The sequence below is a fragment of the Chenopodium quinoa genome, unplaced genomic scaffold (genome assembly GCF_001683475.1).
Source record: "Chenopodium quinoa cultivar QQ74 unplaced genomic scaffold, ASM168347v1, whole genome shotgun sequence".
NCBI lineage: Eukaryota > Viridiplantae > Streptophyta > Magnoliopsida > Caryophyllales > Amaranthaceae > Chenopodium > Chenopodium quinoa.
The window spans coordinates 6,662,547-6,723,494 of record NW_018743850.1 but is presented as its reverse complement, the minus strand read 5'-3'; the positions used below and the strand labels follow the sequence as shown (position 1 = coordinate 6,723,494).

The window sequence follows — 60,948 nt, the reverse complement described above, 5'->3', positions numbered from 1 at the left end:
ATTTTCCACAAATATTATTGCAAATTAAAAGATATTAAAATGCAAATGAGATGAATATTTTAAGACTAAAATTAGGCCATACGAGTCAAAGTTTCGGGGACGGAGGGAGTAAAACCCTTAAATCTACTCCATTTGAAACCTCCAAATACAGTATTCTTATTAATTCATATACTTGTATTACACAAATCTAATAAATAAAGTAATTTATAATTTTTCTCAAAACTAGTGAAAGTTAAATCTTGTTTATTAAGTCTTCACCCTCGGCGTTGACAACTCAACTCAGTCTTTGTGACAGCGATTAGACAACCTCCCGCTCTTCCACCGCGTAATAGCCCACTATTAATACAACAAACCAACATTTCTTCCTCATTCACAAATATATCTCTCTTTACCATTATCCCTTTCCAAAATCCCAATCTCAAATCCACATATCCAAAACCTTCCTAATCCCAATGGAAGACGAATACTACACCAGAGGCAAACCCACCAAAACCCACTCGGGTCCGGGTCAGGGTCACACCCCCAGCACATCAGAACTCATGGCAAGCGCCAAACTCATGGCAGACGCAGCTAAATCGGCTTTAGCCCACGACACCGAAAAGATCGACAAAGCAAAAGTCGCCGGAGCCGCCGGTAACCTCCTCGGCGCCGCTAAACATTACGGTAAACTTGACGAGAAGAGTTACGGTAAATACGTTGGTAAGGCGGAAACTTACCTTCACAAATATAACTCATCTTCTTCTTCTCAATCTCAATCTCATTCCTCGTCGTATACCTCTACAACCACCCCGCATTCCTCCGGTTACGGTGGCCCCCACGACGGCGGTGACGGGAAGTATAGTCATGGTCAGGGTCATTCCGGTGGTGGTGGTGGTGGAAGTGGTGGTGGGTATGGGGAGTATGTGAAGTTGGCGCAGGGGTTGTTGAATAAGAAGCAAGATCATGGCGGCGAAGGCGGTGGATCGGGACATTCTAGTGGTGGTGGTGCTGGGGATTATATTAAGTTGGCTCAAGGGTTGTTGAATAAGAAACAAGATCATAGCGGCGAAGGCGGTGGAACGGGTCATTCTAGTGGTGGAAGTGGTGGTGCTGGTGATTATATCAAATTGGCTCAAGGGTTTATGAAGAAACATTGATTTTATTTTATTGTTTAAAACTATGTTACATACTGACTTGTTATTGGAATATGAGTATGAATGTATGAATCTACGAATTATGAATGTTAATTGTTATTTGATTGTTTTTGTAATTTGTTATTTCTAAGTTTAGCAAAGGATTATGCTTATAATCTTGAGCACTAGAATTGAAGTTGTATTCCGATTGACCAATTCCTCTTTCATTTTCTCTATACAATCTTGTGAATTGGGTTGTACAGACGAGAAAATGAGAAATTTTGAAATTTTGATCGATTCTTGGAAACTTGGTCAAACATGAAATAATTTTACTTTTATATATGAAAATCGTTTTTCCTCTCTTCAAAAAACTTAAAAACAAAAATAAAAATCTGTGGATCCTAAAAGGTTTGACAAAATGAGGGTTTATTATCTTATCAAGCATGATCAATCTATTTGTAAACTACGAAGTATATATGTGTAGTATTTGTATGATCAAATGAGATGAATGATATTCAAAGCTTAATAGAAAATGTAATGTTAAAAGAATGCTCATTCGCTTCTTATAAGATTTTAGCCTCTATACTCTCCTTTCCATATGATACCTTGCATTTTATCTAAAAGGGTTTAGTTTAATTTGTAGGTTAGAAAGAACATTTTCCCCCCCTTGAAAATTAGATTATTTTTTTGCCCTTCTTATTATTTGATCAAATTGCAGTTTCCACAATACTCAATTTAGAGCTGTTTGGTTAGAGCATTTTTTGGGGTGGGAATGGATTCAATTAAACCATTACCATTACTAAGTGTTTGATTAGGGATGTTAACGGGGCGGGGCGGATGTTGGATTTCCCATCTCCATCCCCGCCTAACATTCTCATCCCCATTCTCATTCCCGTGGCGAATCCAAAATTCATCCCCATCCCCGCCCCAACGGATACAATTCCAAAATCATCCCCGCCCCACCCCCCACTTGGATATCCACCCCCACTTAATCCTGGCCCATGACCCACCTAATCCCCGCCTCCCAAATACAACAATATTACGTAATATAGATTACAATAAAAAATCATTATTAATATTAAGTTTATTACAACATATTATATTTAGTTATTTACTACTTTATTTTACATAAATTTTTTTAATATAAAACAAGATAAAAATATACAATTTTATTTTTTTTTACACATATGGATGTGGGTATGGGGTGGGGATGGGGTGGGTACGAAGTGGGGTGGGTGGGGATGGGGCGGGTACAACCTAAAACTGGGGCAGGGATGGGGCGGGTCTCCTACTTGACCCACCCCACTAACATCCCTAGTAATGGTTTCCACTATGTGTTATCTCTCTAAGTGTTTGATTAGAAGGTTTAAGGTAACAATTACCCTTACTTTCCTCAAACAAATAGAAAAGGGCCTATGGTTAAGCGATTCCTTTCCATGGTTAAACCAAACAGATGGAAAGGCAAGTGTTAAATAATTCTTTTCCTCCCTCTTATTTGTTTTCTTTCCACTCCTTTTCCAATATCTATACTAAACGCCCCCTTAATATGAATTTATTGAGTGCATAATATAATTTGTTTGTAATGTCTATCTAACATCTATCAATGCATGTCCTTCTATAGTTCTATGAGGACAATAATATTTAAATATTAGAATTTAATACGAGTAGTACGCACTAATAAAAAGTATTTTGGATAAGTCAAATATCTAATAACGCTTGGAACTAGCTAAAATCTCGTCTTCAAAAAAAAAAAAAAAAAAAAAAAAACAGCTAAAATCTCTCTTAAATTAGCCACCCTTCATACACCGATGATGGATCATTAGTTCATTACAAAAATCAAGCAGTTATATAATTCATGTTTCTTAATTCCTTGCCTCAAACTGTTTTCATTTTAAATTCCTCTCCAAATTATAATATAAACAAGCAAGAATAATGATGGTGTACCGGATAGGAGGACCAAACAATTGCACCATCTTTTTCATGGCCTAGAAAGCCACCGAGGTTAACCAAGTTGAGGTGGTGCCTGAGTCTACGATGAAGCCTCTTGACCCGGAATCCGACATCAGGAATACTGATGGTGGCACATCTAACCTCTCATTATTCACTGTGATGGCAATGAGGTCAATGAAATAATTATCATTGAGCATGTTTCTAAACATTTTTACGGGTTGGCCTTGGATCTTTGCTTCAGGACCAAATAAGTTGACGTTGATTTGACTTAGGTCACTTGATATGCAGTATGAAAAATTGGGGTCGTCTGCGTATAGTTGTCTTGGGAGAGAGTCCTCACTGTTGTCTGAACCTGAATGTAGCACATTACGATGATTAAGAAAAATTAGTTGAAATATATATATTTGTAAACTTAAAATATGTTTGTCAACGTATAAATGCAACCGTAAAGTTTGTGTATAGTGTTGAAAGTCAAAATATGTCAACTAATATGGAACGGAAGCGAAGAAAAATAAATTTGCACATGTTAGTCGTTCAAAACACAATACAAAATATTAATGTACTCAAATAAGGCCATGCTTAGTTCACCTTTCAGATAAGATAAGACCCGAAAAATTAAGTTCAGATCATATGTTATATGATCCTTACCTTCCTTGAGTCCTTCATCACTACACTCTCCTCTTGGTTCTCTCTAAGAGATTTAGGCAACATGTCTTATTTCTTAAACGTGGAGGTCTTGCCCCACCAAAATGGCATTTTTTTAAACACTACTAGAAATAGGCCAAATTCCGACGGACACGTTTTTCTGTCGGAAATCTCATAAATTCCGACGGTTTTTTTATTCCGTCGGGAAATTTACGACGGATTTCCTATGGAATAAAAATCCGTCGGAATTTATGGGCTTTCCGACAGAATATTCCGTAGGAAATTTAATGTTTCGACGGAAATAAAATCCGTCGGAAATTTCCGACAGATTATTCGTCGAAACAATAAATTTCCCACGGAAATAAAATCTGTCGGAAATTCCCTAAAAAAACCCGGTTCCCCCCTCCCCCCCATCATTTCTCTTTCTCTCTCCTCTCCTCTCCGCCTCTCTTCTCTTTCTCTCTCCTCTCTCTCTCTCCTCTCTTCTTCCTCTTCTCTTCTCTTCTGATCTCTGTACTCCTCCATTCCGCCCTCTCTTTCTACTTCTCCTTCCTTCTCTTTCTCCTTCCTTATCCTTCTTCGTCCTCTCTGTTCTTCTTCGTCCCCTTCGTCCTTCTTCATCCCCTTCGTCTTCTTCGACCACCACAAAAACCGGTGACGCAACAACACCACCACCACAGCAACGACACCAACAGCAACGACAACCAACAACGACACCAACCTAACAGCGACACATTGTAGATCTAGGGATTTTTTTTTTAATTTTTTTCAGATCTCTATTAATTTCAGAAGATAAATGTATATATATTTCTTTTGTTTGATTTCATTTTTTTTTTGTATTTTTTTCGGATCTCTATTGTACGATTTGGGTGTTATGATTTTTTTTTGTTTTTTCGATTTGTTATTTTACGAATTGGTTTTTGTTATTTTTTTATTTGGGTTGGGCTATTGGTGGTGGCTAGACAGGGTGGGGTAGGGTGGGGGTCCGGTCAAGCGGATGTGGGAGGTTTGGATGGGGGGTCTGGGTGGGGTGGGGTTCGTGGGGTGTGGGTTATTAGGTGGGTCTGGGTTTGGTTTGGTTTGGTGGGTCTGGGTCTGGGTTAGGTGGAGGTGGTTGGGTGGTGCAGGGTGGTGTGGGGTTAGGCGTGGTGTGGATGTGGGTGGGTTGGAGGTGGTTAGGCGTGGTGGTGGGTGTGGGTGGGTTAGGGGGTTGGTTAGGTGGGGAAGTGGTGGCTGGACAGGGTGGGGTAGGGTGGTGCTGTTTTTTTTTTATTATTTTTTTCTGATTTTTCCGACGGAAATTTCCGTTCGGAATATACCTCTCCTGACGGAAATTTCCATCGGAATATGCCACTCCCAACGGAAATATCCTTCGGAAACCTCTCCTACGCCAACGGAAATTTCCGTCGAAAAGTTGCGATGGAATTTCGTTTAAAGTCAAAACCAACTCCGACAGAATGAATTCTGTTAGAAATTCCGTCAGAAAAGTGGCTTCCGACGGAATTTCCCTTGGAAAACGTCGACTTTCCTACAAAGGGTATTGTGACAGACTGATTCCAACGGAAGGCTGTTTTCCGACGGATTTTCCGATGGATTTTCCGATGTTTCTGATGGAAAAATTCCGTCGAAATCTAGTTGTTTTCTTGTAGTGAAACCAAACACGCTACATAAACGATATACTATGTAAGGCAAACATGGAGAATGCCAAACCCACCTCAACCCCCCTAGCCGTACATCCTCCTCTAACCACAGATGGAAAACCGTTGTCTGACCCATCCCACTACCGTCATTGATCGACAGTTTGCAATACCTTAGTCTTACACGTCCTAACGTGGCTTTCACGGTTAACAAGCTTGCCCAGTACATGCAACATCCAACGGAGGTTCACATGCAATCTTTACATCGTCTCCTACGATATCTCAATGGAACGTCCACCATGGGCATCACAATTCACAAAGATTCCCCTCCTAATCTTCATGCCTTCTCTGATGCTGATTGGGCTCGTGACACGGATGACTTTATATCCACCACAACCAATATAGTTTACCTTGGTCGCAATCCCATCTCTTGGTCTTCAAAGAAACAGAAAACACGCGGTCTTCTACGGAGGCTGAATATAGAGTCGTTGCTGCAGCCACTGCCGTATTACTTTGGGTTCAAAACCTTCTCACTGAGCTTCGTCATCCTTTGCATTCCACTCCAGTAATCTATTGTGACAATGCTGGTGCTACATACGTGAGTGCTAATCCGGTTTTCCACTCACATATGAAACATCTTGCTCTTGATTACCACTTTGTCCGAGAACATGTTCAAGACGACAAGCTTCGTGTTTCTAACATTTCCACTACCGACCAGCTAGCTGATGCCTTCACGAAAAATCGGACTTTACCGAAGCTCCAGTTCAATATCTCAACTCGCAAAATCGGACTTTCATTATTACAACCCGTTTTGAGGGGGCGTGTTACAGTATGAAGTTATCTCTGCATGCTTTGCTCAACTACACTCCTTGATTATAGGAGCTACTTCTCATCTTCGCATGCAACGAGCTCCAATATTATAGGATTAGAATTAGTCTTCAGTATATAGTTATACTTATCTTTTCCTTCCTATTTTATAGCTTCTGTTTACTGACTTTTAGTTATTGTATTCCTATTTATATCTTATACTTTACTCAATGAAGCACAATAAAACATTATCACTCATATAACTTTTATTAAACGAAAGTTTTAATATAACAGTCAATATAAATAATAAAGGTCAATATATTAAAATTAGGTCATAACGTCGGCTGACACGTGCGAGTGTATTTCAGGTTCTCAATAATATTAAATGTCACATAACTTTAAATAAAGGACAATAGAATGATGTCAATTGGCCTTTTGGTTTGTCTTGGATCACAAACTAAACCTACACAAGCCTAGGACTTAAATAAGGCAGTTGGGACACATTTAGTTGTGGAGTCGTTGACAAGAAGTCACTGTAATAAATTAGACGAGTGAAAAGCAATTGACCCTTACCCTTTCTTAGCAAATGTGAATGTTCTTAGTGTGCTCTCATTTTCTAGCGGGGTTGAGAAAAAAAACATGAAGTAGACGAATTCAATTCCCTTTGTTACCACTTAGCAGTGATAGAGTCCCTACATGCTACACGGCCACACTATTATTACTACACTATTAGGAAGAATTCAATTCCCTTATTCTCAATGATGTTTAATAAACGAATTAGACTTGAACACCTTGAATTTAATTTCTCATTCATTTCCACAAATAAGTTAGTGTTTGTTTACAAACTTAAACATTTTGTAATTATTTGCAAGGAAATTTTGCAAAAAAACCTCCTTTTATAAGCAATTTTTTACGAAAAACCTTCTTATATTTTTTTTTTTTTTTTTTTTTTTTTTTTTTGCAAAGTCATACCTTAATCTACTATCTCCGTTAGTTACATCTTAGTTGCAACTTTCAGCCTAATACAGATTTTAAGATAAAATTTCATAATGGTTGATTAGTAGATTAAAGAATAGGTAATTAAGGTAGGAGAGAGAAAGAGAAGGTACTTAATCAATAGTAACCCACAACACCAACAGCACCGAGCCCACCACCGTAGCCCAATAGCAGCCACCCCGAAACCACCCACCTCACACCCTGAAACAACCCGAACCACCCTGAAATCACCCCATCTCTACCCGAACCACCCTGAAACCACCCACACCCACACACACCCGAACAACCGTAAAACCACTCCCTCTCCACCTGAATAACCACGAAACCTCCTCTCAGCCCAAACCACTCTAAAACTACCCCCTCTCAACTTAAACCACCTTGAAATACCTCACCCTCTCAGCCAAAACCAACCCAAAACAACCACCGTCACTCACCCCCAAAACCACCCAAACTCACCTAAAGGTGCTGGTGGTCTGTTTCGTGGGAGATGAAGATGGAAGCTGAATGAATTTATTTTTAATTTTTTTTTTTAAAAAAAAAGAGAAGTTAGTTGAATGATTTTTTATGATTGTTGATTTAATTGGATCATAAAATTATGTTAAATAAGTTAGATTAGGAATTAATGAAATCTGATTTGGGTAACTAATTGTATTTATAAAATCTTTAGTAAGGGTATTTTTGTACTTTTATTGAAAAAACCTTACTAAAAAGGGAAAAAATGGAAAGTTATAACTAATGTGTAGTAACCCATTTTGGCAAAAGTTGCAACTAATATATAACGGAGATAGTAAAAAAAATTTGCAACAACATACCTTATGCCGGAAAATGGGGTCAAACCCCATTTTTCGGCGTTGAACCCCACCCACGAAACCGCCCCGTCCCCAACCCCATTCACGAAATCACCCCCCTTCTTAGCTCGCTCCACCAACGAAACCGCCTCCCCTCCTCATCCCCACCAATGAAATCGAACCCCTCCTTTCCACCACCCCGCAAAATCTGGGTTTAGGGTAGTTCGAGTGTAAATTAGGGTTTAGGGTGGTCCATGCCGTGAAAAGGTGGTTTTGTGGGTGGGGCTGGGGAGGGAGGTGGTTTCGTGGGTGGATTGGGATAGTCAACGTCGGAAAAAAGGGTTAAACTCCATTTTCCGGCATAAAGGTATGATTTCGCAAAAAAAAAATTGTTTAAGGTATAATTTTGCAAAAAATAAAAAAATTATAAGGAGGTTTTTTTTAAAAAAAAATGCTTTTATATGGAGATTTTTTTGCAAATTTCCTATTTACAATGTGTAGTAAATATAAGGGGATATGGTCCTTCCTTGGAATTATCAAATTGTTTCACAAGGAATTCCTATTTATGAACCATCAAATTGGTTCATGCTCATAAGATCTATTCTCATGCAAATTGAGAAAAGTAACACAGCAAGCCAATATACCCGTGAAAAAATGAAAATAATAGTAACTCGGTTCATAAGGTCCGTGATTGGTGGATGGTGGGCACTAAGCATGGGCTTAGGTAATAATTCATCAAGATTGAACAGTGACAAAATTTACTCAAATTGCGTGATGGTATCGTGGCATGTTTCACTGTTTCAGGATGGGTCTCTCAAAAGCCAAAGATAAAGAGTAAAGCAAGCACACACGGATATGAGGCTATTAATAAGGCTTATAAGAATTAGATTCTTAAGAATAAATATCAATTAATTTAGTTGATTAAATTTTTAAAAATAGTATGTGATACATGTAATCACAACTCATAATTAATTGCCATCTGCATTATCATCTTTCTTTTATATCGATCAATTTTCGAATAATGAAAATAGAGGTAAGAGAAAGCTTAATTGTATTAATGAGCTTCCCAAAATATGGCTATGTATAATTTGGATAAGAATAAGGGATATTCAGATATAGTTTGACTAACAATAACCTAAATGTAATGAGAATACTTCGATGATGACAATCTTGACTAATATACTTGGATCCTTGTAATTTTTTTTAATTAGCTATTACATACTTTTCAATTAACTATTAACTTTTTATTCACAAAGTCACAAGTCATTTAAACCTTTTAAAATTAGTTACATGTCAATTAAATTATAACACTCAAATTATCGGAGAGAGTAGTATCTAGTATCTACGCAACATGGCCACATTCACATACGGAGTAATTTCCTTCGAATTGTCCAAGGAATAGCCTCAGTCTCTCTCACCTCAGTACGTCATTAGCAGGTTCAAGAAGAAAGAGGCACGTAGCACTTAAAATCAAAGGTTGCATACGTAATTGCATTAAACTCATGGTTTTGTCGGTAACAACTTGGCAAAACAATTCAAATATGGGCCCTATTTTAAACACCACCATAATTTCTCCTTTAAAAATATCTCAATCATACATTTATCCACTATACTCCTTAACCCCTTTAAATCCCCTACTATTTTCCAACATCCCATAAACCAAACCAACAACCTAAAAAATAAGTTCATTCATCCTCTAAAACCTAGCCAACTTTATTTCCTCATTCATATTTTGTTCATTATTATGGCTGAAGAAGCTACTGAGGGCCACAGTGCACCATCATCCACATCCGATCTGATGGCAAGCGCCAAGACCGTAGCCGAGGCGGCGCAGTTTGCCTGCTCCAACCAGACTGATAAGATTGACAAGGCTAAGGTCTCGGAAGCTGCTGAAGATGTTCTAGAAGCCGCTAAGACGTATGGGAAGCTCGACGATAATAGCGGTGTTGGACAGTATGTTGGTAAGGCGGAAGGTTATCTCCATAACCTTCATGGCGACCACGGTGCTGCTGCGGCGGAGGGTGGTGAAAAGAAGGTGGAGTCGGAGGCACCGGAGAGCGGTGAAAAGAAGGAGTCTAGTGGTGGTGGTGGTTTGATGGGTATGGCTAAAGGATTTTTCAAGTGATCATCGGATTATTTACTGAATTTTATGGGATATTGAATAAATTCTTCTAGTATATCCTGTTAGTTTGTTACTCCGTAATTGTTAGTTATTGTACGTTGTTGTTGTCGTTGTTGTGGTACGTTGTTTATTAAATAGAAAAACAAATTAAATAAAAGAAAAAAATGTTTGTGGTGTGGGTGTGTAAATTAAAGTAATGTAATTTGTTTTTGTTTGTGCGATGTAGTGAACTAGTGATACACTAAATTTGTATATTAGTGAAAAAAAGTACTACTACTCTTTGTAAGTTAAATTAGTTATAATCTTGTACCTTTTCAAGATATTACGTAAAGAAATGTTATTTTTAATGTTATAAGTCGAGTTGTTATCATCACTTGATCGAATTACAATTTTTATATAATAAAAATACAATATAATTTTATTTTATTTTTTTAAAAAGAGCCAAAATAGTCATGATGTTAAATAACCACCTTTTATACTTAGCTTGAGATTATAATAATGAACACCCGAGTTTACATCGACTGGAACTTAATCAATGATGACTTGAATTGTATGATTAACCTAAATTGAACCAACTAACTAAAAGCAAATTTAGTAAAATGAACTACTTCATGCATTTGATGCAAGATATAATATAACAATATAATTCGTAGTAAAATTAAATTCGTAGTAAAATTAAATCCTTTTACTCTTGTATGTTTGTCTTAATTGTCTTTTTACAAAATTTTCAGCCCATATATATATTTAAGGATCAATATATATCTAAAAAGATCCTCTTTAGACATGTTATAATTTCTCTCTTTAAATTAACACAAACTATTGCGTCAATCCGGACTAACCAAACATTTCGTCCGTCCAACTATTATTTGTACGGCAATACAAACTTCTCACACCCTCATTTCCACTCACCACCACCAACAGTACTCCCACTCAATCCTACTCCACTTTTTCTCTCCTCCTCACCTTTAGCCCACCCCTATTTTCTCTCTCCTCAACTTTTGCTAAATTCCTCCATTTTATTTGTCCATGATTTATGCTTGAATTGAAGAGGATGGAGAGGAGAGAGAAAATAAAGATTGTTGATTATATTTGTCCATGATTTATGCTTGAATTGGCTTGATAATTGCTTGACAATCTCAGATTTTTCGAAAAATGCCCAAAAAATCCGATTCGGGGCTTTCTTGTGTGATGTATAATTGTTGAAATTGATTGTCCTATGTGATTTTATGTTGAATAATTGTGAGCGTTTTGATAACAACTGCATGTATTTTGGTTGAGAAATGAGCATGTTATGTTATACCCATGAGCTTAGTACGGGACCTTCAGTGGTGGTTCCGCCATTGTTGACCTTTTAATTATTTTTTAAAAAATAAATTCTATTATGTAGATTATATCATATATAATAAGTTGAATGATATCATCTATAAGTTGGATGATGTCATGTATTGTGTCTATAATATTATCTATACAATGGATGATATCTCCACTATTTTTTTTTTATTTTTTTTATTTTTTTTATATATATCCTCTATTGTTTTTATGATACAAGTATCTTCTATGAGTTGGATGATATCCTCTATTATTTTGGTAATATCCTCTATTGTTTTTGATATCTTCTATAAGTTGGATGATATTCTCTATTGGTTCTATGATATAAGCTAGATGATATCATCTATATATAGATTGGATGATATCCTCTATTGGCTACATGATAAAATTTATATTTGTGTCTATGATATCCTCTCACTACTACAAAAAAAAGCCAAAGAGACCTGTTGGAAATGGCATAAGAGACCTGTTTAGAGGAGGTCTCTATGCTAAAGAAACCTTTTCAATTGAACAAGTCTCTTTGTAATCAATAAGAGACCTGTTAAGTAAGGTAACAGGTCTCTTTGCATGTATACACATCATACATTTAAGAAGGGGAAGGGACCTGTTATTTAACACAACAGGTCTCTTTGAGAGCCATAAAGAGACCTGTTTTGTCAGATAACAGGTCTCTTTATTTTATTTTTTTAAAATAATTCGACGATATACATTTATTATTTTGTAATTATTCTACTAAAATTGAAAATTGCAGAACCAAACAATTAGATAAATTTACATAAACTTATATAATTATTGAATTTACTAGTAGTTACATTTACAAGTATATACGAACAATAATTTACATATATAAGAGAATTTTTGGAAATAAATTACAAGTAACAATAATTTACAAGTTACCAAAACTAACAACATTCCCATCATTTTTATACAACAAGTGAATTCAACACATCCTTGGTAATTTCTTTAGCCCTCCATACATCAACTAAGCGAGTTTCTTGAATTGGTCATCCTCCTGTACACCATTAAGAGAATCATTTTTTTTTTAAAAGCTAATAATTTTTAAAAACTAGACATCAACAACATAAACACAACCTTAACAACTGATTTAGCAACAAATCATCTCTTCCTCTTCCTGCGTAGCTAAATGCATTTCAATTTATAAATCTTGTCACAATCTAACATCAAATTTTTCACCCAGGAACATCATCAATAGCAAAATTAAGGGAATAAATCAATTTAAACATATATTATCCCATTTGCAGCCTTCACCAAAATCCACTCTTAGGCACCTAAATCAATCATGTTATTCAATTTTCAAGAAATCAATTGAGCCAAACTGCAAACTGCAAATTGCAAAGAAAATAATATACTCAATTTAACATATTAAAAAAAAAACACCAAGAAAATATCACAATAACAAATACCTCAATCTCGCTTAACACCACCGTAGAAAAACTCCTAACCTTGTACAAAAACCCAAAACTACCAACCCTGTATAAACTAGCCCTAACCCCGTACAAACCACCCTAACCTCCGTATAAACCACCCTCATCCCCGTATAAACCATCCCGATGATGGGCGTTAGAACGGTCGTACATTCCACACTCAATCAAACACATTTATTAACAAACACCTTACAAACCAAGCATAATGACAAGTAAGAGTTCGGTCCACAAGGAACAGGATATGATTGCCAAAGATCTTTACACTTAAGCTAACTCGAAGTCAATTGGTGAATAGGGGTTCGTCAAGAAGACAAACAAACTATGGTTCTAAATCAATGAATTAAAGATACTAGGGAATGAGATCCACTCAACCAAGGCAAATAGGCAAACGGGGAGTAAAATAGACAAGATATAGCAAGGACTATATGTAAAATCAACCTCATGCAATTAGAAAACAACTCACACTACTAAACTTAGATTCCTCATTAGTTTAGCAATAGATGATACATAATCAAATTACAATAAGTAATGACGTACTCAATTTACACTTCCATGTCAAATTAGGCATATCATACTATCAAGCTCCTTAGTCAAGGGTAGCTAAACCTATCATGAGGAACTAACAAGCAATCTCATATAATCAATTTAATTGCAATACAAACATCAATGCTTCTCCCACATTTGCATAGTTAACCTAAAAGGTCGAGCTTCACCGAACCCCTAGCAAGAAAACTACTCACAACTCATGTTTATCAACATGCAATCAAGAATTAGGGTTCTAAATACTTCAATAATTGGGGAAAAGTGGTTAACAATTGAAATAACTATCATCCAATAACAAATTACCAAGAACTAAGAAGATTTAAATAACATGCAAATACCAAATGAAATCTGAAATTAAAAGGAAGAAGGTTGGAGAAATTACTAATTGAAGCTTCAAATGTTGAATACAAATTGCCCAACTTTGAGAATAATTCTTGAATTTCACTAATACAATGATTTGATTTGATGAAAACTAAGCTAAATTAATCCTAAGGAATGTTTCAAACTAAGAGAGGTTTCTAAAAACTAGGCTATTGTCCTCCTTCTCCCCTCTTCTTTTAAACGATCTCAAAAGGACCTTAAATAGTCCGTACAAAATTGGCTGAGATCGGGAAAAGGTCCGACCGAACTCTGGGTAAGTTCGGTCGGACTCAGGGTAGGTTCGGTCGAACCCTGTGTAGGTTCGGTCGAACCTCCCTGATCCTTGTTTGGTCGAACTTTTGAGGTTCGACCTCTCCTGCAAAATTGCTGAAAACAGGTTTGACACTGCCTTCACTGCACCCTGGAGGTTCGGTCGAACTTTTGAAAAGTTTGACCACACAAAGGTTCGACCGGACCTTTCAGAGGTTCGGCCACACCTCCTCTTGCACTTCCTTTTCTTGCTTCCTCTCCTTCCCTTTTGCTCCTCTTTCCTTTGTCCATGGCTTCCATGCTTGGCCAAGGGGCCTCCCACCGCGCATAGGACCGTCACGGAACCTGCAGAAGATACCAAAGTTCACGAGAGCATGGGGATGATAAAATAATGCATAAAGATTATCAAAATAAGCATTACTTTTCATCAACACAAAAAGAAGCCATAAGAGGATAATGAGGTGGAAAAACCTAAGAAAAATAAGAGGAAAAAGACCTAAATACTACCCCTAAGAGTGACATAAATGTCACTCATCACCCAACCCCGTAAAAACCACCCCCACCACCGTAATAAACCGACCCAACCCCAACCCCGTGAAAACCAACCCCTAGTGAAAAATAACCCCAATCCCCGTAAAATCCTAGCCACCCACGAAAAACCCAAAAAACTACCCAATCTAAACCAGAACAACCTATTTTAAAAAAAAAAAAAAAAAAAACCCAGAAGCCACCGCCATAGAAACACATTGTCACCAACCCCAAAACTTTTCAGAATTAAATTGATATGGAAACATACCTTTTCAAAACTAATTCAATTGTAGAATTATTTGGGTAAATTTGACCATATGACTCTAAATCTAGAGTTTTTATGGTCAAAATTGACATTTAAGGCAACGCCGGCGTAGGAGGAGGATGCAGTAGCGCCGTAAATGAGGAGGATTTAGAGGCGCAATCAATTGCTCCGTGAGTTAAAAAAAAAGGAGAAATTAAATGAGAGATTAAGAGGTGAGTCAATTGATGAAGGTGAAAGAAAAAGGGGCATATAAGGGGGAACGAGGAAAGAGAGAGTCATATGACTGATAATGAACTGTATAAATGAATAAGAATTAAGAAGGGAGGAGGTATTGTTTAAAAATAAAAAAAAGGCAAAAATTGTGGTGGGCCCATATGCACATAAGAGACCAGTTCAGCAAAACAATAGGTCTCTTATTTTCGTCCCTCTATCTCATGTGGGGCCTTTGACATTTTAGCACTACTAGAAATAGGTCGTTTTCCGACGGAATAGTTCCGACGGACCTAAATTCCGTCAGAAAATTCGGACTTTTCGACGGAATTAGGGCCTGTCAGAAAATTTCGTCGGAAAAGGTTCGTTACAACGGAAAATCCCTCGGAAGTCTTGCGACGGAAATTTATTCCCTCGGAACTCTAGGCTTCCGACGAAATATTCCGTCGGAAAATTCTAATATAAAAAAAAAAAACACCCACAACTCTGATTTTTTTCTTTCTCTTTCTCCTCTCCTCTCCTCTTTCTCTCTCTTCTCCTTCTCTGACCTCCCTCCTTCTCTCAGCTCAGATCCGCCTCTTTTTCTCTCTCTTCTCCTTCTCCTTCCTTCCTCTCTCCTTCGCCCTCTCTTTCACTCTCTTCTCCTTCTCCTTCCTTCGTTTCTCTCTCTTCTCTTTCCTTCTCCGTTTCTCTCTCCTCCGCGCAACCAACACCAAGCACCACCGTCGTTGCGCAACCAGCACACTACCACCACCTTCTCAAGGTTTTTCATGTCAAATTCGACCATGAAAACCCTAGATCTAGAGTTTTCATGGTCGAATTTGACCTTTAAAACCCAAATTCAAGCTAATTTAGGGGTTTTGATGGAATTCAAGGTAAGTTGTCGAATTTCTTCGTTTTTTTTTTGAAATTTCTGGGTTTTTTTGGGTCGAATTTCTGGGGTTTTTTCTTTTGAAATTTCTGGGTTTTTTGGGGACGAATTACTGGGGTTTTTTGGGTCGAATTTCTGGGTTTTTTGGGTCGAATTTCTGGGTTTTTTTGGGACGAATTTCTGGGTTTTTTTGGGTTGAATTTCTGGGGTTTTTTGGGTCGAATTGCTCGGTTTTTTTGGGTCGAATTACTTCGTTTTCTTGGGTTGAATTACTTTGTTTTATTTAAGTGATTTCTGCCTTTTTTGGGTGATTTTGGTGGTGGTTTGGGAGGGTGTGGAATGGCGAGGTGGGTGGTGGTATTTGGGTGGTTGGGAGGGGATACGGGTTAGGGTGGTGGGTGGGTTTTTCGGTTGGACTTCGTGGTGGTGGGTGGTGCGGGAAAAGGGGTTGGAAGTGGTGGTGGTGGGTGGTGTGGGAAAATGGGTTGGACGTGGTGGTAGTGGGTGGTGCGGGCTGGTGGCTGGGGTGGATCTAGGTGGGGTAAGGGTTAGGGGTGGGGCTCTTTTTTTTTTTTTAGTTGACTTTTCCAACGAAAATTTCCGTCGGAAACCTCCCCAACTCCGACGGAAATTTCCGTCGGAAAATTGCGATGGAATTTTGTTTAAAGTCAGAACCAGCTCCGACATAACGGATTCCGTCGGAAATTTCGTCGGAAAAGTGGCTTCCGACGGAATTTCCCTCGGAAAACGTCGAATTTCCTACAAAGTGTTTTGCGACAGACGTATTCCGACTGAATTCCGTTGGAAGGCCATTTTCCGACGGAATTTCCGATGTTTCCGAAAGAATTTTTCCGTCGGAATTAAGCTGTTTTTTTTGTAGTGTAGAGACCTGTTATCTCTAATATTAGGTCTCTTATATCAAAGAGGCCTGTTGTATTAACCAATAGGTCTCTTATTATAGGTCTCTTTGGCCATTTTTGTAGTAGTATCTGTGGGCTAGATGATATCTTTTATTGGCTATATGATATCATTTATAATTGTGTCTATGATATCCTTCATTAGCTGGATGATATCTTCTATTGGCTATATGATATCATTTATAATTGTGTTTATAATATCATCTATAGGCTGGATAATATCCTCTATTGGCTATATGATATCATTTATAATTGTGTGTATGATATGATCTATAGGCTGGACGATATCCTCTATTGGATATATGATGATATCCTCTAACAAACTGTAGTATCCTATACTATACATATCTTACCACAAAACTATACGTATCCTCTATTAAATAATACATATCCTCCAACAAGTTATACATATCCTCTATCAAATAATACATATCCTGATCAAATACTACATATCATGTATACTTGACGCACAAATTGTTTGATATGGCTTGCCGCATCCAATACCTTCTCTTAAATTAAAAATTCCAAATGAGATGGACAAACTAAAATAATGATCGGTGCCGGTGGGACTATGCACATAAGTTATCAGCTATAGGAATAATAGGATATGATGTACAACAAAATAACCTAAGTTAAATTAGTATTGTTACGGAATTAACAACTTTTCAATATTTATATCCTATATGAAATCTTATTGACAAGAAATTATTCTATGTATTATGTCAAAGAGGAAATACGAACACAAGGCTTATGAGTGATAATTTAATTAGTCCAATTACTATACATACACATTCAATTCATACAAATTTTAAATTATTGAAAATAGTTATACGGATTATTATTACGTAGTCATATACTTACACAACCTTTAAAAAAGATCAATATGTTAAAAGAATAGTTTCCTTAAGAAATAATTATGGAGTGAGAGTGAGGGATAGCTTAAGTGGTTAGAGTTTCCTTTCCGATTTCAAGAGATCTTGGGATTGATTATTGTCACCTGCCCTTGTGGCTCTCTAAAAACACACACACAAAAATAAAAAATAAAAAATAAAAAATAAATAAATAAAAATTACAGTATACTATTACAGATTGAAAGTCAATCTAACCAGCTAAATTAACCAATGCAAAGTATAACTTGCTCTGTGTTAATTTTTGTTGGCATCACTAATAATGAAACAGGAAGCACAACTCTTACAAGTTACAACATTGCCACTTTTTGATTTTTTGACTAAATACTTTTCGATGTCTTGATCTCTTACTACTATTCAATCATCTATTTTGTAATCATTGTGAATATCTAATTAAATCATAAATGGATCTGAGTGAGTATAATACACCATATTTCAATCAATATCAATAATAGGAGTATGACTCTAATTATATACTCGTAGAATAAATTAAGGCTAAGCTTTGTCCATAATTCAACATGTCGGCAATGACTTTAACAGAATAAAACTCTTAATTCTTAAGAGTTTAATCATCTCAATGGGCCCATGATTAAACACCACCTCACAAACTTTATTATTCGATAGAAAGTGTTTCGGGTGAAAACAATGGGACCTTGTCGAAGGTCCGATGAAGTGGAGAAGACTAGATTCGATCCAAGTAATGTTGGGCCGAAGGTTTCCTGCACAGTAAACACACGTAAACTAGCCTCGGGGGTGTTGCCGAGGAAGGTCCCTCCGATGCTAAAGTCAGTACAGTGCGTAGAAAGAGAACACTATGCAAGAGAATTAATTGCTTGAGGCTTTGCTTGAATGAATGTACAAATGTAATATTGATGGCTTTTATACCTCCGCATACATGGAGAAGTTGGGCCTTAGCCCAATTGGCTTGCCTTGAGGACTAATCTTTGACTTTAGCACAATTGGAGAGATGAACCTTGACCTTGGGCTTTTAATTGGATCATTTAATGCCTAAGCCCAATTGGACTAAATTGGACCCAAACAACTTGCCCCCCAGACCCGATTTGGAAGGATGACGGGTCAGGTTTGATTTAATCAGAAAAGGAGGGAAGTGAATGATTTAATTAATCAAAAAATTTGAATTTAAACCGTAATTAAACCGTAATTAATGAGATAACAACAGTTAAGGCGGATAATTGTGGAAGTTGGACGGATAATGGGCAGTTTAATCGCAAGGTCGTGTGTTTAACGGTTACTTAGTGGGGTATTTAAGAGAAATTGAAACGCGGACTCCCCGTATTCCCATTTCTGGAGATATAATTAGAGGCGCGTCATCTCTTCTCACTTATTCACCAACACAAACCCAGAATTCTCGAGAGAACCCAAGAACCCGCATCAAAACTTCGCAAATTCCCCGAGCATTAAGCTTAGAAACTGAGACTCGCCACTACCAATTCGTAAATCGGCAACTTTCGCTTCAGATTAAGGTAAATTCCTTTGATTTTAGTTTATTTTTCTTTGAATTTGAACTCCTTCCCTTTTTTTCGACTTTTTTCTTCGAAATTATCAATGGCGAGAGGATTTAGGGGTAGATCCCGTGCTCCAAGAAGAGCAAGGCCAATTCCCGATCCCAGGAACAGGATTGGGACCTGGAATGGACAAAGAGCAGAGTCTGACCCTGCTGAAGGGATTAGGGCGACTCCAATTTCCTCGGCTCCTCCTCAGAGAACGGAGGGGCCGAGCGCTTCTCGGCGGGACGATGAAGTTCCCGCTGTCCTTTGGGATATCCTTCTCGGGTTTTCAGAGTGGGAGGATGCCGAAGTAGCTTCGGCCATGATAAAGAACCGCCCCTACTCATGGTGGGTGGAGAATGCCGAACAGTATCGGTTTGCCGAACAAATTGAGTTGCATTACGGCATCCTTGAAGCTGATGGGTACTGGTGCCGAATGCCCGTGGCATCCGATAGAATCCATCGTCCACCCCCGGGGTATGTGGGGGTGTACACAAGACAACTTCAGTATGGGCTGAGGTTCCCTTTGGACGTATTCGTCCGAGACTTGCTGATCCATTACAATATTTCCCTATGTCAGCTAACTCCTACTAGCATCCGAAGGGTGATGACATACTTATGGGTCTGCAAGTTCTTCAGGTATGTGCCGAACCTACACTGCTTCAAAAAGCTTCATCGGCTAGTGCCAACTATTCAAAGTGGGCACGGAAGTCATGGTTCTGGGTGGTACCGGATTGAGTCTCGGCCCCAGTACCTAACCATGTGGCCGAACGACTCTTCAGACAAGGACTGGAGAGGTCAATGGATTTGGGTTAGGGCACCCACGGACCCGGGCCACCCTTGCGTCTTCAGCGCTCCCCGGTACCTTGCTGAGCCTGATCCCGACATGGGAAGTTTAGGTCCCCCCGCAGATAACGGCCCAGATCCAAACCTTAATCAACAGAATATCTTCGGCAAGCTGCCGAACCGGGGGGGCAGCGGCCGAATGCAGCATATCCCGGAGACTTGGCTCCCCGATACGCATTATGTTTTCCAAGAGAACATGCTAGCAGCTGTCGGCCTCAGCCGAAAGTTTAAGGATGGTAAGCTTCTTCGGCTCGGGCCGAGGCTTTTTAATTATCTCTTTTTCTCCTCCTTCACAAGCTTCAATAACCCGTGCAACCTCTTCGGCCGTACGGGCAGCTTCAGCTTCTTCGTCCAGCAGCTGAAACCAGGGATCTCTCTTCGACAAGGTCCCATTGTTTTCACCCGAAACAATTTGGCGCCGTCTGTGGGGAAGACTAGATTCGATCCAAGTAATGTTGGGCCGAAGGTTTCCTGCACAGTAAACACACGTAAACTAGCCTCGGGGGTGTTGCCGAGGAAGGCCCCTCCGATGCTAAAGTCAGTACAGTGCGTAGAAAGAGAACACTATGCAAGAGAATTAATTGCTTGAGGCTTTGCTTGAATGAATGTACAAATGTAATATTGATGACTTTTATACCTCCGCATACATGGAGAAGTTGGGCCTTAGCCCAATTGGCTTGCCTTGAGGACTGATCTTTGACTTTAGCACAATTGGAGAGATGAACCTTGACCTTGGGCTTTTAATTGGATCATTTAATGCCTAAACCCAATTGGACTAAATTGGACCCAAACAGAAAGTATCTAATCCTACACATCCATTTTATAATATATGATCATATCCTCAACCCCTTTAAATTCCTTGCCATTTCTAACATCCTACATACCATGCACCTTAAACTTCCTACAAAATACTAAATCTAAATTAAAAACTTTGTTAATTAAATAATAAAACTTTATTATGGCAGAAGAAACTCCTAAAAGCCAAACCCCAACAAAATCTCCATCTGAGTTGATGGCTAGTGCCAGGGTTCAGGTATCCGGAGCTGCTACAGATGTTATAAATGCTGCCAAGAGCTATGGGAAGCCCGACGGAGAGAGCGATGTTGGACATTATGTTGGCAAAGCTGAGGATTACCTCCACCAGCTGCACTCCCCCTCTGATCAGGGTGCTGAAAAGAAGGCCGAGGCTGTTGTAGCAGCAGCCGAGGGTGGTGAAAAGAAGGCCGAGGCTGTTGTAGCAGAAGCCGAGGGTGGTGAAAAGAAGGCCGAGTCTGTTGTAGCAGCAGCCGAGGGTGGTCAAAAGAACGCCGAGTCTGTTGTAGCAGCGGCCGAGGGTGGTCAAAGGAAGGCCGAGTCTGTTGTAGCAGCCGAGGAGGGTGAAAAGAAGGCTGAGTCTGCTGCTGCGGAAGGTGATGAAAACAAGGTTGAGTCTACTGGTGGTGTTGGAGGTTTGATAAATAAGGCTAAAGGATTATTCAAGTGATCATTGTTTGATCATTTTTATTTTATTTATTGCATACTGGATGGATTTTCTGGAAAATCTCGTTTTAAAAGATGTAGGTTGTATAGTTGTCAAAAACAAAAATATGTTGTTAGTTGTATGTTATTTAATTTACTCCTTGTAAATTTGTAGGCTTCTAAGTATGTAAAATTATTGTTTTATTTTGTTGATGTAATGTACCTAAGGATATGTTTTCTTCTGTCTTATTTTATTTTATTACGTCATCTTTATCATACTTTATGTGTTTTAATATACGTGTTATATAGAAGTAATATTTGACTTGTATGATTTTTAAAGCACAAACTTCACTACTAAGATTTTTAACAATTGATGTTTAAAGAATACTTGTACAATTAAAAAATGTACGGAGTAGCATTTATATCACAATTGTTAACAGATTTTTCATATATTATGTAATAGTTATAAAATATAACAATTAGTTTGAGACGGATGATGTAACTAATTACTTAATAACTTGTGAGTGTGTGGCTTTTAAAAAATGACGCGTTGATGTTATAAGTTTATAAAGTTTTTTCAATTTGACTGACACGTATGTTAAAACTAAGTTGTGACTAATACAATATCTCTAATTATAAATAAGTATAAATTATAAAAACTTGATATTTATAAACTACATTTCAAACATTTTCAACAATTATCCACATATTTTTTCAACTCCATACTTTTTTATTTGTCTTTTTGTTTAATTTGATTTTTATGCACGTATGTTAACATCTTTTAATATGCTTTATAAAAATTCTCCGTATTATACACATCTATATAAAAAAAATTGATGGCTTTCAAACTATACATTTAAATGATGATCTTATTGACACTATATTCTTGTATTTATCAATAAAATATACTTATATGGGGTAATCTATATTACTATATTAAAACCGAAAGTTTAAAGGGCACTTGTCCTCTTATGATTTTTCTATCTTTTTTTGTTTCAATTAAAGTGTAAATATTAAAAATTAAAAATAAAATAAAAATAAAAAGTCTCTTCTTTACTCCGAACGCTTCCAATCATTTCAAAAGTACAATAATCGATTTGCATTTGTGTCTCTTGGTTCCTCAAAATTTCATTTTACTCCATATGAAGTGTTATATTTTTCAATTACCCAAAAAATTAATAGTTTATCTTCCCTCTCTCTTATTTTTTTTACTCTTTCTCTATATTCCTCCCTCTACTATTCCTCTCTATCACCTAAAATCTATAATTTATCTCAAGTAATTTAAATAAATAAAAAATAATTAAAAAAATCACTGTCAAGATCTATATAAACTTCAAAAACAACAATGGTATTGAATTTAAGGGAGCAATCAAAAATAAATTTTCTTAATTCTCATTTTATTTTACACTTCATTTTTTTTCTAATTTCTTTCCAATATCCATTTTTGACTTTTTCGTTGATTTTTTAAAAAGAATGTATTTCATTACATTGTATGTAGTATTTTATTTTACTAATAAAATGAAATTATATTTAACATGTTTTGATTTTTTTTTGTTTAAAACTAAGAAAAATCCAAAGACACAATAGTACAATTCTATAATTAAAAACATATATTAGCCAAAAATTAACCCGTGCATCATGCGGGCTAAATACTAGTTTTTATTTAAATTGGGGTAACTTTTATTTATTTTCGGGCAACCTTTGATTATTTTAAGACAACTTTTTAATGGATATACAATATTTATTGTACGCCTGATTTTTACAAAAAAAATAATTGTATTTAAGGTTAGTACTTCATATTCTATATTTTTGTTTATGAATATTACAAAAATCAAAGTGTAGTGTTAATTATGATTAATTATTTGGTAGATTGGTACTCATATATCATGATAATTTATGATAATTGAAGAAATGAATGGAGTAGATGATTGAAGAAATTAAATTCAACTCAATTATCATGAATTGCAAGAATAGATTGTGATGGTGACTTGATGGGTGAGGCGGAACCATACATTGGGCTCTTCAAGCACGCGAATCCAAGTAGAATGGGCTGTGAGCCTGTGAGCAGAGCGGCCCAGTGGCCCACTTGTTTGTGAATTTATAAAATCTTATTCGTTTAACTACAACATTTGACAGTTGACACTACACTACTGCACTCCAAATAATCCCTTGTCTAGTTGTCTTTTATCTTAAAATATTCTCTTGCATCATTACTAGCTCTAAACTAGTAATCCCTAAAAATCTTAGATCTAAACTAGTAATCCCTAAATATCTTAGATGTCATTTTCCTCTTTATTATTTAATAGTGGATTGGCCAATGGAAATTTTACATCAAGGTGATGAAATGATGCAACCTCTAATGTTTTCGTTCTTTCATTGAAAACTTTTCGTGAGATAAATTAAAGAGAGATGAAAAGATAGATTGGAACTTTGGAAGGAGCAATACTTCAAAGGAATAGACTAAACAAACATATTCAAAGTAATTACTCATATTTCATCTAGTGTAGTAATTAAAAAGTTACAAACTTACAAGTTACACCCTACAAATTGTAGCTACAATAATACAATATAAATTCACCCCGCCCTATATAAAATGAGAATATAATAATCACACTATTCAAATAACGACATATTTCCACTCAAATTTCCATAAACAAGATGGATACATATTGGTAATTTAAAAATAATCTTTTTTTTTTTTCTTTCGTTGAAAGGTTTTTGTTTTATACTGCTCATCACATACTTAAAGGTCTAAATGTATGTAATAATTGAGTGATTTTTTTAGTTTAACCTTTTCGTTGAGTTGATTATTCAACCTGAAATTAAGAGTCAGCTTAATTAACAAGAAGGTTGTGAGTTTAAATCTCATTCACTTATTTGTTATCTCTTACGTTAATTTTCTCATTTGTCATTTTAATTCAAGATAATGCCAAAATTATAATTTTCCCTTTATTTGTAAACTCGTGAAGTCGTGATATTCATTGTGTATGTCGGCAATAGCTTTTAGCAATGTAAAGATATAACTCTGCATGACGATGGGCCCAAAAATCAACTCTACCACAAAACTTCAATGAATATTGCCAACAAAATATGAACTTTGTTGAAAAATATCTCAATCATACATCCCCTATACTCGTTACACAACCCCTATAAAACCCCAACCATTTCCAACGTCTAACATACTACAAAACAACCAAAACTTTCTACTACAAAAAAAACACTCGTAAAACCTTAGCCAAATATTCTCTTACATTAAGCAATGGCTGAAAAAACCACCATGACTAACGTAATAGATGGCGCCAAGAATGCAGGGGAGACGGTGAAAACAACCGTCACCCAACAGACCGACAAGATTGACACGGCTAAGATTTCCAAATCAGCCGGAGAAATGGCTGAAAACACCAAGAATACCGTTGGAGATGCTCTTAACAAGGCCGGGGACTTTGTTAAACCCGCTCCTCCACCACCAGAGGAGAGTTTGATGGACAAGGCTAAAGGCCTCTTCAAGTGATCGATCATTTTTTTTTAATATATCTCATTTCACGGGGAAGTGTTAAAATCTCGTCTTAATATGTGTTGTTAGTTGTACTTTCTTTTATTGTAAACTGTGATTGTGTACTGTGGTAAGTTAAAAAAAAGACTCGTGCATTTGTGGCCATGTGGATAGCACTCCACGACATACTCCTTGTAACTTTGCTAGCAAAATTGCAATGTATGCACTTGTAATTTCGTGTTTTTAAAGAGATGATTCCTCCGTTCTTACAATCGCACAATACTATTTTTGAAGCATTTGATGAATTATAGAAGTTTCTTTGTGCATATTACTTGGATAGCTGCGCTTTATTCTTTTTTTAGTTCTAATCGTGCACATTTATCCTTAAGCTTGCATGCAATTATTAATGTCGTACAAAAAGTACGATGGTCTTCCCTACATAATCTGTATCGCCGTACCCATAAGTCCATAACAGATGATTAATACGGAGAATATTTTTAAATATAAAATAACTTAAATTCAGGAATAGCTACTCAGATTTATTTATTTTTATAATTTTATTTCAAAACCTTATTGCTTATTTTAGATAAGACAAAAAAAAGTTCAGGTCTTAATCAGCCTTATTATTTTATTATTTAATTTTGTAATGAAAAATTTAATAAGGCCTTATTGATAAATAAAAAAAAAAAAAATCCTCATAGATTAGCGTATACATAAGATGAAACTTTATTCTAATCAAGTAATTAAATCGGATCAGAAAAAATAAATTCAAACTAGAAAAAATTAGATGAACTTAAAATTGTCTTATTAGTTAAGTATGTCAAGGCCGAGGAAGAAAACATAATTTATAATTAAGATTATATATTTGAAGTGGTAGATGATTAAAAGAAAATCTAATCGGATTCTATACATTGTTAAAAAAAAAAAAAAAAAAAAAAAAAAAAAAAAAAACTTACAGTCGAATAAAGAGGAGAAAATTTAGGGTACAAGCTTACTTGTCCAAGTTCATAGAGCTGTAATAAATTGACACGGCACGACAACATGACACAAACCGAACACGAAAAAAACAGGTTAGTGTCAAAGGTTTTCAACACGTTTAATTAAACGGGTCAACACGACACGACACGTTTAGTTAAACAGGTTGGGTTAGCGTTGAGATTCTCAACACGAAATTAATACGACCGAACGTCCGAACCCGCCTAACAAGAAAATTTATGGAATTATTGATAAATATATTGAATAAGAACAATATATTTCAATTCAACACGACACGAACCGAACACGAAAAAAGCGAGTTAATGTTAAAGGTTTTCGACACGATTAATTAATTGGGTCAACACGACACGACAAGTTTATTAAATGGGTCGGGTTAGTGTTGACCTTCCCCAACTTGTTTAATTTCCAACACGAAAACGAACACGACACGACGCGACACGATTACCGGGTCTATATCTTCATGATTGATATTAAGGTTATGTTCTCTTTTCACCTTAATTTATTGTGTTTACACTTAATTGAACTTGATTAATTTCCTCTAAATTTTAATTAGGTCCATAAACTTACTATTTCAAGTTTACTCGACCTTGCAATCAAGTTTAATAAATTGAACGTCTCATAAGCTATAATCAAGTTCAATAATTAATAAGTTCAAATTAACATATGGGCCGCTCTATTGAATTAAAAGATCTCAAACAAAAAAATGCACCCTGATTCTAGATTATATCCTACTACTTATTAATCTTTGATGAAAATTGAGCGATTTTTATGGATATGGCTAAAAGAATTCAAAATTCTTCAATTTCTCTACTTTTTATTAAAATCCCCTACATACCGTCCACGTCATCCAACCACTAAAAATATGTTTTTTTTTCCCAGTTAAGAGCAAACGGCTTATTCAATTAGCGGTTTTTACCTTACATAAAATCGATGTGGCGGTTTTACCCTGCATAAAACCGCTAATTCAATTAGCGGTTTTGTGTTATATTAAACCCATAATTTTTTGTAAGGTGATTTTTTTACTCAAATAAACCACTAATTCAATTAGCGGTTTTGTGTTATATTAAACCCATAACTTTTTGTAAGGTGATTTTTTTACTCAAATAAACCACTAATTCAATTAGCGGTTTGTTCTACACACACACACACAAAAGAGAGAGAGAGAGAGAGAAGAAGATAGATGATGTGGACAGGATGAAGGGAATTTTTATAAAATGTAGTGTAATTGTGGAATTTTGATTTCTTTTAACAATATTCATGGAAATCACTCATGAAAATTCTATAATAGTCATCATTAAAATGACTATCACTATATTTAATTTTGATTGGCTGATTTTTAATCAAAACTAGGTTATGGCCCCTGCCATGCATGGTAATTTCACTACTTTTAATTAGAAAGTAATAGAAATTTGTTAATAAATATATCATGAAAAAAATGTAGCTATAATATATTTATTAGCAGGACTCAACTCGCCAAAGAAAAAAAAACCTAATAAATTATGGAAATTTTGATAAGTTTATTGAATGAGACTAATATTTTTCAAATAACACGACAACATGACATGAACCGAACACGAAAAAAGTGGATTTGTGTCAAGAATTCATTAAATGAGGCTAATATTTTTCATGTAATTAACACGACAACATGACATGGACCGAATACGAAAAAGCGGGTTTGTGTCAAGAGTTTATTGAATGAGGCTAATTAATATTTTTCATATAACACGACAACATAACATGAACCAGACACGAAAAAAGCAGGTTTATTGTGTCAATTTTCCGATCCAATACGTTTAATTAAACGAGTCAACACGACACAAAACGTTCATTAAATGAGTGGGTTAGTGTTGAGGCTTCCCAATTTGTTTAATTTCAAACAGAAACACAACATTACATGACATGACACAATTGTCAGTTCTAATTTAACAATTAAAATATATAAAGTAAGTGATATGGAAAATACTTAAATATATATATATATATGGAAAAAAATATGAATGAATTACAATTATATGATGGGATGAATATTTTGTGCAAATTTTAAAGTAGTTGATGGTATTGACAAAAAATAAAAATAAAAAAAAATAAAAAGGATATGGGGATTTTGGGAGGGAAAAAACAGCACCAGAAATTGACACGTGTCATTTCTGGTGCCTGTTTTAGTATTATATATATATATATATGTATTGATTGATTGATGATTGATTCTAACGATTAAAATGAGATATAATTTAAAAATATATCATCAACTTCTCACGGGATATATATATATATATATATATATATATGTATGTATGTATGTATGTATGTATGTATGTATGTATGTATGTATGTATGTATTGATTGATTGATTGATGATTGATTCTGGCGATTAAAATGAGATATAATTTAAAAATATATCATCAACTTCTCACGGGGATAAAAAAAAGTTGTTAACAACGACGTGTGCGATCATGCTCAACGATAAAGAAATATGAATGAATCAAACGATAAAGAAATATGCCATGTGGCTCATGCTCAACGGACTACTAAAAAATAAGGCCGAAAGGAGTATAGCTTTTCTAAGGCTAATAAACGGTCCTTATATGCGACGTCTCTGTTTCTACTTATGAAATGGATCTTTAAGTAAAATGAGATCTTTCTTTTTCTCAATAAAGTAGAAAATTAAATATGAGCATACAAGAAAATATCATTCAATCAAAGATGAGAGCATTGATATTACAATATGAATAAAGAAAGAGACAGGAGTAAATACATGAAGTATGAACTATGAAGTAAATATTATAGTATGATACTTAAATAATAATTTAGACATGTAAGACAAAATTATGAATTTATCGAATCTATATATTGATGTATGAGTATGCTAAAAATTTTCTTTTTTTTTAGCTCATTATTGCAATCCTTGCTCCTTGGGGTTTATATATATATCGTTCGTTCTTTTTTTTTTTAATTGCAATACACTTCGTATTTCTTTTGCTAAATTGCAAAATTGCTTTATTTGTAGTTTTTGCACGATGATTCTTTCGATCTTTCTCATCATCATATGAGTCCCTTTTTTCCCCTATATGTCTCTCATCTTTAAAAAAGTATTGAGAAAGTTTCATTTTCTCTTTATTTATTTGGATAGAAAAATTAAGTAAATTTCCAACAAAGGGCCAACCTAAAACATCCACGCAGATGATAAGAGAAATTACATCATCGACCCATAAGGGAGAGAACCTATAAGAAAGAACTGAGGAAGTGTGGCCTTTTTTGTTGGCCAACAAAATCCATAGCATGATTAAGTTATTGAAAGCAATGTTAAGTCAAAGCACTAAATAGTATCTTCATTTTCATCTATGCATCACGTATGATAGAGTTAATTTTCCAAGGATTCTTTTGAAGAAAACATTCCCCCATATAATATCTATAACTTGTAACCATGCATGCATTACCAAGATTATAATAAAACCCAATTATAATACAATTACTAAATTACAACCCTTTGCTAAGTGGTAATAGACTAAATGATAATGTATATCTACATAATTTAAAATGAAAATTCATATGCATTTATTTCTATGGTTGTCTATTATCCTCAAATATCACGGTCTATTTAATTTTTACTACCGTCCAATATCTTTGGGAGGCTATTGTACGTTGAGTGATATATATACTTCCCCTCCGTTTTTTTTAGTTTACTTGACTTGTTTTATTTATCATGTTTGTTAAAGTATAATTTTAACCATCAATAACTTCAAATCTCAACTAATAAAATTATAAAAATTAGATATTATTGCTCACCTTCGTCTCATTTTTTTCAACATGTGAATAGAAGTAATTTTTTGCCGATATACTATTTACATGTATTAGTTAAAATTTAACTAATACTTCAAATTGAGTAAAATCTTTTGAAAAAAAACTCCCCTTTACATGTGACATGTAATAGTAGTAGTTTTTTGAGACGATTCTAACAAAATAGCACATGAATAGATTTTTTCTCACATATAACTCACAAATGATGATCAAAGAAAGAGGTTGTGAATAATATACAAGTAAAAGCCTAAATATGACAGTAAAAAAGAATGGAGAAAGTAAAATTTATTGAAAAAATAAACATTTTAAAGGTCGTTAAGGATTTAAGGATGGATCATTGTCTATTTGGATGCTCATATAGTCTAATAGTCATATGGGTATTCCATTATGCCTTTATTAATATAAAAAAAAAAATGGTGTTTAAAAGCCCAAATAAGCAGCTAGCTAGCCCATATTTCAATCTCAACGACTATTTCCTAAAATTAGAATAATTGCAAACCTTAATACATTTTCATCCATTCTTTTTTACTTGATCTAGTTCGATCTCGGTAAATATCAATTTTAAAGACTACAAACATGTTTTCTTTTATATTTACTCCCTAAACTATGTCTTTTTTTACTTTCACTACTCAAGTAAAATGAAGGGCTTTATATTTAATTGTAATCTTTAAATTGTTTATTTATGTTTGTTGTTTAGAGTTTACGCATTTCTGTGTATAGATGGGTCGAGCACTGCCAATCCATCCAACTTAGATGAGTCCTAGCTCGAGCTAGAGCTTCTAACTGAGCCCATAATTTTGTTTAAGCTTTTGTTTAATTTTTTTTTTTGACACACAAGCTATATGTTTATTTATTTGGGAGGTTATATATTTCGTATAATGCTCATGAACAACTAATTTGTTTATCGAATCAAGTTTATAAATGAGATTTTTTATTTTAAAGAGTTTTTATTATAAACGAATATATTCTTTTAATGACCTCTGTATTCTTAAGACTTTGAATATAAAAAAATCAAGTATCATAATCAAATTCTAATTATAAAGTCTAGTGCTGTATTTGATAAACTAACAAATTTAGATCAAAAGTCCCGAATAAGTCACTAAAGTTTATTAAACGAGCTTTGATCCATGCATATATTAATAAACGAGCATGTTTATTAACAAATAAATGAGCCGTTATTTATGAACTTATATGAATGAGAATATCTATGTTCAAGTTTATGTTCATTTATTAAGCGAGATTAAAAAATTGTTCAAGGTCATGTTAACCTTAATTTGTTTTACTTGCCCCTTCTTGATACCAGTGGCGGATCCAGGATTTTTGAACTTATGAGTCACCATCAATAATTGATCACTTGTTTCAATCCAAAAATTATATAAAAAAAATATATATTTCACCAAAATGATTTCAATCCAAAAATAGGATCTAAAAATACATACTATAAAACTATTACATTAAACTAACTTTATGATTTTTCGCTTAAAAACAAGAATTATAAAAAAAAAAAAAAGTTAGATAACTTAAACTTAAGAGACCTGTTATTAAATATAACAGGTCTCTTTAATGAAATATGAAACCAGCGCAAAAAAATTATTTTGACAAAAAGAAACCCGTTATCTAGATAACAGGTCTCTAATGACGTGGTGGCAATAGCATCAACAAAGAGACCACCTATCTGATATTTTAATAGGCGGTCTCTTTGATATTTAAAAAACTAACAGTGGGCTAATCTCAAATAGAAGCAGAAAAGAGACCGCCTATATGTAATTGGAGGTCTCTTAGTTTTTTTTTTATTATTTTTTGTGTGCTAGTGAGTCACGTGACTCACTATGCACCTTAATAGATCCGCCCCTGCTTGATACAATCAACCTTGGAATACATGCCGCCAATGCAATAATTTGACCTTAAATATATAATTAAATATTAGTAAAAAAATATTACTTGTAAAACACTAAAAAAAAACTTAATATTATGAAACTTTAAATTAATACCTACTTTTCCTAAAAAAAAAAATAAAAAAAAAATAAAAAAAACTATTTAACAACCTATTTCAAAGATAAATTTTGTTTTTAACACGTTAATTTATGGATAGTGGAAAAAGGACCAGCGTGTTAATTAGTATGGGACAGAAAGAGAATTTTTTTTAAAAAAATATGTTTAGATAAAAATTAATACGTTGCTCAGTTCAATCTATAGTTAAAATAAGTTTTAATTATGTCTAATAAATTTTAATTTGTTCTAATAAGTAAAATCAAATGAATATAGCCCATCCTAAATAAAAGAACATACATGAGCTTCAATTGAGCTCGAGCGGTTTTTTAAGCGTCTTAATTAGCTCGTTTACATAACTCATTCTTAACTTTAACTAACTATTTATGTAATACGAGTAAGGTTATAAGTGGGATAAAAATTATCAAATAGAATCACCATTTTAGTGTTGTAGAAAATTGTACTCCCTTTGTGTTTAAATAAGTGTTACACTTACCAAATGGCCATGTTTTAATAAGTGTTATACTTTCTTTTTTGGCAAAAAGCTACCTTTTAATATTAAATGCTTTTCCTTTAATGGTACCTACCCAAATCCACTACTATTTTTTTTTTATTATTTATTTCCTTTCACATTCATTACTCCCTCCATATTTTATTACTTGCTTCATTTTTCCATGTGCTGAGTTTTTGAAGAAAGAGTATAAAGTAATAAAATATGATGGAAGTGGGGTAGGTTGAAGAATAAAAAAAATCTTAAAAAACAAAAGTATGAGTGAAGAGGAGAGAGAATGTGAAAAATATTAAATATGATATGAGGGGAGCACTAGTGGGGAGGAAAATAGTAATATATTATCAGTTCAAAATAAGAAATGGAGCAAGTAATAAAATACGGCCGCAAAATAAAAGTGGAGCGATTAATAAAACACTGGGGGAGTACTTTTCAATAAATTATTAACCTCACTATTTTTTTAATAATTTTTTAACATTGCAACTATTCCAGTTACCTCTTACTTCCTCTGTTCTTTTTTACTTAACCTGTTTCTTTTATCACGCTTGCCAATGCAAAACTTCAACGATCAATAACTTTAATTCTCCATAAGTAAAATTATAAAAGTTCTTTCTAAAAAATAATTTATAAAAGTTATATATTATGATAATACTTATTGAAACGAATTCGAAAACATCCCACATGAATATGTTTTTCCTTATATATTATTCACAAAAGACGGTCAAAGAAAAAATGGTGAATAGTGTAAAAGTCAAAGCGGATCAAGCAAAAAAGAACGGAGGAAGTATTTTATTTAAGTTACTAGGTTAGTCTCGTTCAATGCACGGTTTTAACATAAAAAATGAATTATAGCTTTTTAGCATATATTGAAAGAAGACAACTACTTCCTCCGTTTTCCTAATTACTTCATAATCAAATATGAAAAATTCCCAAAATCCATCATTTTCATATTTAATTAGGAAAAATCAATCAAAATATATTATTACATAATTTTTAACAACTAGTCGCAAAAATCATAATATGCATAGGAAACCTAATATTTAAAATTCAATTTTAACCTTGTTAAAAAAGGGGAAAATCAAATAAATTTCCACAAAATTAAGCAATCAACAAACAATCAAATCATATAAAAACACTTTTCTGAAAAAAAAAATACATAAGAACACAATCAAATAAATCACCATATCATACTCGATCAACGATCGCACAGTGAAATAAAAAGTTGTGTAATATTTTTCAAATAGTATAAGAATAACATTTTTCAAATAGTATAAGATGAAAAAAATATCTAGAAGAAGAAGAAACCATCTTTCAATAAAATAAAAACAAAAGACAAAACCAATAAAAATGAAAAAAATAGAGAAATAAAATCAAAACAAATTTTAACACACTTGATTAAAGGGGAAAAAACCCAACAAATTTCACACACAAAACCTAAATAATCGAAAACCATTGTTAAATTTTATTATTCTAAAATGACAACACAATAAACAATCCAAGAATAATAATAAAGAAGATAAAGAAAGAAGAACCCGCGTAAGAGAAATATTAAACAATTAAAACTTAAATTATAAAATCAAATCAAAATATAGTACGTAAACTCAAAATGAAAAAACAAAATTGTGGCTAAGAATTGAGTAAATGGAGTAGATTTGAAGTAGAGAGTAAAATTAAGGAGATAGGAGTAGGAGGTCATTTATTATTGTGACAGTCAAAATTGTTTCAATTTCGTAGAATAAAATGATAAGTTGTATTCATAATGTAGAATATTGGAATATAATTTTCAAAGCAATGTTAAATAGGGTAGCTAAAAAAAGGAAAAAAAAAAAATACATTAGCCTTGCATTTAGGCGGGAAAAAAATATAATAAAAAAGTGGCATGTAGACAATAATGATATTAGCGATTGTTATTTTAGAATTGTTTATAAATAGATAGATAGATTTAAATAGTATTAAAAACACGGAGGGGTAGGTTACCACTAAAAATTTCCGAAATAATTCTTGTATTTTACATCAAACTAAACGGGTATCTCGATTCTCAAGTTATCGACAAACGGGTCTAGTAGGATAAAAATTTCATAATTCAAAGACTTGCCTTTTCCTCTTTTCCTTTTTCTAGCTACTTCCATCATGGTGAAAAAACGGTGACGTATGACCCTGGTTATATCACGATCTAATTTTGCCGGTTTTAATTATGGTTAACCAAACAAATCGACATCAATGGAGAAGATTAATATACCAAGTAATAGTTGATTTTCTCCGGGAACTAGGGGAGAGGCAGCCTCATTTTCAAGATTAAGATTTCACATTCCCATTCTTCTCTCTCCATTAAAATCACTGCGAAATTTCTTGGTAAGATCACATCTTTTCTCTTTAATCTTTCATTAATCGAAATATTAATATAGATTTGACCCTTTGATCTAATTATTTCTATGTAATTAACTTATAGCTTAATGGGTTTAATTAGTTCTTTAGAAATCAAATTTATTTTTCTAATTTTATTGCCAATTACCATTGGCACATTTTTATATAGCAGTGAATTCAATAGACTTGTATTCCAAATTTTCCCCTGTTCATAATTGATGGTATATCTAGTTTAGAGAAAACAAAGAGAGTAAGTCTTAGTTGAGACGGTCTCAACACGAACTTGTTGTAAGTTGTCAAATGGTATTTTGAATGATTAAAAAGTTCCCTCGATCTCACAATAAGTTATTGTAAATTCGTCTCATACAATATTTAGTCGATAAAGAAGTTACAGGAATGTTCAAATTCTATGTTACTGAATATTACAAGGGTAAGTGAAGGTTTAACTAGTGGGGTTCATTGGTCTAATTCTAGAAGACAGTTCATCCAGTAATTCACAACTTTGCTTAATCAATCAAGCTTATTGTATTAGTTGGTTATGTAGAATGAAAGTATCAGATTATTTTATGGTGCAGTTGTTTGTGCTGATTTATCAAACTCTATGATTTAGTAGTGCTTTTTATTAACCTTATTTTGTGCACAAGATATGTATGGTCTTACATATTTTCTCTTTCATGTTCTTTAATCTCTCAGATAAATTTACAGGAAAAAGGTGTAAAGCATTCGAACAAAGAGACTGAAAATATTGATACATTGAGGTCAGTAAGTGGAGCTCGTAATAGTTTGGAACATTACGCTTGTTCATCACTTATGTTTCGGTGTTTTATCAGAAATTCATTAATATTTATCATGGAGTGATAGCTCAACTAACTATATGAAGTGTAAAATCGAAATGCAAGTTGTTCTCTAGTTGAAGTAGAGTCTAGTATTCTAGTACCAATTCCTCATAATATGTGCGTCATCAACTAATTTATATATGCAGTAAGCTACCATAGTATGTAAAAGTGTTTCACACTGTTAATTCCCAAAAAATATATATCTTGCTGCCTAATTTAGTGTCCAAATATGTGACAAGAGTGTGAAATCTATGAGACATGTAGGTTCAATGTTGTGTCTTTTGTGTTAAATGAGTAAGCATTAGTTTCAACTGTACTACACTAAATTACTAACTACCAAACCTTCATTGGCTAGAATGTGGAGTTTTCCAAATACAATCCCAAATCTTCGTCTTCGGAAGGTTTCTACCGAGCCAAAACTGTGTTGTGCTGACTCGTCAGATGATGACACTGGGTCAAGTTCTAGCAGAGAGGAAGGTCTTGAGTGCCCAATTTGCTTTGAATCCTTCAATATTGTTGAGAATGTGCCTTATGTCTTATGGTGTGGTCACACTCTGTGCCAGAATTGTGTTCTTGGACTTCAATGGGCTGTTCTGAAATTGCCTGCCCAGAAGATTAAGCTTCCGTTTTTTGTTTCCTGTCCATGGTGCAGCTTGTTATCGTTTAGATGGGTCTATAGAGGAAATCTCAAGTTTCCTCGAAAAAACTACTTTATCCTTTGGATGATAGAGAGCTTGAATGGAGAACGGGCAGAGTCTTCTTGTTCAGTAAGAGATGATAGCCGGCCAGCATTTTCTCCAAGAATAAGCACACTTATTGGTTCTCCCAACAATGAAAGCCCTAGGAGGGTTCAATATGCTCAAACTCGAGGATGGTTGGGAAGCAACCTTGATAATAATCGTGTTGCTGGTAATATTAATGTGGAAAGGCCTCAATTCTCACTTCATAAGTCCCTTGATTACTTCATTCACGTTGCTTCTAAGTTCCCGCTGGTTATTCTTTTCTTGGTGATTATATTCTGCGTAATACCAGGAAGTGTGGCTATATTGGTCCTGTACTTGCTAGTCAGTGTTCTATTAGCTCTGCCGTCTCTTTTGGTTGTTTACTTTGCGTACCCTACTTTGGATTGGTTATTGAGAGAAATTGCCAGCTAAGGTTTGTTTGATTCTGCAGTTTGTGTTCTTGTTGAGTTTGTTGGCTTGCAAGATAGTTTCTTCTTTACTTCCAGCTTCTCCATTATCCATGTATTTCGGTTGCTCATTGCTTGATTGATTAGGGAAGTGTCATGGAATGGGAGACCTGTGAAGTTGCATACTTTCTCGCAGTTGACATCACAATTGTAATGCTTTGTTGTGATTATTGGAGTCCTAGAGGCTCATAATGAAATGGGCTTCCCATATGAGGGACTATTATGATCAACTGTGCTGTGATTAATACTATATATGCCTCTGCTAGATTTTTGTGTGTTTGAATTCATCTTATGGACTTTATCCATCATGATACTATTTAAAGTGAATGCTAAATCATTCACTGTGCATGCAATTGGGCTACTGATATGCATAGTCCTCAATTTCAAAAATTATTCTGGGTGTATATGGGAGTGTTCAATAAAGTGAATCAGAAAATATATGCCACAAACACAAAAGACATTTTTTGTATCAAAATTCTCAGATGTGCATCACTCTAGAATATCAAATTGTTAATATTTTGGCTGCAACTTTTAAGGCTTTTGGATTTATACCTGAACATATAACAAATACATGATCTCCTTTGTTTTAGATTATGTTGCTATTGATATATACCTGAGCATAGAACGCAATTTAGGGCTTGTTGTTTTTTGATGCTAAACTATGCATTAGAGTTATTTTCCTTTTCCCTAATTTTTTTTTCTTTTTCTTGAATAAATAAACTTTTGAGTTGATGTGATTAATGCCTCACAATATCTCGTTGAGTTGTTCATGGATGATTTCTTTTCATATCCCTCATTTTCCTTGTAAAACAAGCTTTCATATCTTTAGATTCCTGGTTTATTTACTGATTCTTCTGGTACAAAGATTAAGTGTTAAATTAGTTATATCATAAAGTAAGCTGTAGTTTTGCAAACCACCCCCCCCCCCCCCCCCCAAAAAAAAATAATAATAATAAAAGGCTGCGTTGGCTTCATTAGCTTGGAGGTCCTATCAATTGTGTTTTCATGGCTTTATTGTGTTTTGCTTAAACGAAAGGAATTGTGGTCTTTTGCATCTGATAGGGAAATAATTTGCTTGGGCCTCTTGTCCGCAAGCAAATTTACTCAATCTCACCCCTAATTGGTATGAAATGGTAGACTGTTACAAAAACACACTTGCACAAACATTTTGTTTGTAACAAAAACACAGGGTTCCATCTGTTTAAGTTGCTGATTTGTTATATCAATATATTTCCACACCTCACGCTTTGTTCAAATTGTATTATACATATGACTTGTTTGAAATGTATGTTTGTAATCTATTTACACTTAAATATGATATATACTGACTGTCCTTTTACAAACACCTTTGATGGAAAGGTAACAAGAATTAACTGCTCTATTTTTGACCAAAGGTTTTATGTGTTCCTCTGTGTACTGTTGTAACTTGATGACAGATGCCATATTGCTCTGTTGCCTTCACAAACAAAGGCACATTGGAGGCAGAGGAGGTTCTCCTGTTGCTCGGTATTTGTTAGCCTTCTCCTTCACCTTGAGCTCTTCTTTCCTCCGTTTTTCCTTTGCCTGTGCTCTTGCTCCATCAGCTATCTCTCTTATGCGTTCCATCTCAATTTGATAATTTTGCAATGCTTTAGCCCTACTTTTTTCCTTATTGCTCTGCGATTCTTGCAAGCAGATCTTCGTTAGAAAAGCTTTCCTATATTTATAGCAACTGGAGTCTTGCTTAGATTTAAAGCGAACCTCTGTTGATTCCAATTTGCGTCTGGCTTTCTTCTTCTTCTTATCTTCCCATTCCAGAATTGTTGCATTCAGTTTCTCATATCTGTGTATATGAATACATGCCAATTTTTAAAATTTAAAAATTCTACATTATTGCATTTAGAAAGTTAGGTATCAAACTTCCCATCTACCTTTCTTTAATTTTAGCCATTTCTTCTGTCTCCCAAGCGTCTGCATCTGTGTCAAAGTTCCCACACCTGGCTCTGTGTGCCCGTTTTGGTGGATCTATAGGCTCTATGTAAAGTGGTGGAACTGCGGGTGGAGGGGGGATATTGGATGGTGGATAGAGTCTTGGTGCTGAACTTTCTTGTTTAGTGGGTTTAGCATTCTGCGTCTGTTCTTCGCCAAAAGTTGGAGTCCTTTTCACAGATGGACTCCTTCTGGTGAAGGGAATGGTTGGTTTCAATTTTTTGGCATCTTCTGACTCTTCATCAAAAGTTGGAGACTTTTCGATGTAATTGTAGGGCATCCCGCTATCTTCTTGCAGCTCATCAGCAAAGGTTAGTCTTTTCTTTGGCATAGTTGGAATCCTTTTTATTGATGGTACTGGATGGATAGTTTTCTCTGGTATTCTGGCTTGATGATCATCTAACACGGTCATGTAAATGCTTTAATTAATTGTAAATAAAAACCATGCAAATCAGCTATATATATAAATTTGCCTCTTAAGCTTTTACCAGTGTTTCTGTTCAATGCTTCATCAGGCTGTGCTGCTGCCGAAATTCTGTCCACAATCCCGCTTATGATTCTTGGAAGAGAGAATTGTGGTCCTGCTTCTGGTGCTCTTTGATCCGGGCTGTCTGAATCAATCGAAGTAATGGCAAATGCAGCTGCTGCAACTGCGGCAGCATACTCTGTGTCCTCAGCTGGCTCTTTGTTACTCATTTGGCGTGAGAATTGTCTCCTGAGCCACTTTTGAGGTTTCCTCTCTGCATTTGTCAATAGATTTCATTTTTTAAAACTGCTGATTTCTTTCTTTTTCCTTTACTCAACTGTTCTGCAATTTGCGAAAGCATAAAACCTTACCTCTAAATGATGACGTTCTTTGGTCCCTTGTGTTGCCAAGTTCTTCTCTCCCACTAAATTTCGACCTAACAACAGAGATTTTTAGTCAAAATGCATTTGTATAACATTAGTCATAAAAACTCGAAAATGTAAGCATTTACCCCTGAGGAATACGAATACTGTATTATTGGGAGTAATTGTAGGGGTACCTCACTTGACTGAGCAGATCTTCCATAAATGGATTGATATCGTTCAGATATGTGATTTCGAGGAGATTATTTGTAGGAGCATTATGTGTTGTGAAATGCAGGGGACGTCAGGGCACTTTATAATCGAAGGTGGGTTACTTGGAAGATGTTCTTAGGTAATAAGACTCTTTGCTGCAAGTAAAGATAGAATATTCTTTGCTGCAGGAAGTTAACCTTTATTCTTTGTTAGAATCATCTTCTTACAAGAAAGTACGTTTCCTTTCATCTTTATGCCTGCTCTTCTGTTTTTAAAAAATACGAAGTATAAAAAAGGATGGATTTAAGTATTTCTTTTACCCTATTTTGTTCTGGGGATTATGATTTAAAAAATACTCCGGAAGTATAAAAAAAGAAGAGATATTCTGTAAGTAATTAAGGGATCTAATAAGTTCATTACAAGGCAAATACTATCATTTATAGAGGCTTTTTTAGCGGGTTATCTCATCTTTCAAACATTTATTTGCTAATTTTCTTCTGTATTTTGTTAATCTTGTATTTGTATACCAAAATTGAATTATTAACATGTAGGAATGAAAAATTAGTTAAATGTTCAATTACTATAAAACCAGATCTTTATCTTGTAAAATATACAGTATTCCGTATTATTTTTTTCATGAATATTCGTAATCATTATCATGAATATTCGTAATCTTTTTCAAAAATCATACAGAGACAAACCAAACCGATACTCTTTTTATTTTTTTTTATTTTTATTTTGATAAATGATTCTAGCTAGCAGTTTCGCAATCGGTCTGTTCCATGTACATGAGGTTATTATTAGGATCATGTCCAATATTATAATTTACGAGCTGCTCAAACCCAAGGACAGATAAAGTTGACATTGTTCTAATCATTTGCAAGCACTCTATGCCAGCTTTTGGGATTTTCTGCCATACTCTAAATTCCTCGAATTCTAAGGTAAAATCAGTGACCTCTAGCGCTATAATCGGTCTTTTATCCTCCTGCCCCTTTTCAAGATTTGAGAAAGGATAACAAATCTCGAAAATGGCGTACTTTGTTGCAGGACCAAGGAATTGCTCTATCTTCATCTTCAATGCATCAAAAGCTTCTGTTGTTAGGATTGTTAGGGCGGTAGTAGAGTCAGCGATGAAACCTCTTGTCCCGTTGTTCATCTCAAACACTACTGGTCTTACGTCGATGTCTTCTCTGTTCACTTGGACAGAGACCACGTCGAGGTAGTAGAAACTGGTGTGAAGGTTCTTTACCATGTCAAGGGTATCACCCCTGAGTTCTGCTGCTGGACCAAACTTGATTAGGCTTGTTTTGGACAAGTCGTCGGAGATACAATATGAGAACCTGGGATCGTCTGGATATAGTTGCCTTGGGAGTGATAAGCCACTATTAGTTGCACCTGTTAAATAAAAAATTATGGAATTTGTTTGCTTAATGTTGGAGAAATGAATCACTTTTGTTTGTTGAATGGATTTAGACTAGGGCGTTGTCAAATTAATGATGTGGACGAGACATAATTAGTGGCAGATCTAGGAATTTATGAATGGGGTGGCTCACCCCTACTCCTTAATTTACAATGCATTGTTTAGAAAATATCAATCTTGAGAGTCATTTTAGCCTATTTGGTGTTCGGTTTGAATTTGAGCTCAAATCAATCATTAGAAATAAAATTTAATTTGTTTTTGAAAAGCTAAGTACAATTTGATTTAAATTTTACAAAAATTTAATCCAATCCAATTCGAATTGAAATTTTGGTATAGCATTTTTCCTAGTTAGATTATTCGTTTTAAATCGTGATTAAGAAAAATACAAAATGTTACAGATTGGTTCACAATCTTGAAATATGTCTTAGTAAGGATTAAAATAGCTTGATGGCGTAGGCCTATTGAGTATTCTATATTTCTATGTTAAATAATTTAAGTAGTTCAAAAATAAATAGGAATTAGACTTCTAGATTTTTTTTTTGTTTTTTTGGTTTATTTGGATCCATAACCCTTCAATCTGATCCGAATAGAAAATCCAATTCTTAAAATAAAACTCCAATTTAATCCGATCTGATTATACAATTTTCTATTTAATTAGTCGTGGGTCCTATGACCCATCATAGTTTTACTAAATGGACACAATCCTAATCCTTGATTATGTATATTATCTTTGACTTTATACCTTAGCTAAATAATTAAATACAAATGGTGGGTCATATGACCCACCATGACTAAGCACAGTTTCGCCAAATGGACACAATCCCAATCTCAGATTATGTATATTCCTATGAAGTAAGACAATACACCATACTCCATAAATATAGGAGACTGACTTAGTGTCACGGTCCGAGTGGTTTGACACCGGATCGTGCGGCGCGCTCTTATCTTTTAGAAACAAGAACGCAAGCCTAGAGTGAGAGAGGTTCGTGGGCACACAGCGACACGGACCAAAGGTATCTCAATGAGGCAATCGTTAGTAAGGAGTGCAGGGTCGGGGCTTGTGACGGCCGATACTTCGAAGCGGGCACAAGCGGAACCGACAAGGATGTAGGCGTCTTTGAGAGCCTCTTGGTTTGGTGGGGAGCTTTAAAACAAGGCAAGCACAATATCTATAAAGGCTTAAATCAACACACAAGTCTTAAAGCAAGGCAACCCGAATAGGAGCTTTTTCATTCATTCAACCATCGCTCCATATAGAGCTTTATATTGTTTACATGGAGAAATACTAGCGAACACTGAAATGACAGTAACACAATAATCTCCTCTAGCGCCTAAACTACTTACACGAATACATTGAAAGTTTAACATAAGCTAAATAAAGACATAAGAAAGCAAAATACATGATGAAAGAGGTTGGATCCTAACATCCTCCCCCACTTAAGCTGTCGACGTCCTCGTCGACTTACAAAATATGACTAAGGAGACTAAAGTTCTTGATCCTTAGGTCTCTGCTGAAGAGGTGCTGCGCTGTCTGCTCCAGATGCTGGCTCGATTGCTGATGTTGCGGCTTGAGTCTTCTTGATCTGGGTGGTAGGGCTTGAGGCGGCTGACGTGAAAGACTGGGTGTATCTTCATCCATGCTGGAGGTTCGACCTTGTACGCATTCTTCCCTATCCGTTTTATGATGCGGATGGGGCCTTCGTATTTTCTGATCAATCTTCGATCTCTTCCTCTCAAAAACTTCAGTTGTTCGGGTAACACTTTCACCATCACCATATCCCCAACATCAAACTCCAACGGTCTTCTGTTTTGATCAGCCCACTTCTTCATCCTCCTAGCTGCTCGCTCCAAGTAGGCCCGAGCAATCTCTGTGTTTTGCTCCCACTCCCTTTTGAATTCTCGAGCTTGAGTACTTCGTCCGGCCTCGGTGTCTGCTACTGTGTGAGGCAAAAGAGGTTGTTGGCCCATGGTCAGCTCGAAAGGGCTCTTGTTTGATGAGGAGCTCTTTTGGGCGTTGAAACAAAGCTGAGCTACATCGAGGAGTCTCACCCAATCCTTCTGATTGGCACTGACGAAGTGGCGCAAATATTCTTCAAGTAACCCATTGAATCTCTCCGTCTGCCTATCTGATTGTGGATGATGACTTGATGACATATTGAGTTCTGACCCCATCATCCGAAACAACTCTGACCAGAATATGCTTGTGAATCTCGTGTCTCTGTCGCTCACTATACTCTTTGGGAGTCCCCAATACTTCACAACGTGCTTGAAAAATAATGAGGCAGTTTCTTCAGCACCACATGCCTTTTGCATTGGAACGAAGGTAGCATATTTTGAGAATCTATCTACAACCACCATTACTGCGGAGAGCTGGTCCACCTTTGGGAGGCCACTGATGAAGTCCATGGATACACTCTCCCAAGGGCGAGTAGGGATTGGTAACGGTTCCAGGAGCCCACCGGATTTCTGTCAGTCGACCTTGTCTTGTTGACACACCAGACAAGTTCTTGTGTAGTTCATCACGTCCTCTTTCATCCCCGGCCAATAGTATCCTGTGCTCAGTAAGCTGAGTGTCCTTTGCCAACCCGGATGACCTGCCCATAGCGTGTCGTGGCATTCCCTCAAGAGCATCTTTCTCAAACCACCTGCTCTAGGGATGAAGAGTTTCTTTCCTTTTGTGTAGACAAGTCCGTCTTCCATCCAGAAACGTCTAGTTTTCCCTTCATCAATCAGTTTCTTGATGGTTCCTGTCATCGGATCATCTCCTAAGTAAGCTTTGCCTTGATCACGCACAGAGGTAGTGACGTTGCTTGAAGTTAAAGGGGCTAATCTTTGTAGGGGTGCCAGGTCTGCTCGCCTGCTCAGCGCATCTGCTACCTTGTTGCTAGCCCCTGTTTTGTATGCAAACTCTACATCGAACTCAGCCAAGGATTCTTGCCATCGAGCCTATCTTCCTGTCAACTTAGGCTAAGAGAGAAAGCGGGTCGCAACAGTATTGTCGGTGCGGACGATGAACTTCGAGCCCAACAAGTAATGTCTCCAGCCCCTAAGGCAGTGCACAATAGCTATGAGTTCCTTTTCTTGTGCTGCGTACTTCCTTTCCGCACTGTTCAACTTCCGACTCTCGAATGCGATGGGGTGTCCATCTTGGAGTAATACTCCTCCCAAGGCAAAATCGGAAGCGTCTGTCTCTACTTCAAAGGGTTTGTTGTTGGGGTTAGGGAGAGCGAGGACTGGCTCTCTCATTACTGACTCTTTCAATTCCTGAAAAGCTTTTTGCTGTTTCTCTGACCATTCCCAACGATGATCCTTCTACAAGAGGTCGGTGAAGGGACTGGCTAACTCGGAGTATCCCTTGATAAATCTGCGGTAATAATTTGCCAAGCCTAGAAAGGACCGAAGCTCGGAAGTGTTCCTTGGATCTTTCCAATCCTGAATTGCTTGTATCTTCTTTGGATCCATCCTTATGCGGCCTTTACCTACAAAGTGTCCCAAGAACCCAACTTCTTCTTGGGCGAAAGCACATTTTTCTCGCTTGACGAACAGATGATGTTTTCGCAGCTTCTCAAACACCTTTCTCAAGTGGTCGAGGTGTTCTTCAAAGGTCTTGCTATAAATTACAATGTCATCCAGGTACACCACTACAAACTTGTCGAGAAATTCATGGAACACCTGATTCATCAAGGTGCAGAAGGTTGCGGGGGCATTGGTCAACCCAAACGGCATAACTAGCCACTCAAATGCTCCATATCTCGTTACACATCACAGAGATTGCTCGGGCCTACTTGGAGCGAGCAGCTAGGAGAATGAAGAAGTGGGCTGATCAAAACAGAAGACCGTTGGAGTTTGATGTTGGGGATATGGTGATGGTGAAAGTGTTACCCGAACAACTGAAGTTTTTGAGAGGAAGAGATCGAAGATTGATCAGAAAATACGAAGGCCCCATCCGCATCATAAAACGGATAGGGAAGAATGCGTACAAGGTCGAACCTCCAGCATGGATGAAGATACACCCAGTCTTTCACGTCAGCCGCCTCAAGCCCTACCACCCAGATCAAGAAGACTCAAGCCGCAACATCAGCAACCGAGCCAGCATCAGGAGCAGACAGCGCAACACCTCTTCAGCAGAGACCTAAGGATCAAGAACTTTAGTCTCCTTAGTCATATTTTGTAAGTCGACGAGGACGTTGACAGCTTAAGTGGGGGAGGGTGTTAGGATCCAACCTCTTTCATCATGTATTTTGCTTGTCCATTGTTCCCCTTCTTCTGATTAGGGCCCTTATCGGGTGAGTAATCCATTAACTTCTCAGCTGCTGCTATAGCAACAGCTAGAGTGTCTATCTTTTGGCGCCAAATCTCACGTTGCGCCCAATCCTTCAAACCTCGCACAAAGTTGAACAACCGATCTTTCTCTGACATATCTTGGATCTCTAACATGCACGCACAATATTCCTTCACATATTCTCGAATGGAAGTCTTGTGGTGTAGGGTGGTTAACTTTGTGCGAGCCACGAACTCGGTGTTATCCGGGCAAAATTGGTTCTTGATCTCCTTCTTGAGATACTCCCAACTATCAAGCGTGATTCGTTTTGCTTGAATGTCGGCATATTTGGTGCGCCACCACAACTTCGCGTCCTCCACTAAATACATGGTGGCAGTATCCACCTTGAAGGGATCCTCTATTTGACAAATCCGGAAGTATTGTTCCATGTCAAAGATGAAGTTGTCGACTTGCTTCGAATCTCTTGCCCCATCAAAGGTTTGGGGCTTGGGCGGCTTTATCTTTGCACCCCCACTGCCCCCAAAGCCTTGAGGAGCATGCATAGTGGCACACTTGTCGAGTGCCTCATCAGCTAGTGCCTGGACACAATTCAGTTGCTCCAACAGTCCATCTACTGTGGAACGTAGAATGCTGATTTCATTATCCTGCTTGATCACAATATCTTCGAGCTTGGGCACCCTTTCTTCTAGGAAGGCCCATTGTTCGGACTTGCCCTCAAGCCAGGCCAGCTGTTGTTCGAAGGTGTATTCGAGATTATCTTCCATCACTGGCGTGCTACTTGAACACGAGTTTAGGCAACGATGCAGCGTTGGCTCTGATACCAACTGTCACGGTCCGAGTGGTTTGACACCGGATCGTGCGGCGCGCTCTTATCTTTTAGAAACAAGAACGCAAGCCTAGAGTGAGAGAGGTTTGTGGGCACACAACGACACGGACCAAAGGTATCTCAATGAGGCAATCGTTAGTAAGGAGTGCAGGGTCGGGGCTTGTGACGGCCGATACTTCGAAGCGGGCACAAGCGGAACCGACAAGGATGTAGGCGTCTTTGAGAGCCTCTTGGTTTGGTGGGGAGCTTTAAAACAAGGCAAGCACAATATCTATAAAGGCTTAAATCAACACACAAGTCTTAAAGCAAGGCAACCCGAATAGGAGCTTTTTCATTCATTCAACCATCGCTCCATATAGAGCTTTATATTGTTTACATGGAGAAATACTAGCGAACACTGAAATGACAGTAACACAATAATCTCCTCTAGCGCCTAAACTACTTACACGAATACATTGAAAGTTTAACATAAGCTAAATAAAGACATAAGAAAGCAAAATACATGATGAAAGAGGTTGGATCCTAACACTTAGGCACACAAAAAACTGTTTTTGATACACCTTAATTGAATAAGAGCATTGAAAACCGTGCCTTCACAATAAGGTGAGTCAGAATCATTTTTCAGTGTGCTTATATACTTGAAAAATAATTATGTGCAAACAAACATTTGTCAATATGTTTTGGGAATAGTGTAAAGCTCACCTATGATCCCCATCATTCTTGGGCTATTTTTAACGCTGCATCCAAAGATGAAGTCTTGGACGATCTCCGACTCGGCTTTGAAGGTGATAGCTTCAGTAGCCAAAGGACCATAAGCAACAGTCGCATTCTCATAAGTGGCCAACTGGCCATGAACGTGCAAGGAGGTCGTTTCCCTTTGTATCCTATAATGTTTACATAACTAGTGTTGCATTTCACATCATCACACGGTACATGTTTAAAAGTAGAGGACTCACTATAGTTATAGTACACAAATTCATTCTGTTTTGCTTGCTTGGCGCATTGGATCCATACAATATCACTCGATGTGTCAAAGATACCGTACACTCGTTGCTCTGGACTACCCAAGTGGATGTCTACTACGTGATGACCCGCATCCCTTTGAAATGAAACCTCTCCTTGCTTGTTTTGTGTATATTTTGTTATGAGCCACTCCATGTATTGGCTTCAGTTTAGAGTGACATTTTTCGTTGTTGATATGTTGTTTGCTTTGAGTATTTCGGTATAAAATGGAGAACGAGGAGAGGTTGGTGGGATTAGAGGTGCAGTTAAGCCTTTGGTAGGGGAAGAGGCCGAAGCCAAAGAGACAACCAAAAAGATGGTGCTAAGGAAAATTTTGGTGAACATGTTGAGGAAAACAAATATCATATGTGAGACTTGAATGAATTATGAATGTAATTACATTTGTAAGGGGGACTTCGTTACCAATTTTTCACATTGTGTGTTTTTACATGAACATTTACATATTTAATGCATATATTGTTTTTATAATCTTATTCCATGTTTGATATGGTAATAAATAATAGAATGTGATCAATATTAATTTAGGCCTAGTGAATCTGTGAATGTAATTACACTACATCCTTTCACTTAAGTAAAATGTAACACTCCCTCAAAAAAAAAAAAAAAAAAAAATGTAACGCGTGCTTGACCGTATGTTATGACATTATTATAATTAATCTGAATCCTTATTAAATTTAATATGGTACTCCATCCATTCCTGGAAGATTGTTACGTTTTGGGATGACAATGGATTCGAGGTGGGTAGGGTGATGCTTCACCTGCTTTCATCCACCAACGATCCATCCTTCATTTGATCCATTTATCACTTAAGTCCACATTTGATCCATCCATCATCCATAGATGAATCGGGTGATGATTCAGGTGAAATAAAAAATAAAAATACTATTTTGCACTTTCATAATTAAAATCAAGATTTGAAAAAAAGAAGTGATTAACTAATTAAAGTTTGATCCTTCTAATACTTGCTCCTTTTTACTAACGTTAAAACTTAAAACACATGTCAATTTCTAACATTTTAAATAGACATTAAATTATTAAACAATGATACATATATATATATATATATACATATATATATATATATATACATATATATATATACATATATATATATATATATATATATATATATATATATATATATATATATATATAAGGTTGGGATCCAATGAGAAGTTTCTTAAAATGAGAAGAATGAGAAGGGTGAAATGTGCAAAAGTTTTTCACTAAATGTGCATATTTTTTTCACTTAATATGCAATACTGATTATCGAACTAATAAAATTTTTGAATTTTCTGAAAAATCAGAAAAAATTATCCAAATTATCTTATTAATCGTGATATTCACCTACATATTCCTTTTAAACATGCACTACGGTGATCAATAAATATAATAGAATTAACATCAACATTGGAAGCAATTTAACCATAATAATGTTAGCCAAATCAAATAATGATAAACCTAATCATGATACTAGCAACAAGAATAATAAAAAGAGTAATTAAGTGAATTAACTACTCACGTTCCGCGTTCTTTGAATTGCTACATCATGAATAAACTGTTAGTAACTTCAATAACTAATAAATCAAATTGAATTAAATTAAATGAAAAGTAGAGTTGATTTGGTCCAAACCCTCAGTTAATTCTACCTTTCACGTCTTGGTTTAAGTATAGAACTTCGGGTCAAGTATGGACTCCTTAGAGTGCTTAGGGGAAGTATTATAAGAGAATAGGGTGGCTAGTGTTTAGGCTAAAGAGAGAAGAGAATGATTGTTGGTGTAGGAAGAAAGAGAATGATTTTTTTGGTACCCCCGAAACTGGAGAAATCAAGTTCGTATTCATAGAGAAAATATGAGGGGTGAAGCACGAAATTCTAGAAGTGAAAAGGCGCCGCGGAGAAACTCTAGAAAAATGCTGCGGCACGGCATGTGTGCCGCGACACGATGCAGAATACCGTGACACGGTGCAATATATCGCGACACGGCGTGGAATACCGTGACGCAGTGTGTCTGCCGTGACATGGTGCACATGTTTTCCTAAAAACAGTCCAGATTCATTTATTTCTTGCTTAATAAATTAAGTACATGAGATATTATGTGCCGTTTCAGCTATTCCGGATTAATTTTAGGCTTAGGGTTGTTATTATTTATTATCCGGGCTTAATTAATAATTAAAACGAAATGAAGTAAATGAGTTTGGGCTAGGATATGAGTTGGACTATGCTTTGACTAAACATTAGGAATGATCTGTTGACTGTTTTGTAAACTGTGTTTGACTGAACATGGATTTTAAGCACTCCCGAGATTAAATACTCGACCCGCCCAATAATGGCAGTGAAAGGTTATTCATCATCGAGTTTGGTTTTGGGGAGACATTTTCAGGTGTCTATAGGAGTACTTTTAATAATTTTTGAAATTCATCAATTTTAATCGTAATTTTTTGAATGTGTGCACCTAAATTATTAGTTGTAATAATGTTTCAAATTATACTATTCGGTTTTATTATACTTCCTCTTTTCTTTTTTACTTAACCTATTTCATTTATTATGCTTGCCAATGCAGAACTTTAATGATCAATAAATTTAATTCCCCATAAGTAAAAATTATAAAAGTTATATATTATGATTGTATTTATTGAGCTAAATCTCACAAGATCGTACATGAATATGTTTTTACTAACATATAATTCACAAAAGACAGTCAAAGGAAGGGTGACGAATAGTGTAAAAGTCCAAGAGGGTCAAGTAAAAAAGAACGGAGGAAGTATGTGCTTAGTGTCTCCAAATCCATAAGAAAAATTTCTTGAATTCGCCAGTCGCCACAGCTCCCACACTGAATATTATTACCTTGACGTGTGTGACTGTGTGGCGTCACTGTGGATACACTATTAGGTTTCATTATATGTGCTTAGTGTCTTCAAACCCATAACAAAAATTTAAGCAGCACCATAACTTACTTAACCTCGGAAGCTTACGTTGCCATGAAGAATAATATTAAAGGTGGGCAACGTGCCGTGCCGGGCCACCGCGGGCCGTTCTTGGCGGGCCATGGTCTCCGGCTTGCCGGGCCACCCAAAATCGCAGGCCAGCCCACGGCACAGCACAACCCACGTGCCGATCGGGCTCGTGCCGGGCTGGCCTGTGTGCTGGCCTGTTGCCTTTGCTTTTTTTTTTTATATATAATTTTTTAATAGTTTATAATTTATAATCTTATATTATTATTTTTCTAAAATAAATTAAGTTTAATATTTATATTTTATTATTTTTTATATTTAACATTTATATTTATATATTTAGTTTATACTATTACTTTATAAGTTTATAGTTTAATGTTTATGATTTCTTATATTTAATTTTGTATTATTAATTATTATAAATTTTTTTGTTATATTAATTTACAAATTATAACTTAACGGGAAAAAAAGGCAAATTGGACTTTGGATGTGAATAATGCATACTTCATATTATTATTACTTGAAAAAATTGTACAATGATAATAATGATAAAAATCGTACAAGGATATTAAACAAAAATTGGATAATGATAAAAATCGTAAAATGATAATATTGTTAATGATAAAAATCGTACAATATATAAAAATTGTCTATTCTTCTTCTTCTTCTTCTTCTTCTTCTTCTTCTTCTTCTTCTTGTTCGTGTTCGTCTTCGTCTTCGCCTTCAAGGTCATCGGCTAGTTGCATAGATTGGGAACTAGCCGAACCCGAACGGTCGGAAGCGGAGGTTTCTTCATCGTTGTTGTTGTCGTCGTAAGAACGGTCTTGTGAGCAATTATAAACATCCAACCAATCTTTGAAACACACGCACATTTCAAGTGTTTCGGGTTTTAGACTTGTTCTTCTATCGTCTAAAACCCTCCCAGATGCGCTGAAAGCTCGTTCGGAGGCAACAGAGGAGTCTTGGATACCAAGAATGTCTCATGTCATTGCCACCAAAGTTGGATGCTTCGTGCTTTGTTGTTTCCACCATGCAAGGAGGTCGAGGCTTTTTATCTCATCGTCGTCCATGCCCTTGGTGAAGTCGTAACTCAGGTACAATTGCAACTCCGAGACATCGCTTTGCGATCTCCTTATTGATGAATCACCTGAAACCCTTGAAATCAAGTTAGTAGCTTGTGAAAATAAATGTTTGGCCTTTTTACTTACGTTTTTGGATGGTTGGGAAGGGCCTGAGCGACGGTGCCATATTTGGTTTCATAAAATCTAAATAAATTAAAGCAAAAAACTGATCCTTCACATTACTCTTATAGGTATCTACATTATCGTCAAGAGGCATGCATTGAAAATAAATGTCAACTAACATAAATGTATTTTCATACTTTTGCTTAGGATCTAATATGGAAGAAAAAATATAAATCAAAGGAATTTTACTATAATATTACGCCACTTTGTTTCCATTACTGGAAGATACTGATCATAATCACTTTGGTTGCGATGATCAGCGAAAAGTTGGGCGAGTAAACATGCATTTGAAAGAAAGTTTTGAGCACAAGGATTATAAATTGAAGAAAAACAACACGTCATGTTATATAATAACTGTAAAAATTGCATATATCTTTCACATTTATCCCAATCATCCTCATATATAGCATTGTTTGGAAATTTTTGGTTGTAAAAAAATTGTCAATGGATTCTTGTACTCAATTGCCTTGGTTAACATGTCATAGGTGGAATTCCAGCTAGTTGGGCAATCGGTTTTGATTTTTATTGCTCTTATCTTTTGTTGTTTTAGAAAACTCTTCCATTCTTGGTATCTCATGTTTGAGTTATTAATAGACATAATAGCATCTCTAATTTTGTTGTAGTATGGACCAATTGCTATAATTCCATCCTGTACACAAAAGTTAAGAACATGGAAAACACATCTAGTATCACTACTAGAAATAGGCAAGATTCCGACGGAAACGTTCCGACAGACCTAAAATCCGTCGGAAAATTTGAACTTTCCGACGGAATTAGGGTATGTCAGAAAATTCCGTCGGAAAAGGTACGTTACGATGGAAAATTCGTCGGAATTTTTGCGACGAAAATTAATTCCCTCGGAACAATAGGCTTCTGACTGAATATTCTGTCGGAAGGTTAACTTTCCGGCGGAAATAAAATCCGTTGAAAATTTCCGATAGAATATTCCCTCGGAAATCCCAAATATTCCGACGGATTAATATTCCGTCGGAAATTTCGTCAGAATCTTAATTAAAAAAAAACCCTTTACAAAACAGAAATCCAAACCCTAACCCTTTTTTTTTGAGGCCGCCCCTTTTCTTTCTTTGCCTCTCTTCTCTTTCTTTCCTCTCTTCTCTTTCTCTCTCCTCCTTGTCCGCCATTTTCCTCTCCTCTTTCTTTCCTTTTATTCTTTTTCTCTCTCCTCCTGGTTAGCCCTCTTTCGTCTCCTTCTTCCTCTATTTTCTTTTCCTTCTTTTCTCTATTCTCTACCCGCATCATTCTTCTCCTTTCTTCCTTTCATGGTAATACGGCCAAATTCGACCATGAAACCTCTAGATCTAGAGGTTTCATGATCGAATTTGGCCGTATTAAACCAAATTCGTGTGACATTCGAAGCAAAATTCACCGTTTAAGGTATGTTTTTTTTTATTTTTTTTTTTTTTTTTTTTTTTTTTTCACACGTTTCGTGTGGTGGTCGTGATTGTGGGCAGTTGTGGGTGGATTTTGGGTTAGGGGGTTTTCTTGGGTTAGGGTGGTGGTAATTGGTGGATGTGGTAAAACGGTGGTAGTGGTTGGTGGATGTGGTAATTCGTAGGTTAGGGTGGGTCTGGGTTAGGTCGGTTCAGGGTTAGGGTTGGGATGCAGGGTGGGTCTTGGGTAAAGGGTGGGGTGGGTTTGGGTAAAGGGGTAGGGGTAGGGGTGGGTCTGGGTAAAGGGGTTAGGGTGGGTGGGGGTCTGGGATAAGGGTGGACGTGGTTATGGGTGGGTTTGGGTTAAGTGGTTAGGGTGGGTGTGGGTCTGGGTAAAGGGGGGTTAGGGTTGGTCTGGGTAAAGGGTGGGTGTGGGGTTGGTCTGGGTTAGGGGTGGCGTGGTTAGGGTGGGTTTTGGGTTAAGGGGTGGGGGTGGTTAGGGTGTGCGTGGTGGTTAGCGTGGGGGGGCAGGGGTGGGGTGTCTGGTGGGTGGGGGCTTGGTGTGTGGTTAGGGTGGGGTGGTGGAGCTGGGTGTGTGGTTAGGTGGGGGGCAGGGGGGTGGGCTGGGTGTGTGGTTAGGGTGTGTGGGTGGGAAGGGGTGACGCTGGGTGTGTGGGGTTAGGGTAGGGGCAGGGGGGTGGGGTGGTCTGGGTGGGTGGGGGTTTCGGGTGTGTGGGGGGGCAGGGGGTGGGGTGGTCTGGTAGGTGGGAAGGGGTGGCGCTGGGTGTGTGGTTAGGGGTGGGGGAGGAAGAGGTGGGGTGGTCTGGTGGGTGGGGCTGGGTGTGTGGTTAGGGGGCCAGGGGGTGGGGTGGTCTAGTGGGTGGGAAGGGGTGGCGCTGGGTGTGTGGGGGCAGGGGGTGGGGTGGTCTGGTGGGTTGGAAGGGGTGGCGCCGAGGGCTGCTTTTTTTTTTAATTTTTTTTAATTGACTTTTCCGACGGAAATTTCCGTCGGAATATTCCTTTTCCGACGAAAAATTCCGTCGGAAACCAACCACCTCCGACGGAAATATCTGTCGGAAAATTGCGACGGAATTTCAATTAAAGTCAAAAACGGCGCCGACAGAATTAGATCTGTCGGAAATTCTGTCGGAATCACCTCTTCCGACGGAATTTCTACCGGAAAAGGTCGAATTTCCGACAGACTACTTCCGACGAAATTCCGTCGGAAGGCTTGATTCCGACGGGAAAATTCCGTCGGAATCCAGCTGTTTTCTTGTAGTGTACGAAGTGCGTCACCATCTAATATTACGTTGGTCAAGTTTTGTTTGACATAATTAGCAGTATATGTCATTGAGGTTGCATTGTCAAATGTTATAGACATGATTTTTTCGCGAAGGTTGTATTCATTTATTGCTTCCATTAAATGGTGAGCAATGTTAATATCGGTGTGGGGGTATTCCAGCATTTTGAAATGAATTATTCGTATTTGTAACAACCATTGATCATCTACCCAATGGCAAGTCACACATAAATAGTGATATTTATAACCACTATCCCAAGAATCGGCAGTCAAAGACACTCTACAATTAAGTTTACTCAATTCGTCTTGTAATCGCATTTTGTACTCTAGGAAGTTTTTCATGGCGGCGGAACGAACGGTTTTCCTAGAGATTCTTTTATGTTGGGGTTGTAATGCTTTGTTAATGTAAGTGTTAAATGGGTCACTTTCGAAGAAAAGAAAAGGTTGTTTGGCATGTACTATCATTTTCCCTAGTTCATCCCTATCCCTCTCATAGTTGTAGGTAAAGCCGTGTGGATGGAATTAGGAAATTTTTGTCTGAGTTGGATCACTAGCTGGTTTTGCATAACTTTTCATGTGTCTATTTAAGTGTCCCGTCCCGGACTTGGATTGTGCCGAGTATATATTACCACATGTTTTATATTTTGCTCTTGTTTGGGCTTTATTTAGCATAAAATAATGCCATACATCACTTTTGCGGCTTTTGATATTTACCATATCACTTTCGGTTAACCATTGCTTTTGTGTGTTTGGGAATTGGGTGTTTGTAGATTCGGGGATTTGTTGGTTAGTAGTAGAAACGGAGGCATTTAGGGTATCTTGTTGGCTACCTTGGCTAGAGTAAAAAATTTGTGGGTCAAAGAAATTAGGTGGGAATTGATTGAATTGTGGAATTGGTTTTGTGGTGGAAATTGGTTTTGTGAAAATTCAGGCATATTATTCATGTTATAGGGTTGAAAATCGGAAGTACCATCGTGCCTAAATTGTTCAAAGCCTAGGGGGACGTTACTGGGGTCATTGGTCGGACTTAAAATTGGGGGGGGGGGGGTAATTGGATTAGGTGATTCCCTAGACCTTTACCACGGCCTTGCCTAGAGGATGATGGGTTGTTCGTGTTTGGTGATGCCATAATTAACAATAATAACAATTTTAACAATAACAATAATAATAATAATTAATAACAACAATTATAACAATAACAATAATAATAATTAATAACGACAATTATAACAATAACAATAATAATAACTAATAACAATAATTAGAACAATAATATTAACAACAATAATAAAGATTAGTTAGATCTTACAACCGTGCTTCAACGCTTTCCACTAATAACGATCATGAACTTTTAATTTTTTTCGATATTAATAAATAATAATTAGAGAATATAAGAGAATAAGAGATTAAGAGAATCAGAGATTAAGAGAAGAGATGAGTTGAATTGTGATTTGGAAGTGAAGTGAAGGCAAATTGGGAAAAAGAGCCGCTAATGGCCGTTAGAAAGAGGGAAGAGCAACGACACAATTGAGCTTTCAACGACTCTAATTATAGCCGTTTGGCGTGCCAGGCCGGGTTGGCACACGGGCCGTGCCTGACGAGCTGGCACGCAGGCCAAGAGGCAGGTTTATGTCGGGCCGTGCCGGAAATTTGCATATTCTATCCGTGGCACAGCCCATGGCACGCCAGGCGACGACCGTGCCAGGCCGGGCCGTGCCGTGCCACGCCGACTATCGTGCCGGGCCGGGCCACCCGCAGGCCAACCCAGCCCGTGCCCAACTTTGAATAAGATGGTGCAGTTACATGGTCTTCCAACCAAGTTCAAGCAATTCGAAATTTGTTATGACGATATTAGTACGTAGGTTTGTATTCTTTGAAGGAAGCTTATAATTGGACTTGAATTTCCGAATGGTTTAGTTTATGAGATTGAGGAGGGTAAATTATGCACAACAATGGGCAACTACAATACTTTAATATCCATTCTTGGATATTTGCAGCTTCTTGATGTTGATGTTGGGTATGATCCTAAAAATGAGTCCTTGTATTGAGAAAAGACCACATGCCCTTATCCTTGATGATAATTATCTATCCTTGATATAGATTAGTAAGAAATTTCAATTCTTTACATTTGTAATGGGAGGTTTTCGGTTCAATTCTGGACAAACTTAATTTTAATAATGTTTAAATTATCATTATGGTAAAATTAGGTCATTAGTAAAAAGTCATATGAATCCACAAAAGAAATTTGAAATACTATTGTTGGGAGGATCTTGCACTATCACTGCAAAATGAACATCTGATTATATTATTAATGACTTTATCGTAGTATAATGCATCCTTGTTGGTTGGAGAGACAAATCGACAATCCAACGATTCTTTGTAGTTGTGATGATTTCTATCTAATTATTCATCTTATTGTATTCGAAAAATTGATAACTTTTTCAACTCCGCATAATTTTTCACCAACGCATCAATTTCAAGTCAATCCATTACAACTATTATCCCGGATTTCAAAGTAAGAAAAGTTTTTCACGAAAATAGGAGGAGAAAAACCTTATTTTTCAAAATAGATTGAAAATCCTTTTTTTCGAGGGAGAAAATTTTCTTTAAGGAGAAGTATTATTATTCACCTAGAAAAGCAAAAAGAAATCCCAAACAAACTCTAAAGAAACAAATATTGGAGCTTTTCACGGATAAAAAACGATAAAATCCCTTCAATATTCGATAATGAAAGTGGGTTTAAAAGAGAGGAAATAGAAGAGACCGTAATATATCAACCTAGCTAAACATAACTTAATTTTAACATGACATCATGTTTAATTGCCTTGTTTAGTATGAACTAGCCTTATACATATGCAATGATTTCAATTATTAATTACTTCATTATTTTTTTTTCAATATTGTTACATAGAGGCATTTTGACAGAAAAATAAATATATATTTATTATTTGGGGTCCAAATAACCTTAGTTGGGCCGGTAAATTTTTGGCCCAAAAGTCCACAAAAGGATCTTTCCTTGCCTAAAGTCCAATTCCGTGCCTAAGTTCAAAGGGCAGTCCACTTGCCACTTGGTCCAAAACCTAGAATAAAAAAAAAAGCCTAGAATAAAAAAAATACTTGTAGCAAATAGGGCATCAAGTATTGAATCCAAAACCTCCCATTTGAAATGTAAGAACATGAGTCACACTTAACATATACAAGTTCATATAATACGAAGTATTATTTCAAAAATACAAAACATTAAACATCTCAAGGATTAGGGCATTTGATCTTATCATCAAAATAGAAGAGTCCCTTATTAGGATCATGCCCAACATTAACATCAAGAAGTTGATTACTTCCAAGCATGGATACGGTGTCGTTCTGTCCATTAAGTATTATTAAACATTGCAAGGTGGAGCTGGGTATCTTATACCACATATTACTCTCCTTAATCTCTAACAAATAATTCTCGAACTCAAATCCTATAACAGGCGGTCTCCCATCTACAAACTTTCCACTGTCATAACAAATCTCAAAATGTTCGGTACCATTGATCGTGTATTGGACCGGAGGACCAAACAATTGCACCATCTTTTTCATCATAGCGTCGTAAGCCTCTGACGTTAACCAAGTTGAGGGGGTGCCTGAGTCTACGATGAAGCCTCTTGTCCCGTATTCCGACATCTGGAATACTGATGCTGCCACATCTATCTCCTCATTATTCACTGTGACGCCAAGGAGTTCAATGAAGTAAAAATCAGAGTTGATGTTTCTTAACATTTTTACGGGTTGGCCTTGGATCCTTGCTTCAGGACCAAATAAGACGACATTGATTTGACTTAGGTCACTTGATATGCAGTATGAAAACTTAGGGTCATCTGCGTATAGTTGTCTTGGAAGCGAGTCCTCATTGTTGTCTCCACCTAAATTTTACACATTACGATAATTCAGAAAAATTAGTTGACACATTTTTTATGTATTATTATACTCGTATCTTGTTTGTCAATCTATAAATTCAATTGTAGTAGTGTCAAAAGTCAAAATATGTCAATTAATATGGAACGGAAGATAAAAAAAAAACCACACATACATAAAATAATATGGAATAGACGAAAAATAAAAGTCACACATGTTAATTTATTACTTTTTTCTTATTTGTGGTAAAATTTTGACGATTAATTTGTATGTCTACCTAGTCTAATATCTCTCTTAAATGCGTGTCAAAGTGGTGTATTGCAAGTAAATGAACAGAGGAAATATGTATTATTGTGAATCTAAAAAGATTTCACTTGACAGTTTTTTTTTTTTTTTTTTTTTTTTGTTTTTTTTTTAAATAGAAACATACTCCCTCTATATTTGTTTAGTGTTTCACTTTAACCGGCACATAGTTTTAGACAATTTAATCAACTTAAATAAAATAACAGGTACATGGGGTAGTTGGAGTAATAAACAATTGTAAAAAAAAATATATACTGGAGTTAATAGTTTATTGAAAAGTAATGAACATTAAAGAAAAGAATAATAATAATAATAATAATAATAATAATAATAATAATAATAATAATAATAATAAATTAATAGTGAATTTGGGTGAGAATCACGAAAGGAGAGAGAGAGATATAATATTAAAATATAGTATGTTGCCAAAAAAGAAAGTGTAATATTTAAAAATACACGGACGTATTTCGTATGTGTAACACTTAAAAAATCAGACAAGGGATATATATAAGGCAAAGTTTGGTCAAATAAGACGATTAAATTAGATTGATATGATCAGAATGAATAAATCCAAGTTAGATCAAATAAGAAAAATAAATTCAGACCCGTTGATAAAAAATCAAATTAGATAAGCAAAAATAAGATAAACTAAACATGGCCTAATAATTGACATGGGGATAAAAACCAGAGACCTACGACAAACATGACATTTGTAATTCCCTTATGATTCATTTACATACAAGTAATAATAATTAAGAATTAGAGAGCACGTACCTATAATCCCCGGCAATTTGGCGGTGTCAAGATAACTACATCCAAACCTGAATTGTACCAATGTCTTAACATAACCGATTCTAAATGTGGTGTAATCCATAGACAGATATCCGGTAGTCCAATCTCCATCTTCATACGTAATATCAAATTTACACCCTTCCGTATCATCATCACAACCTTTAATATACGGATACCCTTTTTCAATGTCGCACTTTTGCTGGTCAGTACAACTTATAATGCGATAGCTAGCTGACTGTGTTTGGTTAAAGTAATCGTATCCCGCTAATCTTTTGGCTGATTGCATTTGAACCATGACAAACTACTTCCTGTGTCGAATAAACCATACACTATTTGTAGTGGATTACCTATATACATTTTTGTTACATGTTCACCTACTTCTCGTTTATATTCTACCTCACTCACTTCGTTTGGGGACGCTGATGATAATTTTGAAAGAACCATGTTATGTAATGGTTTCGATCTAAGGTTATATTTGCTGTAGTTGATGGGATGGTGATGTTGTTGGCTTCGAGTACTCGAGTGTAGAGTGGTGATTCGGGAGATAAGGGTGGGATTAATGGTGCAATTAAGCCTTTAGTAACAGGAGAAAAGGCAGCTAAATATATGATTGATAATGTGGTGAAAGATAGAATGTTGGAAAGCATTTTGATGCAATGGAAAATAGCTAAAATTAAAATTATTGATGAATGAAAATTGAAAGTGCGTATTGTGAAAACTTAGCTTCAATTGAAACATATATATACACTGTACTAGTTAGTGATCGCTTTACAGAAATAAAATGGATAGATTCAATTCATTAAAAATTTTGCTTAAAAATGTATCCAAACATAAAATGTATCTGTGTTTGATTTCCATAATTGAATACACTATGGCATTATGTTATTATCACAAGGAAATATGGGATTATTGGAATCGGAAAAGAGGAAAGGAATCAAGAATACTTATTTTAGAAGATCATTAAGCTTTTGTGATCAAAGCAAAGGAAACATATAAACTTTTAAATAGACATGGTTTACATTAATTTATAGTGGACCACTAATTATATTAGAGACATTAGACCATCTCCATTGGTAAGACTCAACTTTGAGTATCGAAATACAAAATGAGTTGTTTTTTTTTTTTTTACCTCCAATGGTGATACCCAACCCACTTCTCAATTTAGCAACTCATGCAAAGTCTAATTTCCCATTGGTGAGACTCTTTAAAGTGTATTAATGTCACTTTTAATTTATGGCCCACCAAATCCATATTATAAGTTTTTTCTAAAAAAAAAACATAAAATTAAAACTTAAATGAATTACAAAATATATTATAATATTGATAAGGGGCCCACACTTTTTGTCAAATGAGACTCCAAGTTGGGTATTTAAACTTAACAACTTTCCTTTGGAGTTGCTAAGTTTAGATACCAACTTATTGGTATCCTTTGCAAAAAATACTCTTCCTCTCCTAAAAAAACTCCCTCTAGTCTCACCTTTGGAGATGGTCAGCCATTTTATCAATAAAAAAAAAAAATCACTATATCAACGTAAAGGTTATTATGTTAAAATAAAAGTCATTGTGTTGTTATAAAGGTCAAAAGAGATATTTTTTTAAAAAATGAAAGTTTATTATACTAGCCAATATGAATAATGAAGGTCAATATGTTAAAATTAGGGTCACTGTATTCAACATAACGTAACATCGGCTGACACGCTATAAAAAGCATTTTTTGTCGTAGTGAGTTTAACCATAAATATCTTTAATTAAAAATTAATAAAAAGTATAAAAAAAATTATATTATGAAAGTAGACATTGCAACAAATATAACAATATATA

The 60,948-nt window shown here is 35.9% G+C and overlaps 6 protein-coding genes and 1 long non-coding RNA gene across 8 annotated transcripts; 4 read left to right on the top strand and 3 right to left on the bottom strand.

Moving 5' to 3' along the window:
- Positions 1 to 317: 317 nt before the first annotated feature.
- LOC110686151 (nodulin-related protein 1-like) lies at positions 318 to 1,249 on the top strand. The gene has a single exon (XM_021862739.1). The coding sequence runs from the start codon at positions 453 to 455 to the stop codon at positions 1,134 to 1,136; it is 684 nt and encodes a 227-aa protein (XP_021718431.1). The 5' UTR covers positions 318 to 452; the 3' UTR covers positions 1,137 to 1,249.
- Positions 1,250 to 9,551: 8,302 nt separating this feature from the next.
- On the top strand, positions 9,552 to 10,427 carry LOC110686150 (nodulin-related protein 1-like). The gene has a single exon (XM_021862738.1). The coding sequence runs from the start codon at positions 9,680 to 9,682 to the stop codon at positions 10,058 to 10,060; it is 381 nt and encodes a 126-aa protein (XP_021718430.1). The 5' UTR covers positions 9,552 to 9,679; the 3' UTR covers positions 10,061 to 10,427.
- Positions 10,428 to 12,147: 1,720 nt separating this feature from the next.
- On the bottom strand, positions 12,148 to 12,952 carry LOC110685653. The gene is made up of 2 exons (XR_002504101.1): positions 12,479 to 12,952; positions 12,148 to 12,398 (listed from the first exon to the last, which is right to left on the bottom strand). It is a non-coding gene; the product is annotated as an uncharacterized LOC110685653 (long non-coding RNA).
- An 8,063-nt stretch (positions 12,953 to 21,015) lies between these two features.
- LOC110685726 (nodulin-related protein 1-like) lies at positions 21,016 to 21,540 on the top strand. Its single transcript, XM_021862249.1, has one exon. It carries the CDS (start codon positions 21,016 to 21,018, stop codon positions 21,538 to 21,540), a length of 525 nt encoding a protein of 174 aa, XP_021717941.1.
- Positions 21,541 to 34,153: 12,613 nt separating this feature from the next.
- LOC110686149 lies at positions 34,154 to 36,918 on the top strand. Of its 2 annotated transcripts, none has more exons than XM_021862737.1 (3): positions 34,154 to 34,651; positions 35,369 to 35,421; positions 35,855 to 36,918. In XM_021862737.1, the coding sequence occupies exon 3, from the start codon at positions 35,856 to 35,858 to the stop codon at positions 36,651 to 36,653; it is 798 nt and encodes a 265-aa protein (XP_021718429.1). In that variant the 5' UTR covers positions 34,154 to 34,651; positions 35,369 to 35,421; position 35,855; the 3' UTR covers positions 36,654 to 36,918. The 2 variants fall into 2 exon arrangements, with proteins under 2 accessions (XP_021718429.1, XP_021718428.1); XM_021862736.1 differs by having other exon boundaries at positions 34,155 to 34,651; positions 35,357 to 35,421.
- Positions 36,919 to 37,669: 751 nt separating this feature from the next.
- On the bottom strand, positions 37,670 to 39,819 carry LOC110686148. The gene is made up of 6 exons (XM_021862735.1): positions 39,682 to 39,819; positions 39,494 to 39,558; positions 39,145 to 39,396; positions 38,599 to 39,055; positions 38,429 to 38,510; positions 37,670 to 38,344 (listed from the first exon to the last, which is right to left on the bottom strand). Exons 1-6 carry the CDS (start codon positions 39,705 to 39,707, stop codon positions 38,147 to 38,149), a joined length of 1,080 nt encoding a protein of 359 aa, XP_021718427.1. The 5' UTR covers positions 39,708 to 39,819; the 3' UTR covers positions 37,670 to 38,146.
- A 17,565-nt stretch (positions 39,820 to 57,384) lies between these two features.
- On the bottom strand, positions 57,385 to 59,422 carry LOC110685724 (protein ASPARTIC PROTEASE IN GUARD CELL 2-like). Its single transcript, XM_021862248.1, has 2 exons — positions 59,110 to 59,422; positions 57,385 to 58,040 (listed from the first exon to the last, which is right to left on the bottom strand). Exons 1-2 carry the CDS (start codon positions 59,420 to 59,422, stop codon positions 57,385 to 57,387), a joined length of 969 nt encoding a protein of 322 aa, XP_021717940.1.
- Between the last annotated feature and the right edge of the window lie 1,526 nt (positions 59,423 to 60,948).

Bases quoted from the DNA above. Each gene is read 5' to 3' on its own strand.
- LOC110685726 (XM_021862249.1), top strand. From the start codon at position 21,016: ATGGCAGAAGAAACTCCTAAAAGCCAAACCCCAACAAAATCTCCATCT.
- LOC110686151 (XM_021862739.1), top strand. From the start codon at position 453: ATGGAAGACGAATACTACACCAGAGGCAAACCCACCAAAACCCACTCG.
- LOC110686148 (XM_021862735.1), bottom strand. From the start codon at position 39,707: ATGGAAGATCTGCTCAGTCAAGTGAG. The intron at 38,511-38,598 runs GTAGATGGGAAG...TCATATACACAG, and splicing joins ATGGCTAAAATTAAAGAAAG to ATATGAGAAACTGAATGCAA. The intron at 38,345-38,428 runs GTTCGCTTTAAA...CAAGAATCGCAG, and splicing joins GCAAATTGGAATCAACAGAG to AGCAATAAGGAAAAAAGTAG.
- LOC110685724 (XM_021862248.1), bottom strand. From the start codon at position 59,422: ATGGTTCAAATGCAATCAGCCAAAAGATTAGCGGGATACGATTACTTT. The intron at 58,041-59,109 runs GTACGTGCTCTC...TGTAAAATTTAG, and splicing joins CAAATTGCCGGGGATTATAG to GTGGAGACAACAATGAGGAC.
- LOC110686150 (XM_021862738.1), top strand. From the start codon at position 9,680: ATGGCTGAAGAAGCTACTGAGGGCCACAGTGCACCATCATCCACATCC.
- LOC110686149 (XM_021862737.1), top strand. From the start codon at position 35,856: ATGTGGAGTTTTCCAAATACAATCCCAAATCTTCGTCTTCGGAAGGTT.